Source organism: Anabas testudineus, chromosome 6 (assembly GCF_900324465.2).
Source record: "Anabas testudineus chromosome 6, fAnaTes1.2, whole genome shotgun sequence".
In the NCBI taxonomy this organism is placed as follows: domain Eukaryota; kingdom Metazoa; phylum Chordata; class Actinopteri; order Anabantiformes; family Anabantidae; genus Anabas; species Anabas testudineus.
In genome coordinates this window covers 41,001-113,089 of record NC_046615.1, presented here as the reverse complement: position 1 = coordinate 113,089, position 72,089 = coordinate 41,001, and the positions used below count along the sequence as shown (strand labels likewise).

Sequence of the window (72,089 nt, the reverse complement as noted above, 5' to 3'; positions counted from 1 at the left end):
ATGCAGTCACCTCACTATTGTTTTCCAACTGGGCAAAGTCTCCCCCCTTCACAAGCTGGCCATGGACAGAGTGGGGTGGGGGATAGGTCATATATCACTTTGTAAAAGATTGTTGAATTGAATTGAATAATTTCACAGCAGGTGAGTGGGCATTTAATTCCACTGTCACTGTTTAATATGTCTGCCACTGGTAAATGTTTAATAATAATATTAATTGTTATTAAACAATTACATGCTTTGCTTAGATGATAGAGATAAGATGATCACCAAGTGTCAGCCAAGTGCATCACACAGCTTCACCCACCTCTCCCTAACAGTTCCATTATTTGTCGGGTGCAGACAGCCCTCTGACATAATGATGATACAGAATATGTCCGTAGTAATAACTAATCTCAAGCACGTTGTTAATGCAAAAACTAGCAAAATAAACTGTCAGCCCAAATGATGCAATTATACTTGTATAGTCATAGACTGTTTTGCACTAGATTAAAAGGCACCTTGGAATGCATTTAATCAGTGTTAATCTTTTTAACAGCTTTGTATTTTTTTGGGGATTAATTTATCAAAATTAACACCTTATTTTGACATTTCTAGTTTTATAAAGCTTTAAACCACACCTCAATTCTCTCTTCATTGATTGGATCCCAGGTTAGCTAACACGTGACTCTATTTGGCGTTTGAAACATGATGTCTGGTGGCTTGTCATTAACCTTGTATGTTCTTTCTTTTATAGTTGTGCTTCTTCTTCCTCTCTGTTGACTTGTAGCTATATGTTTCCAGTGTGCATCGATTGGCCCTACCAACCTGCATGGTGTTTTGTCTACTGCTTTTTGATCTTCTTGTTCTTCATGTTGTTTATTCTATTAAATGCAGATATCTCTCCACTGTCACAGAGTGCTTGCTCAAGGCTATGTTCCCGGTTTCAAGTCTTCAAAGAGGAAAGAGGAAACACCTGTCTAGATTTCAATTCAAAGTGTATAGTATGGAGAGGCTAAGATCCTGTTTGGCACTTTGTTTGAAAACTTTAATCAAAACTTGTCAATCGGAAAGATGATGATAATTGTTTTATCAATCAGTATGTAATAGAAATATTAGGGATATAACTGAAATAGCTTTATTGTGAAAGCCATATCCTGATAACTGGAATAGACCAAAACTTTACACTTTGAAATTAGAAACACATTTACATTCCAGACACAATCTAATGTTCGCATTTTATGAACCCGTTTCTCACAATTTGGTTGTTTTTGTTTTCTTTCAGTAACTTTGGAATTAAAACAAATTGATCCAAACATAATTTTTTATGTCAGAATCCATACCAGTTAGCGGTTCACAATCAAATCAGGGTTTTATAGTACAACCAAAACCACATCAACAGAATCCACATTATAAAATTCTATACACATCCTAGGCCAGTGTTTTTAAAATGTGCTGATGTAACAAATTCACACCAGTAAATTAATTTGAAGTTTCATTTTTTTTTTTTCCTTGTTGTTTCAGAGGTCATCTTTGTTTTTGCAACAAACACACAAACATGATATAAATTAGGAACTGAAAGTGGAGGTAATGTGTGTACCCACAAACTAGACAGTGAGCTATTTTTCCTTTCTGGAGTTTATAGTTAACAAAGCATGGTCCCCTTTCTGAGCCTACTGTGTAAAGCCCAGGCCAGAGTTTTAGGTTAGAGCCAGAGTGTCCTTGCTAACTAATTGACATTGCTCTCCACATTATCTCCATCTGCTACCATTCATGCTCCATAGAATTTTGATCCAGTTGTAGTTGGATTTTTACTGCTTTACAGTACTATTTCATTATAACAATAGTTGAGTATTGATTATTCAAACTCTTTCTGTCTTGTATTTTGCAGAATTTTGGTTAGACAACATTTTCTTGCCAGCATTAACACACCTCATTCCTTTGTATTAATTTATTTTACTGACTTGGACATTAACTGTCCCACAAAGTCTTTTCGCTGCAACATCACTGCAGGCGTGACCAATACTGTGGCATGTCTGCTTCACTTCCTGGAACTTGGACTGGTACTGAGACACCAGGGGAAATCAGACCTGATAAGAGGAAAATATAGGGGCCATTAGATTGCATAACACCTCCATAAAAATTAACGTTTTAAATTAAATTTTAAATTAAATTAAATTGTGTTTTGACTGAACACAAGGTAGAGAGAGAGATGCACAGGTTTCCATGCTGAAAAAAAAATCCATATTTTAACTAAAGAAACTAAAGATGTTATAGAAAGAGCTTAAGTCTGTACAGAATAGGTTCTTGAGGATATAAGATGGAATGCACCAACAATCAGTTCTGTATTTGTATTGAAAGTATCAGACAGTAGCCAGTAGTTTCCTACCTGCAGATGATGTAGCAGAAGATGTCATTGACTGGTTGTTGATGTGTGGCTGCATGTGTGGAGGAGTATATGTATCATAACTTCTTCCATTTATAGTGGGGCTGGGAGGCAGCATGCAGGAATAAGAGGTCTGGTTGGATGCCTGAAAGCATAAAGAAGCACTAAAACAGAAGAAAAACACCACTTGATTCACAAGAGAGTGTCAATAAAATGTGGTGGAAGGTGCTCTCAGTCTGACATATTTTGGATACACAGATTCATACCATCACCAGCCAATCTGGTGGTCTCATATCCAGAATACCCACAGCAGGAGGTTACATTTTATGCTGAAAATTTGTTTCAAAAGTTATCAAACATCAATGAGAAGATATGAGGATACACAGCTATCATTGCTGTAATCATTTCATCCTCCTTATTTAATCAGCAGATGTCCTGTGTAACATCAGTTACTAATCTACCAGGAATTTGTGCTTTGTTTTATTGAATGATTTATGGAGTGCATTGCCACACATCACACTCTGTTGTGGCAAAAGTTTAGATAGGCTAAACTTCCCAAAATTAAATACCCAAACCCCCAAATTATCTCTTTGATCTGCAAGACATAATTTATTTGTCAAAAATCTTTTTAAAATTCATGATAAATAATACTGTAGAGGAGAAGAAAAGGAACCAAAGGCAGAGAGTTGAAGATTAGCGTTCACCCATGATAAAAATTCACACACCAAACATATACGCACACATACCTACAGACACGTACAGAAAATTAGTTTGACCCTTTCTTGATAGGTTAAAACGTTTTCACTACTCATCCAAGTAGCTTCTTCAGTTTGACGAAGCTACTTCTACCAACAATGTATCTCATGTCTGTATATCTGTAAGCCAACCAGACTGGAAGTCAGACACTGACACACATGAAGATGCCATAGCTAACTCTGGCTGGTCCAGAACAATTTATTTTGTAATGTGCTGTCTTGTCACATAGCCTTACTTGCATAGGCAGGCTGCCAGCCATACTGTAGCTGGGCATGGCTGGAAGGCTGTAGTTATTACACAGGACTGGATCGGACCTTCCCAACATGGATCCAGAGGAGAAGGAGACTAGAAAAACAGATTTGAGAAAGGAGATTTGAAATGCAGGCCAATTACTTTAACTTAAGATACGAACGAGTAGACTATCTGTATGACACTGGTGCATAGATGAAGCGATGAATCTCTGCTATGTGAGCTCAAGTGATAAATCAGTTAATCCATTAATCCATGAACCCTTTTTGTCTGGTAAAGGACTGCCTTAATCTCAATAGTGATCCATCGTTTGTTATTTGGGAAGACTTTTTGGTTATACCTTCAAAGTCTGTGCACTGTCTCTACAGAAGTTGATGTAATCTGTGAAACAGTCAACCTGTGTGTCAGTGTCCATGAAAAATCTCCTGAGATTGAGGGCCTTGAATGTTGAGTTTGTATCCTCAATATTACAATATTGAGTTTGTAATATTGCAAGTATTGCAATATTATTATTGCCTTGTCAGGTGGTCTCATATCGAGAATACCCACGTCACTTGTTTACACATAAAGTCCTCTACCTTTTGTCTTGCCTGAGCATCTGTGTCTGCTCATACCAGGGTGGTTAGGCACATCCCCGTAGAAGTCTTTAATGTTTTGATTCAACCATGTCTCAGTAAAACACATCAGGCTACACACGAAATTCTCTCTGGTTCCTAACCAGTGCCTCCAGTTCCTCTCTTTTGTTCAATATAGAGTTGACATTTCCCATGATTTAATAGTAGGAAAAGATTGTATCCCGATCTCCTAGGCTTTAGTTTAGCACCACCTTGAGACCTCTTCAGTTCAACTGGAGTAGGGTGATATATTCTAGGTTTGTTTTGTTGTAATAAAAGTAGGCCATCTCTTGTGCTCTTACCACAGCAATATTCATCGGTGATTAATTAAACCAGAAGATTCCCCAATTTGGGGACCTGGATAAGTATTTTGCAAACACAGTGTGAAACAATGCACTAATCATATAAGAATGTTTTGATGCTGCACATCAAATTAACCAGCAGAAGCTGGGCCAAAAGACCATAAAATCATTTTACACATGCATCAAACACAGCACACATACCAACTAAATAAATAAATATCAACACTGCTTTGAAACACTGGCTACATTTTTTCTGCCACAACACTTTGTGCAAAATATACAAAACATAACTCAGACAAAAGCAGAGACTCCACAGATTCCACAGATATATGTCAAAAAATGCTACACACTGAAATCATTCGGGGTGCTGGTCTGATGGGTTTTAGGACCCTGATGGAAGCCTTAGAAAATACTCATGCTGAAGCCTGAGTGTTTCACACAACCGTGTTCTGCTGATTCTGATTGGCTGACAGTGCTGTCAATCTGACTTTTGTCAGATTGTTGATGTGTCTTCATTTGGCTCTAACAATTCAAATGAGGTGTCATTTACTAGAAAAGGCCAATCCATCAAAAAGATATAGCCCTGCATATTTGCATTTACAGAAATGGCGGTTGCAAATGTAAGGGTTAAACGGTCAGCCAAATGCCCAAATCTATAAAATTTGGATGTATTTAACACTATTTGTGAAATACACATGAAATATAACTTATATAATATATAAATATACAGTTCTGTACGATAAAAAATTAAAATAGCACACAAGATCCCAAAATATTGTGTCTGTGGTAAACCTCTATAATTTTGCTCTGCTTTACTTTATTAGAATGAAACCTTGCAGAGATACATTGGCTTGTATAAGTATTCATACCCCTTGAACTTTTCCACATTTTCTCACATTATGACCACAAACATAAATATATTTTATTGGAATGTTATGTGAAAGACCAACACAAAGTGGCATATAATTGTGAAATAGAAAGAAAATTATACATGAGTTTGTTTATTTTTTACAAATAAAAAACTGAAAAGTGCAGTGTGCAAAAATATTCAGCCCTCTTTTCTCTGAGTGCATCCAATTGCCTGCAGAAGTTGCCTGATGGTTGCTGACTGATTGAATGTTGACCTAATGACTGAATAGAGTCCACCTGTGTGTAATTTAATCTCAGTTCAAATACAGCTGTTCTGTGACAGCCTCTGTGGTTTGTTAAGAGAATATTGGGGAGCAAACAGCATCATGAAGTCCAAGGAAGACACCAGAGAGGTCAGGAATAAAGTTGTGGAGAAATTTAAAGCAGGGTTAGGCTATAAAAATATTTCCCAAGCTTTGAACATCTCATTGACCACTGTTCAGTCCATCATCTGCAAATGGAAAGAGTATGGCACAACTGCAAACCTACCGAGACATGGTGGTCCACCGAAACTAACAGGCCGAACAAGGAGAGCACTGATCAGAGATTTAGCCAAGAGGCCCATGGGGACTCTGGATGAACTGCAGAGATCTAGAGCTCAGGTGGGGGAATCTGTCCATAGGACAAATCAGTCGTGCACTGCACAAATCTGGGCTTTATAGAAGAGTGGCAAGAAGAAAGCCAATGTTAAAAGAAAACCACAAGAAGTCCCGTTTGCAGTTTGCCAGAAGCCATGTGAGTGACCCAGCAAACGTGTGTAAGAAGGTGCTCTGGTCAGATGAGACCAAAATTTTACTTTTTGGCCTAAATGCAAAATGCTATGTGTGGCGGAAACATAACACTGCACATCATTCTGAACACACTATACCCACTGTCAAACATGGTGGTGGCATGCTCTAGGGCTGCTTCTCTTCAGCTGGGACAGGGAAGCTGGCCAGAGTTGATGGGAAGATGGTTGGAGCCAAATACAGGGCAATCTTGGAGGAAAACCTGTTGGAGTCTGCAAAACACTTCTAATCTGACTCTTGAATTGCTTGAATTGTTTTGCAAGGAAGAATGGGCAAAGATTTCAGTCTCTAGATGTGCAAAGCTGGTGGAGACATAACCCAAAAGACTTGCAGCTGTAATTGCGGCAAAAGGGGGTTCCACGAAGTATTGACTCAGGGGGGCTGAATACTTTTGCACACTGCACTTTTAAGGTTTTTATTTGTAAAAAATAAATAAACCCATGTGTGGGTATTTCACATAACATTCCAATAAAATATATTTATGTTTGTGGTCATAATGTGAGAAAATGTGGAAAAGTTCAAGGGGTATGAATACTTTTACAAGCCACTGGATGTTGGTGAAGATTATTAGTCTTTCAGGAGAAGTCATCTGGAACTTGAGTCCTGGCAACAGGACTTTCTTCTGGTTAGATCAAAGCGTTTCACTTTTTATCCAAGTAGCTTCTTTCGTCTGTAGATAGTTGGTTAGAGACCTCATATTTATGCTCCAGGTTTGCAGAGAAAATGTTGTTATTGTACAATGATTTGATAGAGGTTTAGAGCTACAGCTACATCATTTCAAAGGGATTCTCACCCTAAAGGGCTCTTTTTTTTTCAGGAGAACCTGAAAATAATTAATTTGTGCTCTGTGCCATCTTTTACCGTTCATCATTAATACTTATACTCATATTTATGCATCTTAACAAATAGGCTTAGCATTCGAAAGGTTAAGCAAAATATTATACTATATAACCCTTATTTATGTTCATAGGCTACAAGACTTTGCTACCAACTGCAACCTGCAATGATATGCATGCAATGATAACAAATTGCTAAGAGACTACTTTTCTCCATTTAAGCAGGCTACTTTTTACTTTTCTTAGTTTTAATATATTTAACAAATTAGATGTTAATATATGTGCCAGTCAAATGTGTAGTATATGTTTCTACAGAAAATGTTCACATTAGTGAAGTTAGTGTCCCCCCTCTCTTTCAGTCCCCTCTTTTGCCACTTTTCTGATTCTAAAGGGGGGTAGTAACTATGTGCATACTGGACCATATAAAAAGATAAATACAGGTCACCAAAAAAAAAATGTTCACATTAGTACCTGGTGTAGTAGACTGTGATAAAGGCTGGTAAACACTGGTGTTGAAACTGCTACTGATAGGAATATGATTGGAGGAGTTTGACACCTGACGACGTTGGTTTCTCAGTTTCTCCTCTCTTCTCCACTTTGCTCGTCTGTTGGAAAACCAAACCTGCATATTCCAGGAGAAAACAGCTGTTGATACAAAGTGAATGTTTTTTTTTTTTTTTTTTGACATGTCAGTCAATATGACATCTATGTCTGAAATTAACATGGAGGTAATTATTGCTTTCTATGTCTGTTTGGACTATTACTTATTTGGCTGTTTGCTGTGAACATCTAACTCTAAGGACAAATTGTTTTCAATTACTAAGAAATCGGCAGAAAAATGTATAGGTTGTTTAGAGTTTCTATATGATTTTATTAAATAAAAAGGTAAGTAACCTGTATGAATGCATGCTGTTTTGAACAAAAACTGTGTTTTAGAACTCAGTTTAATGTTGACGTGATAAGTAAAGCATGAGCAGGGTCTTATTCACTATGTAAACTGCAAGTTGACTTGTCCGGTCCATTACATGTGTGGGAGCCAACTTCTACCGTCCTTATGAATACAAGCAAAAAATACATATATATATATATATATATATAAGCAAATATATTTGCATACTGTGACATGTTATTGCATTTACATCATTCTAGTACATTATGGTTCATTTAAGAACACAGTAATCAGGCTTATTCAAGGTTTTTTTTGTAATGTATTTGCGTAGTATTAATACTCTTTAACATTAACTGCTGATAATGTGGGAGGGGAAAAACAGAGAAAAACAGTTTTCTGGATACAAGACTGTCTGTGGAAATAATTTTGTTTTTTTATCTATATTTCTGTACATCTTTTGGAAAAGTAGAAAATAACTATTTTTTGCCATCATCAGATGGAGGTGAGTGTGAGCTGTTTCAATAGGATAAAAACATGTTGATTTACGGTTTTCACTCTGCACCAAGTTTTGGACCATATAACATGTTTTTATTAACAGGTATGCATGCAATATGGCCTTTGTTCTACTTGCAGAATTCCCTTTACTTTTTACTTTTTTTTACACTCTTTTTACACAGTTTAAACAAAAAGGTATATTGAAATGTTGGGAAATGGGAAATAAAACTTAAAAACTGAACAAATGTATTTGGGTTTTAAGCACAAATGATTCACCATTTGGTACACACACACACACACACACACACATTCACTTTTAAGCCTAAAATTACAACTATAACCTACCTGTATTCTAGCCTCTGGAAGATCTATTTTGTTGGCAAGGCGTTCTCGGGCAAATACATCTGGATAGTGAGTCCTTTCAAATTCTGGAACATAAATAAATTGTGCCATCAGGTAATACTATAACAATAGGACACGGATTATATACTGTAGTATGTCAGAACTGGATTCATGATCCCTGTGACTCCACTGCTGGTATTTCTCCCATCACTACTGGCTGTTACTTGGGCACTTGCAGTCAATTGTGGTCCATGTGAAAGGACTGGTGAGCTGCACTGCTCTCTCTGCTCAGCCATTTGTAATGTGACTCCACTGCATGAAATTATTTATTTACTAATTCAATAACATTTGACAACTGTATCACACATAATCTCTATAAAATAATTATGTATTCAGTGGAACATGATTGTCCACTTTGGACCCTTGAGACGTTTGTCAATCTGGGCCATCTGACCACTACTTTGAGATCTAAATGGCAAATGTCCCATAATTAGTTGGGGAATTTCTAGAATCTTTGTTGAGCATTTGCAGTTGAGTATATTTCATGATTTATATAAGCATGGCACCTATTGTTTTTGAAGTTTACTTCTGCCTATTACCTGAGACTAGCACACAACACAAGTTGGACAAAGCTAGCCAACAAAAACTCACACAAAACTTACAAAAACAATGCACAAACGCTGCTATACCACTCAATAGGTGCCATTCTAGAATCTAGAGTCACCAAAAGGCCGACCATTGCTTTAAAACTTCTTCGATGGTAAAAAGAAAACCAGAAAATCTTTAAGTCGGGAAAACCAGAAGTTAGGAAAACCAGAAGATCTTCAAATCCTGAGAGACACTTGTAGTTGGTCATACAGCCACATTTACCACACACATCTGACAAAAATCATGCCCACTGAGCGCTTTAGGACACACACTAAACTTGTATTCTCCATTCTGAAAAAAACACTTTTAGACCACCAACATACATGATCTATCAAAGAAAATTCCCATTTGGATCAACTTGTTGTTGAGAGGAACTTAAAATGCCCAACTTTGTGGAAGAACACTCTTAGCAAGAGAATTACTAAGAAAGTAAAAGTGTGAATAGGAGAGACGGCAACAATGTGTACATAAAGTACAACTTATTTTACTAAGTTAACAAGTTTAGATTACAGTCTATGAAGAGAATTATGATCATCAAGCAAATATTCTCCATAGTCTCACTAGTACATTGTTAATCTGACCCAACTCAGTCAAGTCATTAAGTTTCACATTCCAGTCAGATACAGAATAGAGAAACAAAACAGCATCATTAACATATAAGACATCAGCATCTCATCATTCTTAACCATGTGCTGTACAAGTAACAAAGTAACAAGTACAATACTACCTTACCTTTCTCCAGTGCTTCTATCTGGTCCTGTGTGAAAGATGTTCTGTTTCTTTGAAGTTTTCTTTTTAGCTGAAGTCTCATCTGAGTCTCTTCTGACTCTTCACCATTGGAATTTATTGATATGGTGTTCTCTCCCGCCGGTTCCTGTGGTTGCTCTGCAGCAGAAAGACAGGTAGAGGAAAGTGAGAAAAAGGGATTTCAGACCAGTTACGATCAAATTCATAATCAGCTGGGATGAGAGAAGTTTTCAGATTTTATATTCTACTTATAGGGTCAAAGGTACAAAGACAGAGAATGCAATGTTTGGTTGTCCAATAGATGAAGCCACATTTCAAATTTTGAGTGGTTTTAGTACATTTTTGTGTAAGTTTTTACTTTTTTGGGTAAACACAACACAAATACAAATTTAACTTGAGCTTTATAATTTTAACATATTCTAATCATACTATTTCAAACCTTTGCATTTTTATGTTTATTTAACTGTTATATTAATCTCCTGACTTTGAGTAATTAGTTGCATTTTGCAACCAAATTTATTAAAAGTGTGATAGATTTTTGTGGTCCTGGAGGTGACTGAAAAATATACAGTAAAAATATACATATATGATTGTCTTGAACTAGTAGATAACACTGCAGCTACGTCTGCTAAAGGTCAGACAAAGAACCTGACCTTACTCAAAAGGACCTTACTCTGTTAAATGGAAGGCCATACAGTTAGTTCTAAGTTATCAGCCCTTAGTAAAGTTATTTCACATGTTTTTGTTATTGTTAATTTTTTTTTTATCCATACAGTTCAAATCAGCATTTGTAAAATGCAATATTAGGATAGTTACTTCATGCTGAGTGAAACACTGCCCCTGTAAGAAAAGTTAGATTAGCAGTAAAGTGTAAACTGAACTATGCAGCACTTTACTAAAGCTCAGAAATTAAACCATGCTTATGAAGTAAACATAAGTTAAGATACAGGGAACTTCAAAGTAGATATCTCCAACATGATTGCGGCAGGCCCAAGGGCTCCAGTTCCCTGTGGAATTCATGTTATTTGTGGCGCTGGCTGGATAATTATTCATTATTCCCAGCAGACAGAGACTGCAAAACAGAATGAAGCCATTGCTCAGTGTCACAGTCAGTCAGGCAGAAAAAGACACAGATGGGAGCAGACGGCCCCTCTCCTTCCTCTGCACTCACACATGCATAGCCACAAACATGCTATAAACTGATGGGGAGGCAGCAGCCGTGTTATTATAGCATAACTTTCTTTAATTGTTGTTACACCAGGGTGCCAGAGGACAGCAAATGAGCCCACTCCACCCAGCAAATAAGGACCTTACCCACACATGAAATTTACAAGCACCTCATTCCATATAAAATATTTTGGCAAGACCAACTTATTCTTTTTTTATGTAATTTCCCAAAAACATAACATATTTCTAAAAATCATTGGGATCATAATCCATAAAGTCTATTCATGACACATGAACATAAGACACACTTAAATCACAAGGACACAATGGAGATCTCATTAGGTATTTGTGTAGATGATTCAAGGTTGTTGTATTTTATAGGTTCTGATGCTACCTTATATGCTACATCTTCAACCCATCCTAATTGACTCTACTTCTATGGGATGATTTTGTCCATCTATTTCTTCCTCCTCACTTGCTTTACATTTTGCACCTTAGGCAAATTACATGGTGATGTAGTTAATTGCACAACTGATGCTAACAGCTATGCAGCAAACAAGCAACAGAAAGTTAAGCACTCAAGTACACAAAAAATGATTTGCTTGAGTGTCATACCAGTTGTAGTGTTTGTAGTTCCAGCATACCACCCTGTTCGTCCTCCCCAAGTTGCTTGCCCATTGAGCATCTTGAGTTTGTCAAACATTCCTTCCCCTACCACTGTGCCCATTTGCTGCTTGTCACTGGCCAGATTTCTGAGCACTCGATTTATTGATGAAACCTGGGGATAAACACAATAACATCATTACATAAAAGTAAATATTTTTTAGTACATGAATGGCATACCAATACAAGAAGCACATTACTATGATCATATTTTTAGTATACATTATATAAATGAAAAAGAAAAAAGGAACATGTTGTTCCTCATTCATTCTGTAAGAATTTAATCAGTTGGTAAACCATCCAAAACAGTAAAGATTACCTTTTACAAAACAACTACAATTTGCTACTCAGTGTTAAACTTGAAGTTAGTTATTATGTAAAAACATCATGTTTGTCACTTAATGAATGTTGTGGTAACACTATATATGTGGTTACACTATATAAATGAAACATATGATAAAACATAAATGCAAAGCTTTATTGGAGAGGCTAGTCTGGAAGCTAACCTAGCCCAGATGCCCCCCTGCTTCCTTTCCTGCCACTTTCAGCACCTCCTCTTGGGGTGTGATGCAGAAGAGTCTGGTTGTGTGATAATTCAGTGGAGAAGTCGTGGTCCCTGAAGCTGAACTGCAACCTTCTGGTCCAGAAGGCAATGGCGATTACATCTTGTAAGCAATGTAAATGCTGAACTGTGCACACACAGAAGTAATCAAAGACTACAGGAACAAACTGCGGAACACAACACACGGCACTAAACATGCTGTGGCATATGCTGACACAACTGTAAGTTCAGTAATCCCACTATGCACTGTACTCTGTGACATGATATGTAATGTGTTTTTTGGTCCTATCAGTTTTGTCAGCATCCACCTCGAGTGGAATAACAGTCATTGTACACTGCTCAAAAAATAAAGGGAACACTTAAACAACACAATGTAACTCAATCACACTTCTGAGTAATCAAACTGCCCACTTAGGAAGTAACACTGATTGACAATCAATTTCACATGCTGTTGTGCAAATGGAATAGACAACAGGTGGAAATTATAGGCAATTAGCAAGACACCCCCAATAAAGGAGTGGTTCTGCAGGTATTGACCACAGACCACTTCTCAGTTCCTGAGAACTGAGAAGTGGAGAACAACAACCCATCAGCAAGACCGCTACCTCCGCCTTTGTGCAAGGAGAGACCGGAGGAGCACTGCCAGAGCCCTGCAAAATGACCTCCAGCAGGCCACAAATGTGCATGTGTCTGCTCAAACGGTCAGAAACAGACTCCATGAGGGTGGTATTAGGGCCCGACGTCCACAGGTGGGGGTTGTGCTTACAGGCCAACATTGTGCAGCCCCCCATGGGCTCACTAGAGGTAGCCTGACTTACATTAGGTAGCAAGATGACATCCTCAGACCCCTTGTGAGACCATGTGCCGGTGCGGTGGGCCTCGAGTTCCTCCTAATGCAAGACAATGCTAGACCTCTGGAGTGTGTCAGCAGTTCCTGCAAATCAAAGGCATTGATGCTATGGACTGGCCCGCCCGTTCCCCAGACCTGAATCCAATTGAGCACATCTGGGACATCATGTCTTGCTCCATCCACCAACGCCATGTTGCACCACAGACAGTCCAGGATTTGTTGGATGCTTTAGTCCCGGTCTAGGAGGAGATCCCTCAGGAGACCATCCGCCACCTCATCAGGAGCATGCCCAGGCGTTGTAGGGAGGTCATTCAGGCCACACACACTACTGAGGCTAATTTTGACTTGTTTTAAGGACATTACATCAAAGTTGGATCAGCCTGTAGTGTTTTTTAACACTTCAATTTTGAGTATGACTCATGACTGGTTAAAAAAATCTGGTTTCCATTGATCATTTTTGTGTGATTTTGTTGTCACCATATTCAACTATGAAAACAATAAAGTATTTAATAAGAATATTTCATTCAGTCAGATCTAGGTTGTGTTATTTTAGTGTTCCCTTTATTTTTTTGAGCAGTGTATATCCTGCCTGTCTTGACCAAGAACACCACCAACACAGGCAGATCAAGCACCCTTTTCCAGTGCATGCTGAAATCTATAAATTGAAAACAATTTTATTGATACCATAGACCATGCCCTCTAAAAGTGACATTATTTGTTAGTGTAACACTAACAAAACTAATGAAATATTACCCACTATAAATCTTTGCTCAAGGCTCGGATTTTGCACCGGACTTAGGACCAGCATCCAGAGTACAGTGGCTTGATGTGGAATTTAGTGACTCATCCAGGGATACTAGCCACATACAAACAGGGCAAATAGTTATAGTGCAACTGCTCTACCAACTACAATACTGCCCCCTTTGTCCTATTTAAAATAATACAAATCAACACATTGTTATGCTATCTTTAGCATTTATTGAACGAAATGTAGAAAAAAAAGTACAGTGACATAACACAATTAAATCTGCACTGGACTACTACTACACTGAATTAGAGAACAACTTACTATTTCCTAAACATCATGGTCACTGTTTAGTCCTATTTGAAATTATCTGAACAGGAGTAAAATAGCAGTATTTTAAGCACATATTTGAGATATTTGAAAAGGAACACTGATCAATATAAGAGAACAGTTTCAGATACCTCACAGTTATTGTTGTTGATTTAGCACCTGGTGCTAATTCCCTTAATTATCTGACAAACCCTATTTAACTGGCAGCTAACCTTTCCAGTTTTCACTGACTTTGCAAGATGGTAAGAAGTTCCAAAGTGACTGAAACCCTGCAACACCAGGTTGTCCAGACAAAAGCGAAAGGGATGACCCTATCAGCTATAGCAAGAGCAGTGGGTCATTGCAAATCTATGACTTCTAAAATATTGCATCTTTCTCTCTATGTAACAAACTCAAGTCCCCTATGAAGACTGGTTGTCCACAAAAGACAAATGTGAGACAGGAGAGGATGATATGGAGAATGTCAATGGGCAACTGGTTCAACACTTCAGCTCAGTGCTGAGCAGGGCAAGCATCTGTCTCATTGTACAGTGTCTCTACAGTTAAGAGCAATCGGAAGAAAAGCCCACTCTGCAGTGACCAAACCTCTCATTAGCAGAAATAATCAAAAGGCTAGACTTTGCTGAGGAGCATGTTCTGTGGACAGAAGATAATTAGTCCAAAGTACACTTTAGTGATGAAAGCAAAGTTTAATTTATTTGGGCCTGATGGAAAACAAACATGTTGGTCATCAAAATGGAGAAAGACTGAACCCAAGAAGTCAGTGCAAGGTGAAGGAGGAAGTGTTGTGGTTTGGGGAATGTTTTCTGCAGCATTCCCTGCATTCATCACCCAATCAGCCCAACCCAAACAGGACAATGCCCCTTGTCACACAGCCAAATGGGCAAAGCAGTTCCTTGAAACTGAAAACATTTGAAAAAATTAAATGGCCAGTCCTGATAGTCCTGATCCAAACCCAATAGAAAATCTCATAAAAATCCTTGGCGACAAAGTTATAGCCAAGAAACCCACTACAGGTATATATATTAACCCAATTTCATTTGTCCATTTTACATATTCTGGGAGTAATAAAGTTTTTTGAATCTTGAATCTTGAATACAGAAAGGTGGAAAATACTGGAAGAAGAGTGGACCAAAATTTCTCCAGAGAAAACTTGAGAGAATAGGGATGTGCTGTGGCAGCAGGTGTGCTGAAGTAATTCAAATCTTCTTCAAATAAAGGGCCTGTACAAATCCTACAAATTGCTGACTGTTGTAACCTTCAGAAAAATTTTGTTCTAATCTTTCTCCATACTACAGTTATTGCTGTTCTCTGATTTTAATCATTTTTAATCATCGTTTTTTGCAAAATAAATGTTTTTTATTGAAGTGCTTTGGTTATTTTGTAACACAACACTGTTCTAGTGGCATGGTAAAGCCACAACAAACATTTCCAAGTGTTGAGTAATAGTGTTCATAAACTCTTCTCTAATTTTGATCTCCACTGTACATACAAACTATTGGTCGTTTCAGGATCTCTTAGGGAGAATCTGTGGAACAATTTCACATTTCACTGGCTTCTTTGAAAACATGGATAAATCCAAACAGAAACCATTAAACCTTATCTGACAGGACAGGAGAAACCAAGAGAATCTGGAGAATCTCAAATCATTCCAATTAAGAAGTGTGTGACAGGGCAGAATGGCTTCAGTATTATGTACAATGATGTACCCCTTGGAAGTTGAACAAGATAAACAATCAAAAGATACCCTGGCAATCTAGCTCACTCTACACCAGTTTTAAATCTATCCATGGAAATACACAGTGACCACAAACGTCTTGTTTTTGCATGGATTATTTACTACAACCATGGGCTTTTACGATGGGCAATGAGCTGCCTCTCTTGACATAATGCATAGTAAAAATGATAAGTCATAATATGTGTAAAGGTTTGTTTTTATGGGTGAGGTGTTCTATACAAATAAAACTGAATTGAATTGAATTCCCCTAACCCTTGGAGCAGTGCTTTATCATAACGTGATACTTTTTGAAAGTTTTGCAGGGGGCCTGGGAGGAATTTACACCTAAATATCTGATCAGGAGAATGCCATAGGATAGAATGCAGGGCAATTTTTTTGATGAGAATAAAGTTGAACATGAAATTTGGCCATTTGGTTAAATATGCTTACAAATGGATTGAATGGATCCAAATGTTTTCTTGCCAGCCTATGTAGTTAGGTTGGTTAATTATAGGGATATACTGTAGTGTCCCAATTATAATATACAGTATATATAACAGCTCTACATTACTTTTACATTTAGGCATTTGGCACACTTTTATGCAAAGCGACTTAAAAATGCAATTGACTCCTGAAAGTCTGCAAACCTTTTAGAATTGTCTAAGTTTCTGCTTCCTAAAACTTCATCAGTAGTACTATCTACCAATCTAATAATATATTGTCATATAGACAATGATTCTGAAAAGGTTTAAAATATTGACATCTTTGATTAGTTTTGAACTACCATCCTCTAAAGAACAACAGCTTATCTTCACATTTATCTTCATACTAATTAGATATTCTATACACAAGGCATGCCAATGACTTGCCAAAGAGTTTTGATTGAAGCTTGCCCTCCATAAATTAAACTGACATGACTGAAGAAAGGGGGTCTTACACTTGGTATATTGTCGTTAGTACAAACTCCTTCTGCAAGCAGTCGGTCTCTGATCTCCCAAGCAAAAATGGATGGACACTCTCTCTTATACTGAGCAATCTTTCCCACCACCTCTGGAGTGGCCACCCTGGGTTTGCTCCCTCCTATGGCCCGCGGACGGATCGAACCTGTCTCGTAATAACGGCCCAAGATCTTACTCACACAGCCATTAGACACCTGCACTCAAAAACAGGAGATGCACATTACACAAGTTATTGTCAGTGGGGCAAAATAACATTGTTTTTCAAACTTTCCTTTTGGTACATAATCAAAGAAATCTTAACTGATCAAAGATCAAAATAAGTTTACAAGGATTACTGCTACATATGTGAAATAGTTGTGGAGGTAGCTATGTTAAATGTATAAAGTGTTTCAAAAGAGTTTTGAGGGGTGGCACAGTGGTGCAGTTACTGTACACTGTACTTTACACTGTATTAACACTGCCAATTCACAGCTAAATAAACCTGAGTTTGAAGCCACTACTTCAATCCAGGTTGCTTTTTTAATGCTTCTGTTTTTTCCTATGCGTACTTAGATTTCTAGCTTAATTAATTGCGTAAGTACTAAAAACCACTTGCACAAGCATGCTTTTCTGTGTGAACTGTGATCCACAACCAGCTGTTGTAGACCCACCCTACGTTGTATATTAGTACATGATGATTTGTCAATAATATTTAATATTAATGATTTAATTTTCTCTTGACCACTGAATATAAATTCTGGTGTGATGAGTTTACCTGTAATATCCTGGAGATATCACAAGGTCGAGCTCCACTGTGTGCTAGCTCCACTATCTTCTGCCTGGTAGAGTCAGGTAAAGGCCTCCCATTCACAAACACTCCTCCCAGCTGGTTAACTCCACTGTGACCTAAACACACATACACAAAGACAACAAAACAAAAAAAACTTCATTAAATGTATTCAATTTAAAGCAGAAAAACTGGGTGGTACTGAACAGATGTCTAACTACAAAGAACTGAATAACCACACAGATCAGGAAGGTGTGAGAAGAGGAAGGACAGAGGTTAGAGGACAGAAAGATATATAAGCCATTACACCTCTCTTAAGTCAAAAACACATAGTTTCCCATATGTGTTTTCATGGAAAGTCTCTATAGCACTTGCTAAACAGCAGCATCTTCCTTCGGAGGTGTCTACAACCATGTAAATATGTACACATATCCTTGCATACAGTATAGTATTTTATGATTAGCATTTTTTGGTTAATTCATTATCCAAAATTTAATATAAAATTTCACAGGTATAGACTCAATCAACCAATCAGTCAAATGTTTCCTATAATAGAAATTGGATTTAAATTCTCATCACAGAGTATTGTGTCATCTAAACATTTGGCAGTTGGTAATACAGAATTAAACTGTTAAATTCAAGCATTACTGTATTTCTGTAGGTTGTGTGAGTTCATTGCCTGCTGTCAACATGCTGCAGCTCAAGCATGTTTCTCTCAGCAGCACCAGACCACAGTCTGTGCTGTGACACTGTGCAGGTTAAGTAGGGATTTACACTGAGTCAATTGTCTATTGTCTGTTAATGGCTCTGTGGGGAAAAGCATATTGCAGATTTCTGAACCTCTCAACAGGACATTAATAAATCATCGAAGCCAACACAGAAATGCACACACAAAATGTAGTAAAGAGGGGCTTAATCAGTAGGTTCTATTTTAGATCTTCCATTCAGTCATTATCAGAAGGATGGTTACTACAGCTATGAATATATGTTTTTTTCCAAATGAACAAATATTCCCCTTTTTATGAAAATATTTCTGCTCTAGGTTCTGAAACATGAAAAAAAAGGTAGAATACTGTCGTATCCTGTTTCAAACAGACATCCAGTAATTGAAACATTTTTGATAGACAGTTTTAGTCATTTGTTTTGATTAATAAACAGTAAACAACCTGTGTAAAAACTCATCTATCTCTTTATAACTGCTAATATTTTGACTTTGAGTAACAAAATTATTAATAGTTGAGTATGTAAAGATGGATATAGGTCTGTTTTTTTTTTTTCATTAATTTAAACACATGTAGAAAACAAAATATAAAGACATGCCCCTCCACTTTTCAGTCAAGCTGCTCTAATGGAAAAACAATGGATAAGCTGGATCAGGGAGGGTGTCCTTTAGACCTCACATTGCCATGGCTTTGAACTTCTCTTCTGGTTAATTAAAAGGGTCATGCCCTTTGCAGAAGTTGTTGTTGACTTCGGGTGTGACAGTGGATTATCTCACCCTCTAACTGTCCCTTATGCTGCCTTCTAACATGTTCACCGTGTTTTGGGTCAATTGTTTCACCGTAGAAATGTTAATCACAGCCTCATTTCCCAGAGGAACACAGCTACGTTATCCTCTGCTGACACACAATTAATAGACAGACATATGGAGTCAATTTGTCTGTGGTCCCTATGTGTTATACACACAAACACACACACGGAGCAGATTGACCCCTGAGTGCAGTTCAGCAGCTTTCACTTTAAATCAACTCATTCAACAGTGAATTTTACTTCAGTTAATTTCGCTTTCGCCATGTGCATGGTTAAAGTATGCAAGTATATATTAACAACATAATCTTTCAAATAAACAACAATATATGTTCTTGATGCACTCCATGCAGTGTTTTCTGTTATAGCTAAAAGCTAAGTTCAGTGGTATATTGAGTGAGTGTTATAGCCTGAGAAACAGTGCCAGCTCCGCAAGGCTGCTTAACATTGCGTATCAAGTGATGAAAATGCTGGTAAACTTTATTTAACATATGTAAGAATGTTTTTTTTTTCCATTTTCAAAGTGTGTCACGAGTTACATTGACAATAGCATTATAAAGGTATCTGTGTCCATAGTGCAAATATCAAAAGAGAAACTGCTAGTCTAGAAATGTATTTGCTCAATGACATGAAACATAGGTCCTCAGCTAGCTTCAAAGTGAGAATGTTGTGTCGTTAGAATCTGACTCTTTTCCATGTGTAAATTGAACTCACACCCATGCACACGCTCACAAATCAGAAGTATGTTGGATTCTGAACACAATGTGAGCTTCATGAAGTACTGTACATGCAGGCTGTATGAACTCACTGTCATTTCAAATAAATGTGTAATTTTTCATTAACTAATGATAATAGAAAAATTTATTTTGGTGTTTATTTATAGTACTAATCAACAACCTCCAGTTGCTCTATCCAAATATTTGTCTAACATTTAAAGCATTTAGACTGCTCAACATAAACATGGCTAAATATTTTTAGCAGTATAACCTAGTAAAGTTATACTGCTAAAAATATTGATATATATTGGGTGAAATTGACACAACGGGTGGAAGTAGTGTAGTATAGTTTGGCACTTATACCAGTTAGTAGAGAAATGCAGGACAAAAACAAGCAAGACACAGAAATAAGTAATTCACACACCTTCACTGAAGACAGCATGGACCTTTTGTATCGCAGTAAAAAAAGGAGATATCAGATGTAGTTCATTATCAGCCCCAGCCAAATGTTTTAATGTGGTAAACAAAAATGTAAACAGTGAGTGAGGAACAAATCAAAATTTCCATGATAATTATAATACCTGAGCTAAAAAGTGGTAGTTACTACATTTCAAAGATAGTTCTGAAGCAATGACACTTCCTCACTCACTACACATATATTCATGTATTATAATTAGAGTTACCAATTGCTGAGACGATGATAACATAACATAACACAGGAAAAAAGACCACTAAAAAGAACCATCATGTTTTTTACGCCATCATAACTTGTGACACTAATGGTATCATGATGACTGAAATGAAAGATAAAAATAAAAAATAAATGTAAATGTAAAACTACAACACTAAAACACATTTCACATCTATTCCACACTCAAATTCCATTGAGAAAAAGCTATTAAAAAAGTTCATTTTTTAATATGTATGTATAAATATATATAATATATAATAATTGTCAAGTTTAATAATATATTTAAAAAAACGAAACAAAAAAAATTGTATTACTCTTATTAATAAAAGCAAATAAGAACAAACTCGGGCTTTTTTCAGCACAGTCATAGTTCTGTTAGTCATAGCTAGTTAGTCAACTGAACACTAAGTCTAGTGTTCAGTTGACTCTCAGCAGCAATGACTTCAAATAAAACTACAAATAAAATCATACTTATTAGAGAAAAAAATGTTGATCAGATCATCTCTGCAACTGGCATGGATGGAATGGATGTGCTTTTGACTTGTACTTAGACTGCTTCTTCCCCATAGATCATACCAAGTTAATCTTAATAATTAATGCATCTAAACCATCAACATGTCTCATAGACCCCTTCCTGATAATCTGCACAAAGATTTTATCTTCGGTCAGCGCGTGTGTACCACAGGCTTTTATGGTTGCTTTAGTCAAACCTCTTTTAGGAAAAAACAAAACAAACAAAAAAAAAAACTCTTGACTCAGGGATTTTAGCCAATAATAGACACATTATAAATATGTCCTTTATCTCTGGAATCCCTGAAAAACTAGTTGCAAAGGAATTGTGTGACCCCCTGTGCAGGAATAATCTCTATGTTGAGTGTGCATCATAGTGCATAGCTCTTCTCTTAGTGTCAGCCAATGGACTTCTCTCTATACTCATCGTGTTCATCTTAGTGCTAATCTTTATGGAGTTCTACAGGGTTTGTTGCTTGGACTGATTCTTTTCACTTTATATATGGCCCCCTTTAGCCTTTAGGCAATATTATTAGATAATGTTCTATAATTTTCCATTGCTACCCATATGACACCCAGCTATATATATATATATATATATATATATATATATATGATACAAGATTAAACATTTCAATTAGTCAAACTTCAAGCATGTTTAAAAGACACAAAGGCATGAATGTCCTTTAATTTTCTACTCCTCAATTCAGACAAGACAGAGATTATTCTTTTTGGGCATTAAAACCTCAGTGACATTTTATCTAACCCTTTTGTTACCCTTGTTGACATAGTATAGGACTCAGTAATACTGTGAGGAATTTCTGAGTTACCTTTGACCAGGATATCTCCTTTACCCTGTACAATAAAATAAATATCTAGACCTGCTTTTCTCCACCTGAGGAATACTGCTAAAATTATGAGCATTCTCCATGCATTTGTTACATCTACTGTAGATTGGACTACTGTAATTCCCTATTAACATGATGTCCCAATAACTCCTTAAAAAGTCCGCAGTTAATACAAAATGCTGCAAAGTTCTGACTGGATTGAGCAATAGATATCATCTTTTTTTACATTAGCTTCTCTCAATTCTGTAAAAAAAATAAAATAAAAAAGCTTCTCTCCCTGTAAAACCTAAACTCTAAAATAGAATTTTAAATCCTCTTCACATACAAAGCACATAATAATTAACCCATCATATCTTAAAGACCTCATAGTACTATATTTTACAAGCAAAACACTTCTCAAAATGCAGGTCTGTGTTTCCTAGAGTTTCTAAATGGGCGGGATAGCCTTTGATTATGAAGCTCTTCTTGTTTTTGAAACCAGCTCCCAATTTAGGTTTGGCAGGCAGACACCCTGTCTACCATTAAGACTAGGCTTAAAATTTGTGATTTGGTGTTATATAAATAAATTTAATTTAATTGTTCCAATGTGTACACCCACTGAGTGTTAACCGTGTTTGCTGCTGAGCAGTTTACAATGAACTTTTAGAGATTTCCTGATAAAAATAGATTCCTAAACAATAGACCGAATTGAACTATGAAGCTCAAGAAAACTGAAGGGAGCGGTAAAGTAAGAGGTTACAAGTAAGCCACATAATTTTTTATGCTGCTGTTTGATAGTTGATATGTTCACAAATTTCATAAAATAATAATAATAATGATTTGAATTGGGCACTTAGCATTTACTCACTAGTTTTGTGGACTAGTGTAGGAAGAGGCAATGTTTTGTTTTTTTCTGTTCATATAGCTAAATTACGGATCAATCACAACAAATGAAAATAATAACAAATAAACATAACTCACTGTTTTGCATCATGGAGGCAACACCCGTCTCCCAGCTTGTCTGACTTCTGTAATCTGTTCAAACAAATACAATTTTTACTGTGTTTTATTTACAGAACATACATAGATACTATGCCACACGTACCTTTTTCTAGACACAGAATTGGAGTAAAAGTAGGGAATCATATCCCAATTGCATTCCAGAGGTCATTTCTCATATAATCCACTTTTCTAAAGCAGTAAACATAAAAACACCAAGTATTTTCTGAATTATTTGGTAGGGATAGCAAAACTTTATCATCAAATAAAAACATTGATGAAAATGTAATACCCTGGACAGTATGGCTCATTGCCAAGTCATCCTGTGATTGGTTCATAGTGCTAATGTTATGATCACAGACTTCATGTTTTGCTATCACATATGCAAAACAATTACAATTAGGATTCAGATTTTCAGATTTGTGTCTCTTGCGTCACTTTTTCTTGAACACACTATAAACTAATAGGTCAAAACTGAGCCTGTCAGCTTTTTCAGCATTTTCAGAAACCACTAATGGGTTATGTATTTTAAAAAAAACTCTTTTTCACATAAAATTAGCATGAACCTGCTTCCCTAGAAATTTTACAGCCTTGAGCAACTATTCAATTAGACATTGTTTGTATCATAGTTTAGTGTCAAACATACATAAGTGCTATATTTAGGTTATTAATCAAATTAGTGTGCACTGGTGGGATACTGGTTAAATTGTGAGGCAAGTCCCAGCTTCAGTTCCAGACAGAAATATGTTATATCTTATATCTATATCATCAATATTTCCACAATAATAATATTAATAATAGTAACAGTGTAGATACTTTTTAGTAACATAAATCTATTACTACATACATAATTATGTTTCACCAGCAAGTACACTGTTACTGAAGATTACCTGTTTAATTGTTGTTGTGTGTACATGTTAATACAAGTAAGCAAATGACATTCATTTGGTCATTCATCCTGTTTCTCAAAACCAAAGCCTTTATTCCTTACTGGTTAACTTTAAAGGACATAACCAATAAAGCAAAGTGCAAAAGCAGCTCCTTCTCTGAAACTCTTGTCAATAACAACCAGCATAATGAACATTAAGCACCTCGACACAAGAACAAACACACACAAGCCGGCTATAGGCACCGTGCCCCCACTATTACTCAGCGCCTCTCACCCTATGAAAGGAGACAAAGAGACGAGGGAGAAGCGGAGCTGCAGCTCTGCACGGTAAATACCGCCAAGCTTTGTGTGCGGACAAGATTTTGGTGTCGTTGCTTCGTTAGTTACGGCTCGTTAAAAAACCTGCGGCACAAAACCGCGACGGGGAGCCCAATTTGACCAGTACAACGGACATAAAGGAGTTCTGCTGAACACTCTGATGTCAATATAAAAGTTTAATTCAGCCTTATTCAGCACGCTGATATGAAAGGAGGAGAAAGAGACACAGAGCTGCTGCAGAACACTGCTGCAGATTTAATCAACTTTTATAGAGCAGCCAGTCTGCCACTGAATTTTCATAATCATACTTTCATACTTAGCTACTACTACTACTGATGATGATGATACCACAAACAACGATAATAATAATAATAATAATAATAATAATAATAATAATAATAATAATAATAATCTCTATTTTATTATAATTAAAATTATTTTATACATAGGGCCTATAGCCTACATGACCAGAGTTGACGGTGTTGTTGTGTTGCTTCACGGTTAACCAATGGCGCTGGTATGAAATTACAAAAGTTAATACAATCATTGATTGATCACTTACTCTAATGTATTTTAATGTCGTCATATGATCCCTTTAATCGGGTGGTTGGAATGGCAATAGTGTTAATTCAACTTAGTGCGAATTTGAGGGACAGGGAAAACAATAAGCTACAAAGAGAAATAAGATCTTATTTATTTATGAAAATAATCTGAATCTGAAATTTCAGAAGATCAAACACTGAGTTATGTTCTAACAACCTATTCAAAATTAGGGGGAGATGAACTGTTAATATAGTTGCCGTGATTAGGCGGTTTGTTTTTAAAAAATAATCATTTCTCAAAAATTTTTCATGGCTAGATTTTCAATCATACATGCTTAGATATAAAGATTATTTTACACTGTTTCAAAAGATGTTCATAATGACATGCGTTACATAATCTAGTCGCCTACCTAAAAACTTGGAAAAAGACATAAATCCGTCGATATTTTGGCTGCCAAAATTCAAAGTTATATTGGAATTCTAGAAAGAAAGCCAGCAGTTTTTGTTTACTTAAATGTCTCATAGCCAAGGTCAGACGTCTCCACTTGGCTGCTATCTTCAAAAACAAAAAAAAATTTGTCTCCTTCAACTCCGCATCAGGTTAACAGGTCCAACACTCCCCTACAGAGTGGTCTTTCAGCCTCTGTGCTCTGCCAATGAACAGCAACTGGTGGTCCCTAAACCACACAGAAAAAGATCCCAAGCAAGTTTAGTTGTCCCAGGATTGTAGAAAGTATTACCCAGTACACCCAGTATTCTAAGAACTCTTACGCAACTTTCTATGCAAATCATCTTTTTTCATTGGCTCTTATGTCTCACGAAACATTCTTCTCTCTTTTCTTCTTTAATGTTTAATTTGTTGCTTGCTTTATTGCTGCCATCCCTCTGTAGGGATAGGAGCCTCTGAAATGGTTCAAATTTATCTTAGATAAATCCACCAAATTAATCATGCGTTTAATTGGCTCTGATGTCATTCAAGTCTTAATTAACAGCTGGAGTTAATTAAACCATCAGTTAAGACTGCATTTATTGTCTATATATTCTGACTTTAGATTTTAAAAGTCCCTCATCCCAAAAAGTAAATATTGGGCCCTATGTTATATTATTAACAAACATGTTTTCTATGATGAACTATTGTAAAATGGTATTCCAACAAAGGAATAATAAAATTACCCTATGTGGTTTATGACTTTTCTCTATTTTTTATCGTCATACAGTTCTTTCAAGTACTCCCTTTTTTTAGGCCTCCATGAAACACATCTCAAATAAAGACTCTTCTGCATAATCCTGGTGATTTGTAGGGTTAAATACAGCTGTTTCAATAAGGTAACTATTTTCGGTGGATACCTTCTGAATCTAGAATGTTTGAAAAATGTACTGCACCTTAAGTTGGTGAAATCTGTATGGTCCTTCACTTAGCCTCACATCAACAATGATTTCATGGCAATGATAAAATGGGAATTTAGTAATTTCAATGCCCAATTTAATACAATTAATTAATTGCAGCTATAGACCTGAGAAACAATCTCACAGAAGGGATACATATAAATAAAATATAAAATAGAGGATACGTTGGCGTAAAGGCTTATATCAGTTAGGTAAAATCTTTTCCTCTTCCAAACGTGAACAATCGCGATGGACTCTTAAATTAAATGTTGATTTAAAACATCACACATACACACCATTTGTTACTCTTCTTTTCTTGGGTGACTCTTTAAAATTATGCTTAAACGTTAAAATGCATCAGAGGATATTGTCTGAGCTGGTGATGAATCCACAGCATTCACTGGTCAATGAGCAGCCGGCCGCTCAACGAGTTCTCAGAAACCTCGGAATCGCGTCAAAGCAGATGCGATTCCGAGCCCAAGTTAGTATTCATTTTGCTGTTGTTTATTTGTTTTGCTGCGCGTTCTCTCTGACAAGCTAAAATGCTATATTTTTAGAAACCTAACTTAAAACAGCAATTGTACTGAATCTGAATCATATATCTTTAGTTTTGTTATAAGTACACATTAACATAACAATAGATTTTTTTGTTTTGTTGTCAATATTATTGAAAGTAGAAAACAAAATAATTTTGAGCTGTATATTTAGGTTGTCCTGAGTGTTTTCATTCTTTTAGTTAAGCCTTTTTGTTCAGGCGGACCGTGCGAGTCAGGTAAACTTCAGTAAAACCTCTGTAACCAAACATGATGTTTTAGATAAATTAGTTACACACATGATGGACATGAGAAAACATTTAGATTGCCAGCTCTTAATACTTTCTGCCACCAAAGACATAGATGGAGTGACTGGACAACAGCCTGTCAGCTTTCTCGCTGTTCTGTCTGTGAAAATCTGTTCCTTTTTCCCTCCTCTCCTGATATTGTTCCTACTACTGAAATGGTTCAAATTATTTTATTTGTAAACTGTTCTCTCATGGTATTTTATTTCCTTTTTAATTTTCTTCTGATTTTTCAGCACAATTTTACATTCACTAGCAACCTTAATGTTGCATTTTCCTGCTAAACAAAGTGCAACTTTTAACTCCATGTTGATTGATGAAGAGAGTGAACGATGAGATGGAACGAGAGAGCGAGGGGGGGGGGCTTACCTTTTTGTGGCATACTGTAGAGAAGTAAGGTTTCGTTTGTTTAGTTTTCCAACAGCTTCTTTCTTCTATTCTTTCCTCCAATTAGTTTCTCCTTCACTGAAGAGACAAGTGCTGAGAGGGACAGAGCTGGTCTTCAGAGGCGGAGGGGAAAGAATGGGTGGGAGGGGCAATAGACTGCCAGAGGCAGATGATAGAGAGGGAGAGGGGAAAGGGAAGGGAGGGTTTGAGTTGCAAGAGCTGAGAGTTTGTTCATGACTAAATGTGTGCCTGAGATAGGTGTGTTGTGTCTGAAAGAGAGAGTGAGAGAGAGAGAGACACCCTTGAACAACTTCTACACTTCATCCTTCAATCTTAGCTACTCGCTGCTACTCAAATGAAATGAATAATATTTCTTTGATTTATAGCCAATGTCCACTTGTAGCACCAAACATTTACCCTATTTAGCATATCTTGATTAGCCTTCTCTGATTCAGCCAGAAGAGCAATATCAGCGGCATTTCACATATGTCTCGACCTACTTCTCTCAAGAAATGGGAGAAAAAGTCTTTGTGAATAATTACTTTTATATTTCTCACCCTTGATGTCCGTCTTTTAACCCAATGTATCGACAAGTATATACTGAACAATGCTGCAGACCTCAACTTAGCTACAGAGGAATATTATTTCATGTTAGGAGGGACCCACATGTTTTGTGAAGTTTCTGAAAGCACAGGTTTTCCAATTGTTTAAGAAGCAAGATTTTTATTGAGCCAGTGTGTTAATATTGTGATTGGGCTGTACATCCAGAGAGTAGACTGTGGATAAGCACTCGAACATCAAAAACCAAAAGTTGTATAATATTAGACAAAACCAGCGGTGTGCCAGCATCTCTTCTTGGGAGGCACAGAAAGGGGATTTATTTATTTTTTTGTTCGCTTGCTTTTTTTTTCAAATATTCCATTATCTTAGATTATTTAATTCTGTAGGATCTCTGGTTAATTTAAGTCCCAAGATATATGAAACCATCCCCCACCACTCTGAAAGGCAGTGACTTCATTAAACTGAGCCACCAGAGGCCCCAATTGATTGTGTAACCAGAGACCAAAATAGTTTATATAGTCTAACGTGATAGGGATAGAGAGTGTTGGGTTGGCCAAACAGCTAAGGAGGTCATCAGCGTACAGAGTCAGTAGTCTCAACATTACAGAAGTACGTTCCTGTAATGAACTCAGTTTGGTCAGGATGGATAATTTCTGCAATATGCCTTCTTAAATTGTTTCCTAGGACTTTTGTAACAACTTTTAGGTCATGATTGAGCAAGGTAATGGGTCTAGAGCTGCCAGGGTCTGTTTCATCTTTGCCTTCTTTTAGTAGAACACAAATGTTGGCATTGGTGAGCTTTGTTGTGAAAGTCCTACTTAAGGATATATCTGGAATCATTCTCAATAAAATAGGATTAGGTCCCAAAATGTCCTATAGAATTCTGGACCAAACTCATCTGGTCCAGCAGCCTTCCGAGTAGGGAAATTCCAACTCTTCTCTGGAAGCAGCACTTATCTGAGGCAGATCAAGCGATTAAAAAAATTCAAAATGTCTGTAAATGTTTAGCAAAGTGACAGGAAAATAATTGATATGGCCACTTACCAGAATAAATCTGCCAATTGGGTAAGGTTTTATTACATTAGTGGTAGGATTGCTACCCTCTATGTGGGAGACCATGCACTTAGTATGTGTACATAGTAAGTACAATACAGAGCCTTAATTTGTGATTGTGGTTAGCAGTAGCATAGTTTGGATGACTGGTAGTTCCCTTTCTGCAACTTTTGGTTGGGTTATCTCAGGAGCACCTGTCCTAATTGTTTGATGAATATAGTTGAGTATAAAGTTGATTGTTATACTTCATAGTATAATTCATACACTGTGCTCCTAGACTGATGCCCCTATACATAAAAGGAATAATGCTACACCTGTATTCTGTAATAGTCAAGTCCAAGGCGCTCTGAATTGCATCAGTTTGACATGGAAAGTAAAAGAAACTGGATATCAGATAAATGTAAGGGTTTATCCCTAGACCAGTTCACAAGTAGGACAGGGCAACCTACGTTTGGCAAAAAGACTTTTTAGAAATGTTAAGAGGCTCAGGTTATGATGAAGGAAAACAGGAAGGGTAAGTTTGTAGCTTGTGAACAGAGATTTCTGAGGGCTGTAGTTTGGCAGGTGAGTACAGAGCAGGAGAGCAGAGCAGTTGAGAATAAGTAGTAGGAAATCTGAGCAGGTATTCCAGGCAGGTGAGTACTGGCCCGAGGAGGGGAGCAAAACGAAGATGAATCAATGGGATTTGCAAGAGGGAATGGTCAAGGAAAGCGTGACTGGGTGACTGGGAGATCCAAAACTTTGTTCAAGGATACAATCCAAAATACGACATCTAACAATCCAGGTCACTGTTTACAGTATAAAAGTATTCACCCCCTTGGATGTTTGATCCTTTTATTGACATTATCAATCAATCATGGTCAATAAAAGTTGACTTTGACAAATAATATTTAGAAAAATATTTCAATAACATCAAAGTGAAAACAGGTTTCTACAAAGTAATGTCAATTAAAAAAAATATGTAAGGTGAAATCAGTGTTTACATTAATATTTACCCCCCATAGACAAATATTCTCATAAGTCATAGTTGCCCACTGAATAAGATTGCCTTATAGGATTTTCCTATATGTTTCAATTCAATTCAGTTTTATTTGTTCAGTGCCAAATCACAACATAAGTTAACTCAACGCAGTTTACAACGTAAGTTTTAAGACCTTACAGAGCATAATTGTATAAAAAATAATATAGAAAACCCAGCAATCCCATTTGAGCAAGCTTGAGGTAACAGTGCTCGCTTTAGAGGAAGAAACCTCCAGCAGAAACAGGCTCATAGTGGGCGGCCATCTGCCTCTACCAGTGGGGTGAGTGGAAAGAGTAAAGAGAAAAGAACAGTGGGCAACAAAAACAACAACAAGCAGCAAAAACATTAGGCAGGTCAACTGGATTCTGGAGATAAGGATAACTGCAGAAAAATACAGAGAGAGCAGGAGACAGAGAGAAGGAAGCACTATGTGAGAGAGAAGACACACAGTTAATGACATGCAGTGGTGGTATTTGAATGGATAGAGGAGATAGCATTCATCTTACCCTGTACCTTAACAAGACTTCCAGGGCCGGCTGCCCCACAGCATGATGCAATCACCACCGTGTTTCACAGAGGGCATGGTGTGTTTTGGTGTGTATCAAAAAACACTTTGGCCTCATCAGACCAAAGAACCCTCTAGCTAATATTTACTCCTAAAGTGTAAGCGTGCCTGGGTTTTGGTTTCAGTTTTATTTATCACAAGATTTTGTGGTTGCCCTGAACTGACATGAATTTGACTTGTGTTTTGCAGAGGGAAAACAAGAAAATTTAATATAACAAAAGAAATATGGAATGAATTGTTTAATCTTTTTAGTGTCTACTGTTTTTCACATGCCTATTGGCGAACTCAAGTTGTCATTTAACATGAGTTTTCTTCAACAGTGGCTTTCTCCTTGTCACTCTCCCATAAAGCTTTGACTGGTGAAGAACCTGGACAGCAGTTGTCGTATGTACAGTCTCTCCTATCTCAGTTGCTGAAGCTTGTAATTCTCTCAGAGTACTCATCGGTGTGTTAGTGGCCTCTCTCATTAGCCTCCTTCTTGCACGGTCACTCAGTTTGTGTGGATGTCCTGTTCTAGGCAGATTAAGATGTGCCATATTCCTTCCATTTCTTGATGATGGATTTCACTGAATGCTCATTGCCTTGGAGATTTTTTTTGTATCCACCCCCTGACTTATGCTTTTCAGTGACCTGTTCTGGCAGGCAAACTTACAAGCAAGGAAAACAAAGTCCAAAAAACTAAGGGCAAGGTCCAGGATGTAACAAAGTGGTAAAGAAGAGTAACAGTCCATGTACAAACAAACCATGTGCAACAGTCTAAGTGCAGAAATCAGTATACAGATAAGCATATGTAACAATCTGGCAACGAAAACGATGACTGAGGGGAACTATAAAGCAAAGGTGAACAGAGGTGAAACAAATCCATAATTAGGGTGCTGACGAGTGGACAGTGACGGTAGTCCAAATACGGGAAATAGGAAGTGGCTGTAGAGCAGAGCCACAGGAGTGAGACAAGGTGAAAACGGGGGAGACAGAAACAACACCAACTGAACAGGGACAAGGCAGGAACTGTGACAAGTTCTCCATAATGTGAATATTTGTAGAACTGAATCTGGAATTTTTTATATCCAAAGATCTGATGCATGTAGCTACAAATTCAGCAATAATCCATCACATTCTTCTCGCAGTTGGAAAAGACCTGTGATGTCCATCAAGTCAGCCTAATGAGCAACATCAGGAAGTGGTCACTGAAGAGTTTTGCCTGCAGCCCTCAAAATTGAGAAAAGGTTGAATCCTGAACTCCTGGGCTGTGTGTCTTAGATGTTGACCCTATAACATCAAACTGCCTCTTGATGGGGCAGTGAGAAACATCACTGCTCTAGGTCATGTAGTATGCTGATAGAGAACCTCTGACTCACAGGAAGTGGACACATAGCCACTGGTTTTCATTCCAGTTTAACTTCCAATTCTGGGCTTTTACTTTTTTCTCCTTCTGGTTTTTCCTTTCCCTCACTCCATCTAACTTTCCTCATTACCTTAATTGTTACCTGTGCCCTGCCTTGCCTTTATAACCAATAACTTGTGTCGAGTCTCCTGCCAGATTGTTAGATCGTACTACTCTCCAGCCTTGCGACCTTGCCTGTGTTTTTTGGACCTCTGTCCTTTCTTTCCTAGCCTTGTCAGTGTGTTTTGTTGCCACACAGAGAGAACACCAACTAGGCACTGCCACCTTGTGGCCTCAGACTACTACTCCCATCCCATCTCTCCCATCCTTGTGAACATTTCAGCGCATTTCTATTTGCCTTTCTACTGGGAGGTGTAGTGGTTAAGTTTTTATATAGATCACATATTGCAGATCACATATATTGTATTTACATAGAATTTAGCTCTGCTTTAGCTCAGACATGCACACTTAGATTGTGTGTGGAGTGTATTCTTGGGATATTGACGGGAAGGTGAATGTGTGTGTGTGAAAGTCATGGAAACAAGTAGGATGACTCCTGAAAAGGTTATAGTGACCTGATATCTCATTGATGGATTGTCATATTTATGTGTTCTCAGGGGCCACAGATGTTAAACTAAATGTTTGGGGACTGAGATGTGCTCCAGCAGGTAGCAAGAGATGGGCAAAAACAGGGGAAAAGACAGGATGAGATTAGCACTTGCAATTGTCCATATTGTACATAACAAGGTGTGACTGGTCAAATTAAAAGAACCAAAATTAATTCAGATTCATTATCCAGGATAGAGGACTTTATTCAGTAATGTTACTGCACATAGTCAATAAACATTTCCAGCAAGCATATATGTTATTTGGTTACGCCATATTGTGGTATTGAAATGTAATCCAAAATGAACCATCTTAATATTACTGTTATGTTCTTTATTAAACTTTGGTATGTCAGATCCACTACTTTATTTTATGACTTGCATATATGACTGCATGTACTATATGAATAAACACACGTGGTGTTGCTTGTTTTCAGTGAAAACTTAATTACACATCAAGCACAATGCATTTTCTTTTATTTCCCACTTTAAATGTTCTATATAAAATGACTTAAGAAGGAGAGTACTTCAAAACTACACTTTGTTATATTTCTTGCTCTCTGGGGGGTTAATGAAACAGCAACAACTTAAGCTATGCATGAATCTAACAGTTAATTTATTTGGCATAAACAAACACAACAACAAAACAAAACACAACAAAAGTCATATCATGGCACTTTACAATGTAAGCTTAAAGAAAATCCTTGGCAACAAAGTTATGGCAAGAAACTCACTACAGTCACAGCACTGTGGAAGACACTGGAAGAAGAGTGGACCAAAATAACTAGGCTAGTGATATCCTGTGGCCGCAGGTGTGCTCAAGTTATTTTGTAAAACCCTGTACTAATAGAATGGCATAGCCATAACAAAAAATCCATCAGATGCTGAGCAATAAAGATGACATTATTTATGAAAAAATCAAGTGTTTTTTAATTGTTGTCTAATTTTGATCTCCAGTGTAGAGTTGCATATACGTTTATCATATTATTGTGCTCAAATTGTCTTTTTCCCCTCTTAAATGTCTTATTCCCTCTTAATTTGATAGTTTTTCTCACGTACCAAGTAGATTACGCTCAGCTGTTCTTTCTATTTGTCTGCACAACAGTTTTGGCAGGGGGGGCGGAGCGCTTGTGGCAGCCTTTTCTATTGGCTAGTATTCAATTAAATTAAATTAAATTTTATTTTTATAGGGCTTAATTGACATTGTTGCAAAACAGCTTTACACAACCAAAGAACATTACATGAATAGTGAATGTGTCGAGTGTGTCTAGAAGCTTTTCTCTTAGGACCAACACAACTTGTGTGACAGAAATAACACAGTGCTCTGCTTTACGTGAAGTCTATGAGAGAGGACATGTTAACTGGCCTAATAATCTAAGTGATAAAAAACTGTATCTAAATCACAGTAACTGTCAAATGTTGTAGACAAGCTTCATGCTAATCATGGTTAAATGTTGCCAAGTGTGGCCAGTAGAGGGCCCCATTGCAGAGAGCAACATATGTGTTGTCAGAGGGTCCCGAAGATAATGCATTTCCCAGTACCATGTTATCCTGTTCGCAACCGATGTTATACATAATAAAGGAGCCTGACTAAAGAGGGAAAAGCTGTGCCTTATTAATGATATCTCAAGATATCACATCTAGGCTATGCTAGTGGCTAGCGTTAGCTCGTTAAGTTTCCATTTGCTCCAGGCAGATATTAAACCGTTTAAAACATAAAGAATGTACATTTTATGTCAATCTGTCTACACTACAGCTCGTGGCTGTACATAGAAGCAAAAGTTAAACTGAGGAGATTAAACATGTTGGGCTAATTTTTATATAAAGTTGTCAAAGACAGATAGTAGGGGGAACAGTAAAGATTCAACAAAGGTGTGTCTCTGTGATTAAATGCCAACTGAAATGCACAGTTTGAATTTTGGACTTTGTTGGCTGTGTTGAGATTATCTCTTTTGGACTGAAAGTAGTGGAGTAGCTGTTAACTGTACTTTTTCTGTCTGCCTTGTTCCAGCTTCCTGCCAATTAACCTGCGGCCTACAGTGAAGCACTGCATCACATAATGTACAATACTGTACACAGTAGCTGTTGCTAACTATAACTTATATATAAACAAGAAGGGTTTTAAAAACAAAAGACGAGTCTTGTCACAAGTAGCACATAACTGCCTACTTGTCCGTCAGAAAAAAGCTGGTTTCTGTAACACCAAGCCAGAATAATTTCTCCACTTCTCAGAATTTCATTTGAATGAAACTTGGAGCTTTGTTAAGGTCACTGTAAAAGATATGACTAAGATATGAACTCCCTGTATTTCATTATAAATCTCACACAAAAGCTTTGGTGTAATACTGCTCCACATTACAATTTGGCCATTTCAACAATGACTGCATGGTTTAAATGTTGTTTAGACACAGGCTGTGTCTAAATTTATACTTGACAACTGCTGAATTAAATGTAAATGTTTTGTTTCTGTCTCCTCCCTGTTCTCACCTGGTCTTACTCCTGTGGGTCTGCTCTCCAGCCACTTCAGTCATGTTTAGGTCATTTTATGTTGTCATTTTGTTTCTGTGTTTTGCCAGTTTTTGTGTTGTGTCCTTTTGACACCTCCCTTAGTTTCCCGGTCTTTCCCTGTTTTTGTGTTCATGTATAAATAAATCTTTTTTCTGTTCCACTCCTAGCTCGAGCCTCCCATTTTCTGACACTCATCATGCCTAGTGTCTAACATACAAGCCTGTGGGGGCAATGCTATGATCTGGGGTTGCTGCCGTTGGTCAGGTCTAGGTTCAGCAATGTTATGAGCCCACAGAAGAAGGTCAACTGGAGTATGACACGTGATTTTCACAAATGGAAAGGCCACCAGTCCAGACCATAACCCCACTCAGAATCTTTGGGATGTACTGAAGAAGACTTAAAGCAGTGGTCTGACTCTCCCATGATCAATACATGATGTAGGCAAAAGAAGGAAGACGGTGAGGGGAAGCAGGGGAGGCAGGAAATGGCAAGGAAAAAACAAAGACCAGAGTCACTGCCAGTCTGCAGACCAGACGCCCTGTTGCCTTCTTTATATTCTCTGGAGACTTTAATCATGCCACTCACTAAGACAATTCCAACAATTACCCAGTTTTTTTCATTTTAGGGGACAAAATAATGAACCAATGAACGAATTACAGTAGTATCATTGTGAGAATAAGACCTTGCAATTCTTTGTACAATCCTGTCATTTCTACATTTTATTGAAATATTTTACAAATGAGATGGTGTATAATGATAATAAAAATGGCATCTGATTTCTAGCTATATATAGTCAGCAGTTGAGTGAATATAAATTATGAGTTTCATATGTGACCCTAGATTCAATTCTTATACAATCTATGACACTATGATAATTTGTCAGAGGAGTCAGATTGGAATTTATGTAGGCTGTTTTTTTTTTTTTAGAAAACAATTAACTCAGAGGAGACTAACAACAGTGCAGGATAAACGGAAGTCTCAAATTAGTATGTCTAGATAATAGATAAACTTCTGTTCAAGCTTAATTGAAATAAACCAAACAAGCCAAGAAACTGTATAATTTGATTGTCACACAAATTATGTTGATATTGTAAGCATGTGCTACATGTTTTTCATAGGCGTGTACACGTGTGGCAGTTTTGGACCTCAAAATTTTTCAGTGGTTACTTTTTCTTGCCTATCACATTCACTGTTATAATTTGAGGCACTTTCATTATTTGATTAACAATTTTATAAGAGAATGTATGATACTAATTATCATAGTAGCATTGTATATGCTCAATAGATGCATCACAGCAATGAGTGCTTATTGCAAAAGAAAAGCACATCAAGAACAGGATCTGACAGTGTGGCACTTATTAACATTACCACTTGACTGTCACATGATTTGTGTAAAAAACCGCAGCAGATCAGTAGGCCTGCAATTACTGCTGCTGTAGAGGTCAGCTTCATTTGTGCAAATGAATGAGAGATTAATTCATTCGTATTCACTGATGGACAGCAGCTGAAAGAAGACACAGCAACCACTTGACCTTAGCTGACAGAAACACATGTCAACATTTTGCTCTCTGTCCTCAGCTCCTCCTCTGCTTCTCCTCTTATTTTTTCTGACTCCTTCTTTTTCATTACTTTCTCCACTTTGTCCCCCTCCTCCTGTCATCTTTTCTCCTACCACCTCTGCCCCCTTTCAACTTTTCCTCTAATTCTACCTTCTTCCACCTCCACATCCTCCTATTCATGTCTCAGAAGCAGGGATACTACTTGATACTGGCAGCTAACAAGTAATTAAAGGTAATCATATAAATTGACAATAATTACTTCAAGGAGGGAGGGGCTGGAGATTGTCTTTACAATATTGGGTATTGGGCATAGCCCCTGACTTGCTTTTGTACATCTTTAATCCAGCCGTGCATGCATGCATGCATGCATACAAATGTTTTGATTATATGACTGTGGTTCAGTTGGTAGAGCAGTTATCCACAAACCGCAAGAATTTGTTAGATCCTTAAATCCTTCTAGCCACATGTCAAAGTGTTATCAGAAGACACTAAACCCCTGTTGCTCTTGTGTGAGTGTCTCTCTCTTAAGTCAGATTGGATAAAAGCACCTGTGAAATGACTAAATGTCACTTCCTGAAACTTTTTTTTTTCACTTTTAAATTAATTCTTTATATGTTGGGGATATAAAACGTCCACTTTTTGCACATAGGCTCAGTCAATACTTCCTAATCACACACAGGTTTCACACGTTGCTGCTACTTTTGCTGATTTAATAGGCATTTAGTATTAATTTAGTAACAGAGATGAGAACTTTCATGCATGGAATATGTGACTCAGACTCCTCGCAAGGTAGACTGACTGCTCAACATAAGGACAGTGTGTAGAAACGTACACAGTATAACTTACTAAACACTGTGCCACGAATAATTAATAATGACTAATAATTAATGAAGTTAGAATTGTTGTGCCACCTTTAGAAATACACATAGAAGCATTCACTTTGGAGATGTTCATAAATGCGCAAAGATGGCTTGTGTAATTTGTTGTTTTATGGACTGGTGAATACTGGTGCTGCAATTGAAGAAAGGTTGATTTTGTCATGTGGTTAAAGTTTATATAGACCACATATATGTTAGAGGATACATTACATATTGTAGACTGCATATGTATCAAACTTACATTGAAAGTAGTTATGTACATTTAGAAAAATACAGTTATGCAAACTTTAACTGTTAGTACTTAGGTCTGTGAATAGAATGTGTTTTAATCAGTGTACTTGTCTTTAAACTGGTGCAGACACTTTCAACCTTTTCCCATTGAGTCAGCTTCTTTGTACCTTTTATACATTTTGAGTTTTGGCAGGGCTAGTTTTAGATATTTTTTGTTTTATTTACAACTTCTCTATAGGTTTGAATGATAGAATATTGGTGCAGCTAGAGTGGGTGATGTTACAGGTTTGAGTGGAGAGGATGATTTATTTTTTTTTACCAAAAATTTTCTCAATAAACTGTCAGCATGGCCACAATTTTCACTCGTTCTACATCATTTCTTCACAAAATTGGAGGAATACTTGTCCTGACTCTGATAAGCTATTTGTCTAAACTAAGAGCCAAATAGATTTTTCTCTGTAGTGATGGGAGTCACCCTCAACTCTCTTATTGCTCCCAGTGTTCAATTAAACTGAGATTTTGGCCGACAAGCTGAAGGGACCACTTCTGTATTTCGGTGATGTGACCACAATTTTCAGTCGTGAAACAAAAACATTTGCACCTGCAACTCACTGCTGTCTCAGAAAATCATATTTTTTTCGGAAGTACATTGTGCCAGAAACAGCCTCTTTTGAGGGGCCCAATTGTGTTTAAACTGCTGTGAACTGCTGAGAGTTATCCTTTTACATTTGTTTCTCTCATGAAACTGCCATTTGTTATAAATTTAAGTGACCCTTGTTAAACTTGCCTTTGCCCTTGTAGGATCTACAGATGTCCAGACTAGAGGACCTGAGACCATGCACAGGGGATTCTGGGAGTAAGTCCTCCAGTGCACTTCCCTTACAGGAGTGTTTTGCCCTTTAGAGAGGCCAGGTTCCTCTGGACGTCTGAGAAGTCACAGGATCGATAGATATCCAGAACAACAAAGTAATAAGGTAAAATCTACTAATAGGCCAAGGCAACTGTGAGTCGATATTGCTTTAACATAAGTTAAAGTCAATTTATTGAGTTGAGTAAACTCCAAGACATTCAGTCCATTACCTCATCATTTCAAGATAAAAACTTACAGTCAAAAAAACAATGTTTATAAGTTCTGTCAATACAACTTAACTTTAAGTTGAACTAGCTTGGAAATATAAAATTTGATATGATATTTAGGTTAAATTAATAAAAAACAAGCAAGATAATTCTCCCAAAACTGAACAAGAATACTGGTTTAAATAATATGCAAAGAAAGCCTGACACCATCTATATGTGATCACAAAACAAACCCATCCTTCACTAAATTTATTTATTTATTTTGCAATGCTGCAATTATGAGCCATGGGTTAAACCATGTCTCAACAGGAGGGATGGTATTTTACTAAATGGCTAAATGGTATTTTACTAAATTAATAAATAAATAAATACTTTTGGTAAGGAAGTATTGTTTGTGCAAAACATAACCCTCAGGGTAACTTGGAACCAGAAATAGGATAATTCCCACGACCAAAACCCTCAAATTAATGTGAAGGGAAGAAATTTTGTCTGATAATTTTAGACCAATTCAAAAATATTTCTATACTAACGTCCTGATGCTCAAGATGTATAAATAAAAATAGAATTAATAGGATAATAGACAGACCATGTCTATTATCCGTGGTCTACAGGATTAGTGGAAAGAATTAATAGAACAATTAATATGAAACTAAACTTAAACTTACATGTGACTTATTCACCTGAGCCACGGTAAAAATGTTCTAATAACTCAAACGAACTAGTGTTACACCTTATTGTCTGGAGGGTGACAGCTAAGTGTCAGTCCAACATCCTAATGTAAAAGTCTGGCTACAAAGGAGAGTGCATTCCAGCACTCATCTCGAACCAGAAAAGAAACTTTTGGGATTTTAGGGACAGACACATCTCATGGCACTCTTACAACATGGAAAGCAGTCCACCTTGGTGGAAGGTTAAAATTACTGATACTTATTGTTGTGACTTTGTTGCTTGTTTTAGTCATATTGGCATGAACATATAACTCCAAGAAAACAGACTAAGATTATTTATGATTATTATAATCATGTATAATTTTTTTTACCTGTTTTGTGTTTCCCTTCCTTCCAGGGGCATGTCTCGGCTGGTTTGAGTGTTTGCTGGTGTGTGTTTTTGGCAGGTGTTTTGTGTTTGTCATTACTGTGTCTATATTTAAGTTAGTGTCTGTGTGTTAGTTATTTGCTAGTGCGTCACCTGTCAACTTCGTTGTTCCCTGCCTCCTCTACTTACGTTTTCCCTGACCTCTAGTTCAGTAATTTAGACTATGTACCAACAGGACGTTGGTTTGAAGATCTCAACTAAACTGAAAACCTACATTAAATAAGTTCGAAGTCTCCTGATACTGCAGTGAATATTTGAGGTGAGTGTTATATGTTGATAGCCATGTAAAATTACTCAGTATCATGTGATGATTTTATTGTTGATTTTCTTTTTCTTGTTTTATTGTCCATTATCAAAAAAAAAAGGATCATACACATTCTTCTATGAATTTGATAAATTATAATTTTTATTCAGTGTGTTAAATTTACTTTTATTTTTCATTGTTATGGTTTCCATTGTATGAAAAAGTATAAACAGGAGGGAAATGTTAGAAAAATTGTATAGATAGTTATCCTTTTACATTTGTTTCTCGCATGAAACTGCCATTTGCTATAACTTAAAGTGGCCCTTGTGAAACTTTCCTTTGCCCTTGTTAGATAGTGCACTGCACTTTTATCTAGGGAGTCGGATAGGATGCTCCGGCATGGAATTCACCTCGAGATGAGAATCAACTGCAATGTTACAACTACCATTGTTATAAAGACAACATCTTCCTCCCATATGCAATCTATAAAACAGAACTGTATGTGTTAGATTCTTTGAATATGTTTCTGTCAGCTGCTGTGCTGATGTATTCATGCTCCCTTGTGCAAGAGAAAATAACCTGCTGCCCTATTAATCTCGTTGGTGGTCCTGAGAGGTTTATTACAGAAAAGTTTACTATCACACACACTCAGCACTGTTTCTGTTAAACTGTTATTTCCATTTGTAACCACAAAAACGCACAGCTGAATCCAGTCATGTGATCAAGATCAAAGCCGTGTCACTGGAAAAACTATGGGGAAAGAGTTAGAGAGGTTGGCCACCAACCAGGAGAGCAGTGGTTTGATAAAGACTAGCCCACCACCTCTAGTTCCATGCGTAAACATGATTAAGCATTTGTTTTGCTTTAGTTCCTCATGAGCCTTTCTCTATTATTAACCTTTTAATGATTTAATACAGACAAACTCATACACACACATCTCTTCCTGAAAATGCACTTTCACAGTAAATGTCCGGTTTTCAGAAAAAAAAACCCTCATCAATAAAATCTAGAAGAAAAGGCTCAAAGTGGCTTGAATATTCAAAATATTAGCACAACAGCTTTTTTGTCAATAACCGTCTATGAGAGTGTGAGGGACCAAGCAGGCAGACAAGAGGAAACACAGGTGGACTGTCAAAAAAAGGGTTTATTTATCCAAAAATGTGAAAGGAAAATTACACAACATACTTTCTTAGGGCCCATAAAAGAAGTCAACAAAAGTAACTAAACTCAGACAAAGTAGACTAGACAAACTTAACTTCAACCGAATAAACAGACTAACCAAAACCAACTGACCTACCTAAAGGAACACACAAGGGAACATATATAATGGCTGACCCTTACATCCTTGTGCCACCTCAGGTGGCCTGTTGCAGAAGCTCCCATTAGATTTGTATTTTTGTTGTTATTTTGTGCGTTTTTTTCGCTCCTTACTATTCTCTTTATAGTCTCATTTTAAACAACTTACTTCACGTTGGATATGGCTTTACTTATGATTTTTTCCCCATTTTTCATGACTTTTCAAACACTGTGTATTGACGGGGAATAACAATGGACGCGACCAGGAGCAGACGCATTGTTTTCACCAGAGATCAGCTGATCGCGCTCTCTCAACACTCACTGGGAGAAGGGCCCCAGACTCCGTGGAGCTTAGAAGGAGAAAGCACCGGGGATTCAGAGCAGGACTCAAAAAGAAAGAGTGGAAGAGAAGGTTTAAACCTTCTCTACCTTCTGTGGTCACAGGAAATGTGAGGTCCCTGTGGAATAAGATGGACGAGCTCAGTACCCTGACTTCAAGCCAGTGGGAATATCGTGAGTGCAGCATTATGTGTTTTACTGAGACCTGGCTGCAGGAACATATTCTGGACTCTGCACCATCAGTGGCTTCAGGATTGTGCGGGTGGACAGAGCCTGCAGGAGTCGTGGTAAGAGGAGAGGAGGGGGAATTGCAGTGCTTGTGAGCAACAGGTGGTGTAACCCCGGACACGTTACTGTAAAGGAACTTCTCTGTAGCCCGGACATTGAACTCTTAGCTGTAAGTCTGTGTCCATATTATCTACCGAGGGAGTTTGCCTGTGTTATTGTCATTACAACTTACATTCCCCCGTCAGCGGCTCCTGAAGTAGCGTGTGACGTCATTAACTCAGTCACCGCTAACTTACAGAACCAGCATCCAAACGCCTTCATTATAACAGGAGACTTAAACCACACGTCTCTGGACACAACTCTCCCCACTTTTTACCAGTTTGTCAACTGCTCCACCAGAGACAATAAGACCTTAGATTTACTGTATGCAAACGTGAATGATGCATACACCTCCACTGCTCTCCCTCCCTTAGGCAGATCTGACCACAACCTGGTGCTCCTCCCCCCGTCTACACTTCTATTGTTCAGAAGCAGACAGTGACCACGAGAACTGTAAGGAAGTGGTCTCAGGAAGCTACTGAGACTCTGCAGGGGTGCTTTGAAGCCACATACTGGAATGCGACTAACATGGAGACGATATAAATTCCATGACAGACAGCGTCACAGAGTACATTAACTTATGTGTGGACAACATCATCCCAACCAGGATAGTGAGGTGCTTCTTGAACAGTAAGCTCTGGATCACCAGCAACTTAAAGGAGCTGCTGAACAGGAAGAAGGCCTTTTTGGAGAGAGACAAGGACCAGGTGAAGTCTGTGCAGAGAGAGCTCAGGGTGAGACTGAGGCAGAGTAAGGACGCTTACAGAAGGAAGCTGGAGAACCAACTCCAGCAGAACAACATGAAGCATGTGTAGTCTGGAATGAAGATCACTGGCTTCAAAGAGAAGGGGTGGAAGGGAACCTAGACAAGGCCAACGAGCTGAACCATTTTTTCAACAGGTTTACAGCACTACTGCACTCTCTCTCCCCCTCCTCCACCTCCAGACACTCTGCTGCACCCTCCTCCTCCTCTGCCAGACTCACAGATAGAACAGTGTCTCCACTGCTGCCCCCTCACACCCATCCAAAATGAATATCAGAGACGGTCATAAAATCACACCCGTCACTGGAACTCTCACAGACGAAATGATCCCACCGTCATCCCCCTCACCTTCCTCAACCATACCCACCTCCCCTACCATCTGTCAGTGACCAGCAGCCAGGTGAAGAGGCAGCTGGAGAGGCTGAACCAGAATAAGGCAGCAGGACCTGATGGCGTCAGCCCCAGAGTCCTGAAGGCCTGTTCTGAGCAGCGTCATATCGTCTTCTCCTTGTGCTCTAAAGGATTACAGACCAGTCACCCTCACCTCACATATCATGAAGGTCCTGGAGAGACTGGTTCTGACCCATTTGAGACCTCAGGTTGAGACATCACTAGACCCACTACAGTTCGCCTATCGCCCCCGGGTTGGAGTAGATGATTATCTACCTATTGTCTCTCACACCTGGACAAGGCAAACGGCACTGTGAGGATCACGTTCTTTGATTTCTCCAATGCCTTTAACACAATCTAGCCTGTCCTGCTGAGAGCGAAGCCCCTGAAGATGCAGGTAGACTCCTCCACAGCCTCCTGGATCACTGACTACCTGACAGACAGACCACAGTTTGTATGAATGCAGGGATGCAAGTCTGAGCAGGTGGTCAGCAGCACAGGAGCACCTCAGGGGACTGTCCTCTCATCTTTCCTCTTCACCCTGTACACCTCAGACTTTCAGTACAACACTGAGTCCTGCCATCTGCAGAAGTTCTCAAATGACTCTGGAGTGGTTGGGTGTATCAGCGGTGGGGAGTAATAATAATAATAATAATAATAATGAATACTTTATTGATCCCTTTGGGGAAATTGTGGGTGAACAGCTGCTAGACAGTATGCCAATGCTACTCTACAGGGTTTCGTTGTCTTGTCCAAGGACACCTCAGCAAGTTGCCAAGGGAACTGGGAATTGAACCACTCACCCTGGGGTTCGTAGGCGACTGCTCTACCCCCTGAGCTACTGCCGCCCAAACCAACCAGTACCTGGCAGTACAGAGGTCTGGTGGAGAAATGGTGTGGGAACAACTATACTGTTCGTTATTCTTGTACTGTGTTTTGTGAACTGTCGTTGTGTATATTTTGTTACTTAATGTTCAAATGTCTGTGTAATGGCTGCTGCACTTGTAACTTCACTTGTAAGTTGCTTTGGATAAAAGTGTCTGCTAACTGACTAAATGTAAATGCTGCAACACCAAAATTTCTCCTTGGGGATCAGTAAAGTATCTATCTATCTATCTATCTATCTATCTATCTATCTATCTATCTATCTATCTATCTATCTATCTATCTATCAGACCATTTGACAAACAGGGGGCAACTACAAACAAATAGTACTAACAAAACTTCAAGACAGTACAACATCACGGTCAGGCTTTCCAATTGTAGATAATTAAATAACTAATCAAAATAACTCCCTTCACAAAGGAATAATATTGATATAGATTAACATAGTCCACAACATCCCAACCTAAATTCCCCCTCACAGGTGGTAGACTATGGTACAGTCCAACGATCCTCAGATCTGTTTTCAGGGCCACATCCTTTGCCCTGGCCTGAGAAGACGACCAGCAGCAGCAGCAGGAAGTTTTGGCAACCTCAGCACTGTTAACTCAAAAAAAATATACATTAACACAGACAAGAATTGTTAAACGTAAGTATGACAGTACAGAAGACAACTAAATGTGCGAGCTACAAATAGAAACTAATGTACTGCCAACATTACTGGCTTGGGGACTTGAATGGTATGTTTATGGACCAAACTGAAATGTGAATGGACTTTATAAAGCTAACTTGCCTAATGCAAAGCACCCTACATGGCCGCCTCACTGCACTCTCACTTGCACTAAGAATGAGTCTGAAGCACAGCCAGACCTTTGGCTTAAGAGACAATCAGAAAAGTTAAGTCCTCTTTCATTGTACTGGTGAAACAGGGAGTTGCAATGGTAATAGAGAATGGTCAGTATCTGGACCAATAATTCAAAATCAGAACAGTGTTCCACGTCACAGTGTTGGTGAAGCCAGACTATGAGCCAAAAGATCTAGGACCTATGGTTCTAGAATTAAAGAAAGCTAAAAACAAACATCTGGCTGAGTAAAGATGGTTCTTTTTTTAAGATATCTGTTTCTGCTTTGGGCTGGGTCTATCCACAGGTCATTAGGCTTCCATGTCAGTTTGTCTTCTGCTACCAGCACTCTGTAAAGAAATGTTGGCCAAGGTGCCTGAGAGTTTGTCAACCATGACACACATATGGGATTTATCAAGCGTGCACAACCAGTAGAAGTGAATTTCAAAGACCACCTTGGATACCACAATATCAGCTGAAACGTGAGGCTGAGGCTTGTATTGAGCCAATAATACAAGGCCTATTGGATGCAGGTGTGTTATGGTAGCACCAAACCCATACAGTAGCACACTGATTTTGCCAGTAAAGAAAACTGGTCACAGTAAGTATTGACCACAGTGAAGAAAATGCTGACTTTTATGGAAATGAATGGGCCTTCAGCTGGGACCAAATAGACCATGCCTCTTCCAGGCTCAGAGCAACAGGTGTTACTGGGTCATGGGTAGGTCTCTAGAGGGCATCCAGCAGGGATTTGGGACACTCAGCTGACTGATTGGAGGCTGGAGGAGTGACAGGGTGGCTACTAGCAGAACCGGGTGCAGTAAGGAGGGAGACACACTGTGTACTAGGGGATTAGCTAGCGGACCCAGAGTTACCTGTGGCTGTGTCAGGTGAGGTAACTAACAGGACAGGCATAGAAACCTGGGACTGAGTTACTGCGGTGGATGGATGTCTAGGTTGAAGGGTTTATGTAAACTGGAATCTGAAGGCTATTAACTTCGCCATTACAAGGTCCTTGAGAGTCCTAAACTCTACGTACTTCAAAAAAGTCTGGTGTGACCATTAGCAATATAAGCTGAATCCATGGTCAGGATGTGGCCAGATTGTACTGTCACAAATGGAGTCTTGAGGGAGGAATAGAACAAAAAAAGGTTTATTAACACACAACCTCAAAAAGCAGAGAAGAATGGGGAAACTAACCAAGGGAGGTGTCAAACGAACACAAGACAAAGACACAAAAACTAATTCACAATAAAAAACGACCTGAAACACAGTGGGGCACAAAGTAGCAACTAAGACATGAGATATAAAGTACAAGGACAAGGTCCAGGGTGTAGCAACGGAAGGGAAGCACAGCTGGGAACAAGGCTGGGAACAAGGCAGGAAAATGGCTGGAGAGCCTGAAGCATGACGAGACAATCTGGCAGGGACTGAGAACTGAAGGAAGCCAATATAGAAGAGTGTGAACATAGGTGGAACAGATTGTGTAATTAATGCACAGGGAATAGTGAGTGGAAGTGAATGGAGTGACTCAATCCATATATGGGCATGGCAGGAAGAGGCTGGGGAGCAGAGTAACGGTGAAGAGGAGTGAGAGAGAGAGAGAGATAATAAACAATACCTACTGGGCCAGGATCAGGCAGGAAACATGACAAAACCTGACCATTGTCAGGAGCTATGATGGTGACCAGATAATTTTAGGCTGAGCTATGATCCATCAAGTAGCCAGGAAAAAGGAGAAAAGCAAAATGGGGATCAGGAGGTAGAGAACGTTACAAAAGAGGGAGTCAGATGTTAGAGGGTACAATCAAATGCAATCCAATAAAGCAGCTCTGCAATTAATTCTTCTTTTAAAAGGTTGTAATTTCTCAGTTTTGGTCAGTGAACTTAGCTCCATGTCTGCAGTAATAACATGTTGCCTGGGAGATCTTACAGGTGAAATGTGTGGATCTGCTCACAGGTTTCAACTAGTACCACATTTCAGTTAATTTACTGAACTTTTCACCAGGTGTTTGGATCCTATGCACACATGACTGAATTAAGCCTCCCCAACAAAACTGGACATGGTTCTAATGTATGATTTGGGATGCAGTGACAAATATTGTAATTTTAATGCTCCCAGTAATGTATATAGAGATGTAAAGTATAGAAAACCCTGATGTTCACGTTTTCCAATAAGCAGAAGACAGTTAACCTATAAATTATAGGTCTTGTGGCTTGTGCACAATTGTGCTCAATTTAGTGATTCTTGTGCACAATTTAATAATTTTGTTGTCTTGCTCTAATCTAATTAAATTGTTTTTATTTTTCCTCCACTCTACCTTTAACCGTGTGGCCATCTCTCTTCTACTTTTTAGTTTTAAGAAAATAAATAACAGTATTATTATTGTTCAACAGTCAGTTGATAATTTGTGCATTGTGTGGTACACAGCACCCCTCCCTCCTGTTGATAGAGCAGGAAGTGGAATGTAAAGGCTCATTCGAGAAGAGCAATTGATGACTGTACAGAGCATGCTGGTTAGATTTCTGTCTGACTTGATCCTGAATTCATGTGTACATTATCATCATGTGTATATTAGTACTGTCAACCTTGTGAGACCAGGGTGGCCGCAGATTTTGGAGCTAGGCGCTGCAGTTGCTCTCTACTGATGTAAGACCTCAGGGCATGATGAGAAACACCTGGCTCTCACCTGATTTAAGATCTGATTTGTTCAGGTGCTGAATCAAAAAACATGATTTTTTTAGGACCGTTTCCTTAAATCATTTGATTTAAATAGAGTTAGAGTTCACTGTGAAGATAATTTTTTTACAGAATGTAAAATACAAATGTTACTTATCAGAAAAGCAGATTTTACTCTGAAATTAGTTTTTCTTTCAGATGGCTAAAACAACATTTACACAGATGTTCAGCCCTGACGGTCTAAATATCTGACAGATCTTTAGATCACAATAGTCAAAATGTATGCCCTGAATAATTTTTGGTATTTATAGTTTCAATAGCAAGCTGACACGAATAAAACAATGATGTGTTTCATTATAATTCTAATCAACTTCATGGCAAATATTTGATTCATATGATCGGTTAACCGTAAACACACAATCTCCTGGGAAGCTTTTTAAGAAACATAAAAGGTTTCTGAAAACTAAGAACACAAAAACGTTTTATTTATTCTGCATCTGACCTCACTGGCTGTATTTGCAACTTGCAGCACAAACATCAGCTCCCTGCTGCCGCTGCCTGTTCTCATCTGTTTTCCAGGTGAGGCGTTTTATTTGCCTTTGTTTGTGAGCAGCATGGCAGCTTAAAATTAGTTTGTAAAATGTCTGAGTTTAAAGTTTGTTTAGTTCAATTCAATTTAATTTTATTTGCACCATTACACAGCAGAAATCATTTCAAGACACTTTCCAGTGTAAGTTTTAAGGTTCTACTGGGCCAAGCTACTCCTCAAAGGGAGAATAAAACCAAAATTTACAAAGCAATACAGCAATGCCCCGCATGGGAGACAGGCTTTGACAGACAAACCTTTTAGCACACTACACAAACACACACAGTCCACACACGAAATAAAACAACTGGCCCTTTCCCACTAAGGGTAGACTATGGATAAAAATGATTTTAGCAACCAACTTCACTAACACACCCAGAAGTAATATTAACAATTGAGGGCTGTGAATAAAACACAGGCCAAAGCAAGTTGGAATAAACTAAATGTACCAATGTATTAAATGAAGCAAACCAAGAGCTGAAAAAGAGACGAATGCTAAACTGCTGGTTTCCCGTTCACTAATCACTTGTCATAAACACACAGACTGAATTCGACCCCACCAGCTAATTACTCTCAGCTACAGAGTGAGCTTTAAATACACCAAAGTGGAACCAAGTCACAACACTAATAGGCTAGCAGCCAGGTAAGACCAAACAGTAAGAGTAACACAGTAAAAGCATAGTAGTAGGACAGCTGGGCATCCTAGGCAAAACAGTACAAAACAGAAGGCCAAAATAGTAGCAGGCCTCTCTGGGAGAATACACACAGAACCAGGCCAATCACAGGCAAGAAAAAAAACAAGGCTCGTCACGTTTATGAAATTAAACTTTCTACCTTTACTATCAGTAGTACATTGGACACAAGAGTGAACCTCTGCCTCCGGTTATCTGCCACAAAAACCTACTGGTTACACAGAGCATAAACACATGAAATAAATAAAGTACACAGCACATACCTCAATGAAGGGGTGATACGCAGGGTAGCTAATTCTTTTAGAAAAGAACTGTGGTCACCAACAATAAGTGTTCCACTGAGTGTATAAAGAGAGCTGTGTATACTATGTTGGCGTCTATGTAATAAGTTAAGTCTGACGTCACCAGGTGAGACCCGATTGGACACCAGTAATGCTGCAGGCAGACATGGCAGCGGGCATCACTACATTTGTAACAGACAGAAACAGAAAAAAAAAAAAAAACTAAAATAACAAATAACACATAACCTTACACATGTAATGTGTTATCCTCAGTAGATTAGCTTAAACACAGATAATTCAGATAACATGTACACATGATTTATTCTACTACTACAATGTCTGAGATTGCTCTTAAGAACAGATTGCCAGTTCCTTCTTTCACAGCCGCACTTCCACCTTGCGAACTTAATTGTCCTTGCTGGGTTTTACAACTACTCCTATATACCATTCATTTCTGTTGACCTGGGCATCCTTTAACAGGACTACATCTCCTTCTTGAACATCTGAGAGAAAAGGACAGCTGTAGCAAAAAGCAATAACGAAGACAACAGAACCTTCTTAGAGCATTAATAATAATAAATGGGATAATTAGAGGATGTTTTTCATTTTCTGTGAGATATTGAGAGGATTGAGACTTTTAAGAGTGTCATGTTTTGTGTCTATTATAGAGACATTCTAAAACATTACAAAAGGAAAACAGACAATTTTTGTCTGGACAGTTTGAGTGATAACAACTTTGGCTTGTGCTATTTCCTTGATACGGCAGCAGTGAAACTTTTCCATCCCCGTAAATTGCTTCTTTTTTGTTTAAAGAATGCAGTAACATGAATGAGTCTGGCTATAGCTCGACAAATTGAAGTCCAACATGAATAACTCTCAAAGTGCCGAGAGCCCAGCTCAAACTCCGATGTTACTGTTACCAGTTCAGTAACTTCTGGACGTACCTGCTCATCCGAGTCACGTTCATTCAGCCTAAACAGACTGACTTTGTCTGACTCTGTGGGTTTGTCAGAATACAGAAAGGAAGGGCCTGAAAACCATTTATTGTCTTGAAGCTTGGCTGCTGGAATATACAGTACAGACCAAAAGTTTGGACACACCTTCTCATTCAAAGCGGTTTCTTTATTTTCATGACTATGAAAATTGTAGATTCACACTGAAGGCATCAAAACTATGAATTAACACATGTGGAATTGTATACATAACAAAAAAGTGTGAAACAACGAAAAAATATGTCATATTCTAGGTTCTTCAAAGTAGCCACCTTTTGCTCTGATTACTGCTTTGCACACTCTTGGCATTCTCTTGATGAGCTTCAAGAGGTAGTCACCTGAAATGGTTTTCACTTGACAGGTGTGCCCTGTCAGGTTTAATAAGTGGGATTACTTGCCTTATAAATGGGGTTGGGACCATCAGTTGTGTTGTGCAGATGTCAGGTGGATACACAGCTGATAGTCCTACTGAATAGACTGTTAGAATTTGTACTATGGCAAGAAAAAAGCAGCTAAGTAAAGAAAAACGAGTGGCCATCATTACTTTAAGAAATGAAGGTCAGTCAGTCCGAAAAATTGGGAAAACTTTGAAAGTGTCCCCAAGTGCAGTCACAAAAACCATCAAGCGCTACAAAGAAACTGGCTCACATGCGGACCCCCCCAGGAAAGGAAGACCAAGTGTCACCTCTGCTGCGGAGGATAAGTTCATCCGAGTCACCAGCCTCAGAAATCGCAGGTTTACAGCAGCTCAGATTAGAGACCAGGTCAATGCCACACAGAGTTCTAGCAGCAGACACATCTCTAGAACAACTGTTAAGAGGAGACTGTGTGAATCAGGCCTTTAGAATATCTGCTAGGAAACCACTGCTAAGGACAGGCAACAAGCAGAAGAGACTTGTTTGGGCTAAAGAACACAAGGAATGGACATTAGACCAGTGAAAATCTGTGCTTTGGTCTGATGAGTCCAAATTTGAGATCTTTGGTTCCAACCACCGTGTCTTTGTGCGAAGGAGAAAAGGTGAACGGATGGACTCTACATGCCTGGTTCCCACTGTGAAGCATGGAGGAGGAAGTGTGATGGTGTGGGGGTGCTTTGCTGGTGACACTGTTGGGGATTTATTCAAAATTGAAGGCATACTGAACCAGCATGGCTACCACAGCATCTTGCAGCGGCATGCTATTCCATCCGGTTTGCGTTTAGTTGGACCATCATTTAATTTTCAACAGGACAATGACCCCAAACACACCTCCAGGCTGTGTAAGGGCTATTTGACCAAGAAGGAGAGTGATGGGGTGCTGCGCCAAATGACCTGGCCTCCACAGTCACCGGACCTGAACCCAATCGAGATGGTTTGGGGTGAGCTGGACCGCAGAGTGAAGGCAAAAGGGCCAACAAGTGCTAAGCATCTCTGGGAACTCCTTCAAGAATGTTGGAAGACCATTTCAGGTGACTACCTCTTGAAGCTCATCAAGAGAATGCCAAGAGTGTGCAAAGCAGTAATCAGAGCAAAAGGTGGCTACTTTGAAGAACCTAGAATATGACATATTTTTTCGTTGTTTCACACTTTTTTGTTATGTATACAATTCCACATGTGTTAATTCATAGTTTTGATGCCTTCAGTGTGAATCTACAATTTTCATAGTCATGAAAATAAAGGAAACTCTTTGAATGAGAAGGTGTGTCCAAACTTTTGGTCTGTACTGTATATTGTGGACGAGTTAGCTGGATTTAGCTAAGTTAGGACATAATGCCATTGGTTGGGGTGTGTGGACACTCACGTGACCCGGTTGTCAACACACATGTAAAATCTTCTTGAAGCGTTGTACAATGGCAAGAACAACTTTGTGAACCTTTTGGAATTTCATGGTTTTCTGCATTTATTTGTCATATAATGTGCTCTGATCTTCATCTAAGTCACAACAATAGAAAAATACAGTGTTAGAATGATACTACACAAAATATGTTTTCATGTTTTGATTGAACATAACATGTAAACATTCACACTGCTGGGTGGAAAAAGTATGTATGCTAATTGGAGCCAGGAGTGAGCCAACCTTGAGTCCAATTAATTTTAATTCAGTTTTAATTCATTTGAGAGCGTCACTCCTAGCCTCTCTGATTCAAACTGGAAAAATCAAAAAACAGTCCTGTTTGTTATTGTGTACTGTCCTCCTGTCCCTTACTCTGAGTTTTTTACTGAATTCTCAGAGTTTCTATCTGATTTAGTTCTTAGTGCCGATAAAGTCATTATAGTGGGTGACTTTAATATCCATGTAGATGTTGATGATAACTGCCTCAACACTGCATTTAATTCACTATTAGACTCCATTGGTTTTCCCCAAAATGTAAATAAACCCACTCACTGTTTTAAATCACACCCTTGATCTTATTCTGACATACAGTGTGGAAATTGATCATTTAATAGTTCCACAAATTTAGATGAATAGTGCCTATCTTGGAAAGACAGTTTAAGAACCTAGAACCTCATATTACTCCTTATTAATAGAGGCAAATAATAACAACCCTAGGTTTCTTTTCAGCACTGTAGCCAGGCTGACAAAGAGTCATAGCTCGGTTGAGCCTAGTATTCCGTCAACTCTTAGCAGCAATGATTTCATGATTTCTTTACAAATAAAATCATAACTATTAGAGAAAAAATTTATCAGATCCTCCCTGCATACAGAATGGATTATACAACAACTCTAAATTCATCTGCAAGACCACGCTCAGACTTGGACTGCTTCCTCCCCATAGATCATTCTGAACTACTGTAATTTCAGTAATTAATTCCTCTAAACCATCAACATGTCTCTTAGATCCCATCCCGACTAGACTCCTCAAAGATGTCTTACCTTTGATCAGCACGTCCATATTAGATCAGATCAATCTATCATTACAAATAGGCTACATACCACAGGCTTTTAAGGTTGCTGTAGTCAAGCCCCTACTCAAAAAGCCTACTCTGGACTCAGGGGTCTTAGTGAATTATAGACCAATATCCAATTTGCCCTTTATCTCTTAAATTCTTGAAAAGGTAGCAATTGTATGACCACCTGCGCAGCAATAACTTGTATGAAGACTTCCAGTCAGGATTTAGTGTACATCATTGTAGCTCTCTCCACGACAACACAGACACAGGCCGGTTCTTTGAAACAGGCGTTTATTGCTTTTCTTCTTCAGTTTCTTAAATCACAACGTAACGCTGTGAGAACTGCATTCGTGAACAGTACACAGTACATTGGCAATTACCACGGCACCTAGCATGTACGAACGACAAATAAAGACACTTTAAACACATTAAATAAAGTACATAAACAAATACCTCGTTGGCCGCTTGTCATGAAAAGATGTCCTTAAGGCTTTGAGTCTCTTTGAATGTCTGGCTTCAGACGTAGACAACTTAAACTTTACATACAATGTAGCAGAGTCTCGAAGGAGCCATCTGCTCACCTGCAGCCCATGGACATCTTCTTTAGCTTGCTCCCGCTAAATCTCCAGAGTTTCGCAAGACACATCACCTTATATGCTAATGTCCCTTTATCACGTCAGAGCAAGACTTTGGTGTACATTAGTATTACATTACAGCGAATTACATATTGTAATATTAACATTTCAATATAACTATTATCATGTAGCCATTTGAAACAAAGGTAAACAATCTGCACCATATCATAAACTCATAACACCATGAACACAAAACGGAGGCACTTACAATCATAGTACAGAAACAGCACTGGTAAAGGTCACTAATGATCTTCTATTAGCATCAGACAATGGACTTCTCTCTACTACTACTCGTCATGTTAGATCTTAGTGCTGCATTCGACACTATAGATCACAAAATTTTATTACACAGACTGGAACATGTCGTTGGGATCAAAGGAACAGCACTAGAGTGGTTTAAATCGTATTAGGCAATATTATTAGGAAACACTCTATAAATTTTCATTGTTATGCAGATGATACCCAGCTATACTTATCTATGAAACCAGGAGAAACTAATCAATTAGTCAAACTTCAAGCATGCTTAAAAGACAAAGGCCTAGATGTTCTCCAATTTCCTTCTCCTAAATCCAGACAAGACAGAGGTTATACTGTTTGGGCCTAAAAATCTCAGAGACACTATGTCTAATCACGTTCTCACCCTTGATGACTTAGTATTGCCCTCAAGTAATACTGTAAGAAATCTCAGAGTTATCTTTGATCAGGATATCTCCTTTACTTCATACATCAAAGAAATCTCTAGAACTGCCTTTTTTCACCGGAGAAACATTGCTAAAATTAGGAGCATCCTGTCCCAAAGTGATGCTGAAAAACTAGTCCATGCATTTGTTACATCCAGACTGGACTATTGTAATTCCTTATTAATAGGATGTCCCAGTAACTCATTAAAATCCTCCAGTTAATGCAAAATGCTGCAGCCAGAGTTCTGACTGGAATTAGCAAGAGAGGTCATCTTTCTCCTACGTTAGCTTCTCTCCATTGGCTCCGTGTAAAATCCAGAATTGAATTTAAAATTCTTCTCCTCACTTATAAATCCCTTAATAATCAGGCTCCATCTCATCTCAAAGAACTCATAGTTCCATATTTTCCAAGCAGAACTCTACATTTGTCATGATTCCAGCCTTGTTGCTGCTGGTGCTTCCCCAGTGCTCTTATTTTGGCAGCCTTCTGTTTCCCTTTCCCGGTCTGGTCACATGCACTCACCTGACTGGGTTACACCTGCTTTCCCCCGGAGTATAAATACCGGCCTGCTCACCTGTGTTCCCTGCCAGATAGTTTGTTCTCGACACGCGGACACTATCCAGCGTTTCTTGTGGATTGAGTTATTTGGATTTTTTGGACTTTGCCTGTTCTGGACCCCGTCTCTTGCCTGACCCCCTGGTACTGTGAGTTCTGTTTATTCCCTGTCTTTCCCCCTGCTCACGGTACCAGACCTGTACCTGGACCTGTACCCCTGTACCCTGTCTACCCTGGATTCCCCCTCATTGGACCAGCCTGACCTGACCCTGCTTCCCCTCTGGTTCAGTGAGTTCTCCCTCTGTTCTGTTTCGCTCCCTTGTTGTCCCCTGTCCTGCTCTGACGGTTTGGACTGCTTTTGTGTGTCGACCCGGATTGTCTTCCTGTTGTGGATTTGCCTGTCGGATTTAGCTTTGAACTGCCTGCCTGTGTATGACCCGGATTACCCTCGACCTCTGAGCTAGCTCTGTGGATATTGTTTGGACTACATTCTCGTTGTGCTTGTGTGACTCTTGTGTCTCTGTCCATGTGCTCTCTGTCAGTCGGCCATTTTGGTTTTGACATTGTCCTCCATTTTGCCCATGTGCTCTCTGTTGGTCGGCCATCTTGGATTTGACATCACTTCCGGTTTCCAACCAGACCACCATACGCACCCTACCTCATCTCCTCCCACCTGGTGACTGTTTCATTGATCTACTGTGTTCTGTCGCATATAAATAAACACGGCAGCTCATGACAACATTCTCAGATTGCAGGTTTACTTGTAGTTCCTAAAGTTTCCAAATGTAGAATGGGAGGCAGAGCCTTTAGCCATCAAGCCACTCTCCTGTGGAACCAGCTCCCAGTTCAGGTTTGGGAGGCAGACACCCTCTCCACATTTAAGATTAGACTTAAAACTGTCCTTTTTTATAAAGCTTATAGTTAGAGATGGATCAGGTGACTCTGAACCATCTCTTAGTTATGCTGATATAGGTTAGTCTGCTGGGGGAACTCTACTGACAAACTGCGCTCCTCTCCTCTCTCCTTTCTCATATATCCATTCAAATGCCACCATTGCATATCATTAACTTTGTGTTCTCTCTCTCCTGTAGTTGTTTCCTCCTCTCTGTCTCCCTCTCTCTGTACTTTTCTGCAGGTATCCTCAGCCTGGAGGTGTGCATCTCCAGAATCCAGTTGACCTGCCCAATGTTCTTGTTGCTTGTTGTTGTCTTATTACCTGCTGTTCTTTTCCCTCTTCTCTTTCCACTCACCCCAACCGGTCGAGGCAGATGGCCGCCCACTATGAGCCTGGTTCTGCTGGAGGTTTCTTCCTCTAAAGGGAGTTTTTCCCCTCCACTGTTGTCTAAAGCTTGCTCAAATGGGATTGTTGGGTTTTCTCAATACGTTTTTTGGATAAATATTTTCTGTAAGGTCTTAAACCTTACACTGTGAAGTGCCTTGAGATAACTTCTGTTGTGAATTATGGGCTATACAAGTAAAACAGAATTGAATTGAATTTAATTAGTGTGATGTTGGATGTGTTGCTGAAAGCTGTCCTGCCCTTTCAAAGCACTAGTTTAAGGTTTACTGGTTTTAAGAAGCACTGCCTGATGTGAACCATGCCTCGCAGAAAAGAGCTCTCAGAAGATCTACAATCAAGAATTGTTGACTTACATGAAGATGGAAAGGGTTACAAAAGAATCTCCAAAAGCCTTGATATTCATGTGTCCACGGTAAGACAGACTGTCTACAAATGGAGAAAGTTCAGCACTGTTGCTACCCTACCTAGGCGTGGTCGTCCTGTAAAGATGACTGCAAGAGCACAGAGCAGAATGCTGAATGAGGTAAAGAAGAATACTAGAGTGCCAGCTAAAGGCTTACAGAAATCTGTGGCACTTGCTAAAATTTTTGTTGACACATCTACAATAAGGAAAACATAATTTTAAGACAGAAGTACTAGTTATAGGATCACCTGCAGCTAGAAGCAAGACGTTAGATCACACTGTAACTCTAGATGGCCTTTCTGTTACATCTAGTGCAACAGTAAAAGACCTTTGTGTGATTCTAGATTCCAGTCTTTCATTTGAAGCTCATGTAGAAAATATCACCAGGACGGCTTTCTTTCACCTTAGAAATATTGCCAAAATAAGGAATATTTTGTCACTAAATGATGCAGAAAAATTAGTTCATGCTCATCACCTCTAGGTTGGACTACTGGCTGTTCAACCAGGTGCATAAACAAGCTTCAGTTAGTTCAGAATGCAGCAGCGAGAGTCCTCACTAGAACCAGAAGATATGAGCACATCACGCCTATCTTATCTACACTTCATTGGCTCCCCGTGAAATTTCGCATTGATTTTAAAATACTACTTCTGACCTTTTAAAGCATTAAAAGGTCTTGCGCCACAGTATCTAAGTAAACTGCTAGTGTCTTATGATCCACGCCTACTTCGATCAAAGGATGCTGGCTGCCTGTCAGTACCTTGTATAATAAAAACTACAGCTGGGGGCAGAGCCTTTTCTTACAAAGCCCCAAAGTTATGGAATAGCCTTCCAAATAGCGTTCAGGACTCAGACACAGTCTCAGTGTTTAAGTCTAGGCTGAAAACCTATTTATTTAGTCAAGCATTTTGTAAATAGATCTGGGAAGGACTCATGGACGTAGATCATTATGGTGAACTGGTATGTTTAGATGCTGTCTTCGCAACTCTCACTGATCACTCAGGTTTGTTGATGGTGAAGTGTTCGGTTGCTCTACATCCCAGGGAGCCCTCATGTCTGTGTTTCCTTCTGGCCCACCCTTCTAGTTAGGCTGTCATAATTAGTCCTGCCGGAGTCCCTGCTGCACTATTCTACATATACATTCACCTCAAACTTTATCCGACTATGAATACAACTAACTGCCATCTCTCTCTTGCTCATCAGGGACAATCTGGTTATTATGATTCATACACATTCACTGTTCATGTACTGTTCTTTGGTTGTGTAAAACTGCTTTGTGACAATATCAATTGTAAAAAGCGCTGTACAAATAAAATTGAATTAAATTGTTCCATTGTCACTGTAAGTTCTTTCTGGGACTCCACACTTGGGTGCAGTATCTTTTACAGTAGCCTTTCTACCATTAGGGCATCTGCACGTGTGCACAGGAACACTTTCCATTTAGTAAGCATATCTAATATTTACAGAAAATAGATTTCCCCTCACATTTGTTTATTTCAATAAAATCCAAACAAATATATTGAAATTGATATTCTGGTTTTAGAAATTGTCCTCTCTGTGGTCTTACATCGCCTTATGGGTTATGTTTTGCACATATATTTAGACAAAACATTTTTGCATAGTTAGTGAAGACGTAGGCTTTGAACACACTTTGTATTGTATTTTCCATCCCCCCTGTTGAGACATGACAAAGTCTATGACTCTATGACTGTCATTTAAATTAGTTCCTCATTTTGCCAACATTTCGTTTTCAAGTTTTGGAGCATGCTGTTGCATGTCCCACAGTATGTTTGAGTCAATATATGTAATGTCCTGAGTCAGCTATAGTGTATCTTTCCGTGTCTGAATTGCTGCTTGTTTGGCTGCCATATCAGCTTTTTGATTTCCTGTGGAAACAGGATCTTTACTGATTATATGTGCTGCACATCTACAAATGGCAATTTTATGGGAAACTGTATAGCTTGTGCGAAGACATGCACAGTTGAAAAAGCATATTGGCTATCTGTATAGATAACTGCAGATGTCCCCTTGAGCTAGTTTACATGCTTCTGTTAAAGCCACTAACTCTGCAGCTTAGGTAGAGTAGTGTTTTGATAGTGGACCTGATTTCAGGGAGCACCTGCATCACTACTGAAAATTCTGTAGCATTACTGCCATCTAGATTCTTTCTACTTGAACCATCAACAAACATGATCATATCAGCATCTCAAAAGGGTGTGTCAGTAATTTCAGGTCTAGGTAATACACTTTCAGTAATTAGTAAATTTAGTTTAATTAGTTAAGTAGTTCCTTGTTAGCGACTGGTTAGTGTAGTAACATCACCGCCTCCCATGTGGGAGACTGGGGTTCAAATCCCAGCAGTAGGGGTCCTTAGGCAAGACCTCCTCACGCTTACCCTGCCTACCCTAATTGTAAGTTGCTTTGGATAAAAGCGTCGTCTAAATGACTAAAATGTAAAATGTAGTAATTCCAGACAGTAATGAGGTGTTCCATTAGTTGCCGTAATGTGGAAGGATTCAGGGTGGGGCATCTTCAATAGTCATATGTGGTTCTGTTTGGAAATAGACTGGGGATGAAAAGCTTGTTCTTTCTTTTGTTCCTATTTACTTTTGAAGTGACTCTGATCATGTCTGGCATAATCTAAGGTGTTAGTCAATCTGCCTGTTCTGCCTAATCTGGGACAAGCATACTTTAAAGAATGCATTCTTTAACTGCTGTTCACAGGGACAATCATTGTCCAGATTGGGTGGAGCTTGCATCCAAACATGTCCTTCAATCTGGCATAATAATGGTCCACGTCTTCTTCATCTTTTTGAATGCATCTATTAATTTTAGTCCAATTTGCTTAAGACTGGTACCTATTGGTAAGTCTTGAAATTGTCCAGGGTAGTGTTTAAATCAGCATGATCACAGGGAAACAGGTTCCAATCGCCACGGACTAGACACCAATCAACTCCTACTACCGGTCTCATGACCCTCTCTAACTCCATACCATTGCACCTATAGCTATTACTGTATATAATCCCCATACTCCTCTCTCTCTCTCTTTTAATACATCATCATTTGTCTGTGGTTTGTAGATATACATGGTAGGGTGGATTTGGAACCTCTATCATAGGCAAGGTTTCAGATATATCAGGTGTCAGCTGTCTGTGAAGTTAAGTGTGGTTATGATTTACCACATACCTGAAGATTTACCACCTCTCATCTCTTCTACTCCTTTGGTTAATTTTATTGGAGTCACTGAAGGTTGGAGTGAACATATTTCAAGTAAATTTGGATATAAACTTTTTCTTTGATTTGGATAAGGAGGTGGATTTGTTACAGATAAACTGTTCTAGGTACAGAGGTGAGACGTTCATCCTCCTCATCATTAAGGGTCAACATCTCTGTTTCTGTTGTTTGTCCTTTCTGCTTCTCTCACCTCCTTTACTCTTCTTCTCTTTGCCTCACTCAGTCAAGCTCTCACCCCCCTCATAACCTTCTTTTTTCAACTTCTTTTTATCTCTATTGCCTCTCTTTTCAATTTCCTTCACTTATTTTTTTTTACTACATTTAGTTTCCCCTGAAAGCTATATTTCTACACTTTTAGGATCTCTAAACAACATAAATGTGTCATCCCCCCCAAGGTCTTCTTTCCCACAATAATTTACTATTAAATGATTAATTTCTTCTCTTTATCATAAAAGTTGTTGTGCAATACATTTGTCTCCATTAGTATATTTAGTTATTTGTTTTGTATTAATATATTTAATTATACTAATTAATTTCAACCATAAACTTTATTTACCTTATCTTTTCAAGTTAAAAGTATTTTAACCATAACCCTCTCCCAGTGAGTTGCAGTCTCCAGTGTATTCCAGTGTAACAGTGTATTCCAGTGTAACAGTGAAACATCTATAGTATCCAATATTTTCTTTCAAGGTAAATGATTAAATAAACCCTTTATAAATGGGTGAAGCCATGAGCAATAACTATGTAAGAAAAGGTAATTTATTGGAAAGTATTATTCTGATTTCTAGATTAATTAAGCTTGGCCAGTTATCAACATAAACCTGGAATAACTACAGTTGTAACTTCAACTGTTGAGTATTTTCAGCAAACAAAACATGTCTAAAAATTGCTTGGTTACTTTCCTAGGAAGTGTACAATTATGCTCCCGCTATTACCAACCTAAACCTGTGACAACTTTATGGTACTCCGAGTTGATAGGTAATAGTGCTTTTCTTAGTATTTCAGCAGTACTGTATGTCTGTAAAGGACGTGCAACTAAATACTTGTTGCAAGTCCTACTTGGATGTGTATAGAAACAGTCTGACTGTGAATACAACTAACTGCAATCTCTCCTCTTCTCTCTCTTTCCCTCTCCCTCTCTCTTTTCCCTCTTCCTGTCTCTCTGTCGAGCTACACGTCATTCCACCCTTTGCCCTCTGGACCTGTCTGACTCGTCCTGATGCCCAACTTCTGGCTGGAGATCTCGTCGCCTGGATCCACCGTTTGCCCTTTGGGATGCGTTTGGAGACTGGATTGGTCACAAGCTACTATGATGTCGGTCCCGGCCTCGGCGGACGTCGGAAGCTGTTGGAGGTCTCGACTCAACGCTCGATAGTCAAGGAATGGAACAAGTCTGCCTGCAATAACTAACTGGACTCCACATTAACTTAAAGACATTAACTGTTATACTGGACTGCCTGCTGCCTACACAGCATGTAATCACCCATATGAGGATGGGTTCCCTGTTGAGTCTGGTTCCTCTCAAGGTTTCTTCCTGTTGCCTTCTCAGGGAGTTTTTCCTTGCCACTGTCGCCCTCGGCTTGCTCATCAGGGACAATCACATTATTATGACTCATACACATACACTGTTCATGTACTGTTCTTTGGTTGTGTAAAGCTGCTTTGTGACAATGTCAATTGTAAAAAGCGCTCTACAAATAAAATTGAATTGAATTGAATTGAACAAGAAGAAAAAAATCCAAATATTTAAGATTCAGTTTTGCTGTATACCCATTGACTTACTATAAGTATTTAAGAAGTTTTTAATGGGAAAAGTTACCCCAGTTTTTCTCTCCCGTGGTCATAACTTGGCTTTGGTGTCTGTGAGACCAGATGCTCCAGTAGACTCTGCCTCACTTACTCAGTCAAGCATAAAAAGACCCCTACAGCACCCTCCCCCTCTGTGTCACTACACCCCTACACACAGTTAATAGCTGCTTAGAAATTGCATTTAGTAAATTACATTGTATAACTAACCTTTTCTTTAGTAATTAAATGAGCAAGGAGAGGAGGCATGCATCAGTGAAGTCAGCAATTTGTTATTACACACACACACACACACACACACACCCCCCAAAAGATTTGATTGGGATTGATATTTTCATTTGCTGGCAATGAAAATAACATTTTCTTGCAGATCTTATATATTTTTCTCATCATTGACTCAAATCATACACAGTAAGTCAAGAGGAAACTTGAAACCAGAAACATCTAATCTTTTATCTATCTTTCTGTTCTGTACTGTTATTTATGTACTGGGACCGTTCCGTGCTCATATGATCAAAGTGAGAACTGTTCACATTTTCGAATGTCTCACGACTCATAGTCATGAACTGGGCTCCACAATTGTTGCCTCACAATATGATTGTTGATGATCAGTTTGTGATTTTCATTAAAAAGTCAACCCACTGTAATTACTTTTTTACTTAGAACTAAATCAGAAACCCAGACTAAGGGAAATGAGGTAAGAACACAATAAAAACAGGACTTGTTCTCAAATGTTCCAATTTAGTTTAGAGTTAGTTAGTTAGTTAAGAATGATGCTGTTAAATTAATAAAAAGTATGTTTTGGTCTGGGGTTGATTAATAAACTTGAGTAGAATATTGCTACTACTCCTTTACCCATACCTGTGCTTCTATGAACATAATTACTTTGTGAGTTGAGGCTGACAAAACAGCTAAATAAATCTGGTTGGTAAATAAATTGGTGGTCACTTTTCAAATAATTTACTAACATGGATTTAGATGAGAGAGCGCTGCAAACTGGGTTTTCAAGGAGGACCCAAAAATGCCAGGCACAAATAAGAAGAGTTTTTGTGTGTGTGTTTTTTAAGGGTGACATTAGGATGAAAACAGTAGACAGGCAAGCAAAAAGGGGACAGAAGGTTCGTGGCTAACTACAGAGACACAAAGTAATAAAAAAAAAGAAATATGTTTGAATTGAACTTTGAATTGTATTAGTCGTAAGTTTTGGTTTTTAGTTATTTTGTTTTAATTTAGTCATATTTATGTCCAAAAGGTCTGATTGGTGTTAATACCCAAGTCTGTCTCCCATTTAGGGACAGGGAGACACATTGTATCATCTGTTTTGCATTGTAAGATATAGATTTTTGATAGCTTTGGAGGTGATAATCCAATAAATTGTTTTATTGCTAGAGGCGGCTGCAATTCTATGGGAGCTCTTGTGTCTTTCCTTAAATATGGACTTAAATGTCTATTCTAGAAAACTGGTGCTAGTAAAGTGGACACTAGTTCAGCAAATGTCACAAATCTATTGTTTGAGAAGATGCGTTTCAGATGCGTTATCCCCATTGCTAACCCTATCCCTTTTTTATGCCAATTTGAGAAATGTTTAACTTTTTTACTTAACAGGATGTCTGGATTGTTTCAAAGTAGTGTGTATTGGCAAGGAGCAAGCAGGGAGCTGGTAATTTTTCAAAAATCCCACCAGGCTATCAGAGAGGTTTGTATGCTAATACTCCAGTAACAATTATAGTGTTTGATTTTGGGGCTGATAAATGTTTAAACTGTTCTTTGCAAAATGTTGTTCAATGTCTAATCAATGAGAATCAGCTGGGCTATTTTTTAGCCATTTATAGACCCGTTGTAATTGGGTGTCAAGGTAGTAATAATAAGGATTTGGTAAATCTACACCGCCACAGTTTTTGGATTTTTGGAGTGCTTTTAAGCTGATTTGTGGTGGTTTATTTTTCCATATAAATGTAGAAATGTATGAGTCCAATGCTTTAAACCATGCGTTGGATGGCTAGATTGGGATCAATGAGTACAGATAGTTGATTCTGGGTAGGACCATCAACTTTACAGTGGTAACATCAGGCAAAAAGAGGGTACAATACCTTTGAGCAGTTCTGTGGTGGGTGAAGTAGTACTGGAGTTGGCCAGAGAGGTCAATCCCATCCATATTCTTGTTGTAAACTAGGATAGGGGTGGGGTAGGGAATGTTCTTTGCTACCCCGTGTCCATCTTATTCTTCACTCTCCTCTTCACCACCTCACCAGACATTGCTGGGTGGATTGTGGAGCACACTGCCACTTCCACTGCCTGGAAAATGGATAAAAGGAAGAGTGGGAGGAAGAAAATAGAAAGGGGAATTCAGTCTATGTGCTTATGTGCTTGGGAGAAAAAACAGGGTTAAATTAAAAAGCAGTTAATGTCAGAATTAATGCTATGATCTCATCATCAGGACTATATAGGCTACACTGAAATACTGGGTATAATAGTTCATTGAGATTGAAACCCACCCACCAATCTACTACTGGTAACATTAATAACAACAACTATATTATATATGTTATAGATGTGTTTTAAGAATTGATTTAAAATGCTCAACAAAGTGGGACTGTCATATCTTAGCAGGGAGGTTATTCCCAAGGAGCCTGCTGACGTCTTTTCAACTCTGGGAATTACAAGAGCCCTGTGTAGTGAAAATGTTTTGTTAAGAAACAACAAACAAACTAACCTCGGGAAAGTCACAGAAAGGACATCCTTTGATCAGGTATACTCAAAATACCACCTATGTATTTACGACCCTTAAGAATGTAAGGGATAATCAGTGACATGAGACACCAGGTCTTCAGGACATGTGATAAGACATTTGGTATTGTATTTGTGTGGGGGTTGTTTTTTCTTTGTGCCTGTAAAATTGAAACTGTAGAAGACAAAGTCAGAGAACACTGGCGATGTCTTCTCTCCATGCTGCATGTAGTAAACCTGAAATGAATCCTCACACTGTCGTCTTAGTTTTTTATTCTTGTGAGAAATTTCCACAACATCTGCATTCAGAGAGCTGGAGGGATAGAAGTGGATTTAAGGGTTCAGGAAATCAGACAGGTACAGTATGAAGGGGCACTTTCATTCAAGATTTTAGAAGTCATCAGAAGGACCCTAAAATCTGATCAGACTTTAAAAGGGAGCCAGTGGAGGAAAGTAAAAACTGGTGTAGTATGGTCAAATTTCCTAGATTTAGTTAAAATTTCAGCAGCAACATTCTGGGCCATTTGAAGACTTATTACAAGATTTGGGTAAGCCTGAAAACAGGACATTACAATAATTCAGTCTGGAAGACACAAAGACATGAATTAAGGTCTTAACATCACTCTTTGACAGAGAAGGCTGAATTTTAGCTATGTTATGTAGGTGAAAGAAGGAAATTGTAGTGGTATCTTTTGTGTGGTGTTCAGAAAAGAGGCAACAGCCAGCTTTTTAGCACCAACTAGCATAACTCTAATATTAAATGGTCATCAGTCATCACAGGGATGTAGAGTTGCATATCCTCTGCATAACAGTGGAAGTTAATTCCATGACTTTGTATAATTTATACATTGTAAAGAGAAAGGAGAGGGCCAAGAACCAAGCCATGTGGTACTCCATAATTCACATTGGTACTTGGCGTGGTACTGTTGTAAGAACAAATTGTGTTCCATCACATAAGTGATACTCATTTATTTTCAAGTATACTTTACTATATTATTATTATACTATAATAATCTATAGTGTCAAAACTGAGGTCCAGTAAGAGAAGGAGAGATGTTGAATTGGAATCAATATTTATCAAAAGATACGTTTTAGTAGTAGTAGTTTTAGTAAAAACTTGAAGGCCAACTGGAAAGGTTCAAACTGATTATTATTAGACATGTAATTTGAAATCTGTTTAGCTACCACACTTTCCTGGGTTTTAGAGAGGAATGGACGATTAGAGACTGGTCTATAATTACTTAGTGGCTCTGGGTCAAGGTGTGTTTTTTTGGATAGAGGCTTAACCACAGCAGCTTTAAAGCTGGTGGGGAAAATACCAGCTAAAAGGGATAAGTTGACCTGTTGACCTTTATTCTGGGGGTGTTAGGATTTCTTGTTCAATACTTAACAGCCAAGCACCCAGCCATGATTTTATTGAAGTGAGGATTTATTAGGCTGGATACCTAATAAATGCTACCTAATAAATAGTCAACTAAGTGTACTTAATATAGCATAATAATTTTATTAGAAATTATTGTTATCTTTTCTACAAATAATATATTTTAAACTGAATTTATTTCTAATCTGGTGGTCGTGCTCTCTGAAGATCAGCATTGGCCATGTCAGTTGACTAAAAATGATGACAAAGGCAGGTTGGTGGATGAAACAGTTACATTATGTAGGCACTGTTCTACAGCCATTAGTATGGCAATACATTGAGAATGAAAGTTAGTTTACACACATTTATATCAGAAAAAAAAAGAAGAAGTGTAAGTTAGGGATATTTACTGAAAGATTAAAGATTCAAAAAGCTGTGAGGAGTTTGGACAGTATCCTCCTCTCAGCTACAGCATGTAAAAGGTCCAGCTCCACCCCCAGAACAGAGGCAGCCCGCCTGTTAGTGTCTGGCAACTTTATATTGCTGCCCACAGCATAGAAAATGACACTGGCCACCAAAGACACGGTGCTGCAGACGTTAAAGGACCTGAGCCTCCTCAGAAAATATATCCAGCTCAGAGTCTTTTTCTACAGTGCTGATGAATTCTTTGTTCTACTACCAATTTGCTGTTTGCGAAGCGAGTCTGCTTTTGTGAGTTAAAAACAATTGAGGACTGTGACTTCATGGCCAAAGGTTGACGTGGGTGGTGTTTGGACTGCGCCTAAGGCGGAACTGTGGGTGAATAATATACATATACATAGTGATAAATTCTGCATTCTGTTTCTTTAAAACAGGAAATCTTTTTTTTAAAGGTAGCAAGTGTATTTCTAACATATTTAAGGTGTTTTAACATGCACCAGAGACTCATTTAAATGTACTGAAATGACCAAAAAGTGTATTTTGCACAATAGGATTGCTTTAATCGTGTTGAAACTCAACAGAATATATATATATATATATATATGTATATATATATATATATATATATATATATATATATGTATATATATATATATAAACTCAGCCATGTTGAGTTTTCCATATATATATATATGTAGCATACATGCATATGTACATGGTAATAGTAGTAAACTAACTGCGTCTCAGCGCTTTACACTGAGACTCAACACTGCATTTAATTCACTATTACACTCCATTGACATTACTAAAAATGTAAATGTTAGAACAATAGTACAGAGAGTTATCCTTTTACATTTGTTTCTTTTATGAAACTGCAATTGCTATAACTTAAAGTGACCCTTGTGAAACTTGCCTTTTCACTTGTTAGATAGTGCACTAGACCTTACCTTAGAGAGTCAGATAGGATGCTCCAGCATGGAATTCTCGAGACAATAATCAACTGCAACGTCGCTATCATTGTTATTGTCATTGTCTTTACTTGCCAACAGAAAAACATCTCCCTCCTATCTGTAATCTATAAAAAGAATTGTATGTGTTAGATTCTTTGAGTTTTGTTTCTGTCAGCTGCTATGCTGATGTATCCATTGCTCCCTTGTGCAGGAGAAATTAAACTACTGCCTTATTAATCAGTGGTCCTGAAATTTTCCTATCTGTAAATAAACCCACTCACTGTTTTAATTACACCCTTGATCGTGTTTCTACATATGGTGTTAAAATTGATCATTTAATAGTATTTAAAAAAAAAAAAACTTTTATCTGGCCATTTTTACATTGACAACATTTGAATTTAATGTACTAAACTTTATTTTAAACAATATAAAATTCCACTACAGTAGACTTTTATCTGAAAATGCTTTAGCCTAACTCCAAACAATACTCTGTATTGTTGCCCCTTCAAAAAAGTAGGTAGTAAAGCATTGGAAGCTTGTTCCATTGTACAATCCACAAAACCGTAGCTTAAAGCAGAGATTTAGCAAGCTGGAAAGGAGATGGTATTCCACGAGTCTAGATTAATCTTGCCTAGCCTGGAAAAATGGCTTAATAAAATATGAAAAATCTCTCCATAAAGCTAGAACCATGCATTGTTCTTCATTAATAGAAACAAAAAAAACAACCCCAATGGTTTTTTTCAGCACGGTAGCCAGGCTGACAAACAGTCATAGTTTTGTGGAGCCTAGTATCCTAGGACTTCATGAATTTCTTTACAAAAAAAAAATTGTTAACTGTTAGAGAAGAAAATTGGTCGAATCCTCCCTGCAAACACCATGGATAGACTCGTCTAAACCATCAACATGTCTGTCAGACCCCATCACCCCACCACTCAACTGTTCCTGGATGTTTTACCTTTGATCAGCACATCCATATTAGATCAGATCAATCTATCTTTAATAACAGGCTACGTAACACAGGCTTTTATGGTTGCTGTAGTCAAGCATCTACTCAAAAAGCCTACTCATGACTCAGGAGTTGTAGCAAATTATAGACCAATATTCAATATCCCCTTTATCTCTAAAATTCACATCATCATAGTACGGAAACGGCACTGGTAAAGGTCACTAACAATCCTCTATTAGCATCAGACAATGGACTTCTCTCTATACTTGTTTTGAAGTAATATTTGGAAGGTGATGTACAGTATATCTGCTATGCAAGTTATACGTCACATTAAACATCACACGGCTATAACCGTGGTGCCAACTACCTGTGTAAAATGCACATGGGAGTGCCTTTACCGTGGTGTTTCAAAGTGCTGTGTAAATGTATAAAAGCATCTTAAAAAGGGGAACGTCTTTCCACAAAAATGTAAGTTATCCTAAACAACATATTTGTTTCTCAGTTAAGGCTTTGTTTTTAATGCCAAAGTGTAGTTTTTAAATAAATCACTATTCTGCTTACCCAGTGAAGACTTTCAGCAAATATAATTTGTGCAGATGTTTTGTTGCATATCATGAGTTTGTATTGCGTGTTGCAACCTGTGTTGCCTTTCACGTTTTCACAAAAACAACAAATGTCTCAAGGACTTTGAAAACTACAGTTTACGTTTGGCTTCATTGTCTGAGAAAACTGGTGCTGCAGATGATGACAATGCTAAATACTAGATGATATTTCAACAGTTCATATTCATTTTGCTGTGATATTTCATTTTCTGGCCAAACCTAATATCATTAGTTTATCTGTTGTATTTATTAAACATATTACATTTTGGACCAATCTGAATTATATCATCTGTGTAATTCATCAACTCAGCTTTTCTCAATCTCTTTGTAAACACAATTTCAATAACTTTATCCATTTAGTTCAAAATTGAAATTTATAATATCTGTGCATATGCATATGTGTTGCACATGTGTGTAGAAGCATATATGTATGTCCTGTGAATAAGTGTTTAATTGCATCGTTCTTTGATCAAGGCATGTTTATTAATGGGTATATGTCACATTAACCTTTCCACTGGCCCTAGCATTTCTTGTTTACCTAAATGGAGAATTAAAGGCCATTAAAATGTCGTTAGTGAAATGTACTGCGTATGTTGGCTGGTCAGAACACTCAAGTCATTGTTTATTGTTTGAAAGAAGTATATATAAATATACTTCTAAAAGAACCCTTATTTCTGTCAGGCATATAGGGTGAAAAATTCTTGCTTTGTTTAGATGGGGGCTTTGAAGGGGCTTGGGCTAAATTAGAAAGAAAATAAAATTACTAAATATTTGGATATTTAGTATTTAAAAACAGCTTCAGTTATCATATACCTTTGGCATACATTCCTATTCAAGTATTACTATACACAGCAGGTAGGATAACAATTATAAAACATGATTTGCAGCATACCGAACAAATTGGTAGGGAGGTGGGATGTAGCTATTAATGCTTATTATTTGCCAGATCAGGGCTCGAGAGGCAATGCAAGAACTGCTGGACAGTTCTCATTTCATAATTAATTTGCTTTACAATTAATTTGTCATTTTCTTTAGAATAATTACTATAAGGCGAGTTGATGACTTTCTGGAGGTGCACTCCAGCTGTTTGTTGTGAACTGCTGATCTTTCACAAATCCATACACAGAAATAATGGGAGGGGGGGAAAGAAATAACAAATAAAAGCAGCCTTTTAGCCTTGATAAAAAAAAAAAGAAAAAAAAAGAATTCGTGCATATTTCATCATCAATCACTATAAAACCATTTTTGACAGCGCAAAGCTGCATGCATACATTGCTTGTCATTAACTTTATGTTTTCTCTTTCTTGTAGTTGTGCTTCTTCCTCTCTGTCTGCCTCTCTGTATACCCTTCAGCAGGTATCCCTGGCTTCTGAGCTGTATGTTGCTGTATGTTGCAGTGTGCTTACTGTATCTACTTTTGTCTCTCTTCTTTAATTGCCTTTTCAACAGTAACTGTCAGTTACAAGCAGTTGTTTGTTACCTATTGGTACCAATAGGTAACAAACAACTGCTGATGTTTAACACAGTTGCAAAAGGTTTTATCATAATCAATTAGCCTTATAGAATGATTAACTTGAATTAGCAGCCATACCAAGAGGTTGGTGCAGAGGACTGACATTTGTTAATAATAGTCCTCTATGCTCTATGTCAGGGGTGTCAAACTCAATTGCACAGGGGGCCAAAATCGTAAACACACTTTAGGCCGCGGGCCGAACGGGATAAACATTTATTGAACACACTAAAACTTTTAAAACGTAACTTGTTTTAACATAAACCTTAAATAACTTATATTAAATAATATTTTGCTCTCTATAAAAATATATCCTGTCTAAATTATACAAGTTAGAAATAAAGTAAACATAAGAGTAAAGAAATTTGAATGTTTGTTCTTTTAATGTCATTTTATATAAAAAAATAAACTTAAATTTTAAATATCCCAAAAGATTTTGCTCTTCATAAAAATATATCCTGTCAAAATTATACAAATTCTAAATGCTGCACAACAAAACCTGGAAATATAAATAAAATTTGTGCTTTTCAGCAATAACAAATCAAATCATTCAGTCTTTGCTCTTATGTCATTTTATCAGAGCTGCATCTTTTATTGTCAACAAGTTCTTTTATATTTGTTGTGAGGTTCTGTGTTGTGGAGATTCTCAAGATTGACTGTAGGTTCTCACCAGTGAGACGACTCCTCTGTGCTGTTTTGTTAGTCTTCATCACTGAGAAGAGCTTCTCACTAAGATTTGTGCTACCAAACATAAACAAGGTTCGAGCCGCATGTGGACGGAGCTGGGACATTTCTGTGGGAATGGAGTGAATAAAATGTGCGAGTCCTGCAGTGTCCTACTTTACCTTCAGTCATTACACTGCAGCTCAATCAGCTCCATCTGAATCTGCACAGGTGCAGTTTCCACATAGACGGCAAATGGGTTGCGAAGCAACTCAAAATTCTTTTCTTGTTCGTCAAAGTCACCAAAGCTCCGTGAGTATTTCCGAACACCGTTGTGCCGATATGGTTCAACATTACTTGGCATCCTGAGGGCTAGCTTCGCAATAACTTGCAGCATCATAAGCTAAACTTGATTAACGTGGAATGTGTTCGGCAAGGCAGCTGAAGCGCTGCATTATGGGATCTGTAGTTTATTGTGTTACCAGCGCTTCATATTGCCGGAACATTAATAACAATAATATAGAAATGACCGGATATAGTTACACGCCGGGCCGGATGTGGCCCGCGGGCTGTGAGTTTGACACATATGCTCTATGTAGATTTTTAAAAATGATCTAATTAAAATGGGTCAATAATTGTAATCCAGGGTGAAACAACAGTTAAATTACAACAAAATTGTTACTTCCCCTACCCCTTACAGAGGGGGGAGGAATTGTAAAGACTGATGGCCACAGGTAGAAAGGACCTCCTGTGGCGTTCTGTGGTGCACGTAATGTTAATCAGTCTCTGGCTGAACGTAATTCTCTGTCCAGCCAGCACACTGTGTACTGGATGGGAGAGATCAGGATTGAGAAGAGTTTAGACAGCATCCTCCTCTCAGCTATAACACAGATGACACACAGCTCTTCCTGTCTTTTCCGCCGGATGACTCGACTGTCTCATCTTAAATCTCTGCCTGTCTCTCTGACATCTCTGCCTGGATGAGAAAAAGACACCTTCAACTCAACATTCCCAAAACTGAAATTCTAGACTTCCCTGCCAGACCTTCAACTCAACACAACATCAGCATTAACATTGGATCGGCGGTGATTGTCCCTACTAAGTCAGCCAGAAACCTGGGGGTCATCATTGATGATCCGCTGAACTTCATGGAACACATCGCCACAGTCTCTAGGTCATGTAGATATGCCCTCTCATTGCACAGGCGTTGATCTTATCTCGCCTGGATTACTGCAATGCATTACTGATGGGT

General features: G+C 38.2%; 1 protein-coding gene and 1 pseudogene across 5 annotated transcripts; one reads left to right on the top strand and one right to left on the bottom strand.

Annotated features, from left to right (window-relative positions):
* Nucleotides 1-1,980: 1,980 nt before the first annotated feature.
* On the bottom strand, nt 1,981-27,417 carry LOC113165979 (paired box protein Pax-6-like). Of its 5 annotated transcripts, none has more exons than XM_026365831.1 (11): nt 27,309-27,417; nt 22,949-23,002; nt 17,685-17,815; nt 16,909-17,124; nt 11,691-11,882; nt 9,923-10,073; nt 8,546-8,628; nt 7,288-7,438; nt 3,354-3,463; nt 2,366-2,507; nt 1,981-2,066 (listed from the first exon to the last, which is right to left on the bottom strand). In XM_026365831.1, exons 1-11 carry the CDS (start codon nt 27,319-27,321, stop codon nt 1,981-1,983), a joined length of 1,329 nt encoding a protein of 442 aa, XP_026221616.1. In that variant the 5' UTR covers nt 27,322-27,417. The 5 variants fall into 5 exon arrangements, with proteins under 5 accessions (XP_026221616.1, XP_026221617.1, XP_033181918.1 ...); XM_026365832.1 differs by lacking the exon at nt 27,309-27,417 and adding an exon at nt 17,550-17,565 and having other exon boundaries at nt 2,366-2,495; nt 3,333-3,463; nt 16,909-17,129; nt 17,652-17,815; nt 22,949-22,961; XM_033326027.1 differs by lacking the exon at nt 27,309-27,417 and adding an exon at nt 17,550-17,565 and having other exon boundaries at nt 2,366-2,495; nt 3,333-3,463; nt 17,110-17,129; nt 17,652-17,815; nt 22,949-22,961.
* A 23,254-nt stretch (nt 27,418-50,671) lies between these two features.
* On the top strand, nt 50,672-55,843 carry LOC113165646 (annotated as a pseudogene).
* The last annotated feature ends 16,246 nt before the right edge of the window (nt 55,844-72,089 follow it).

Coding starts and splice junctions, on each gene's coding strand:
- LOC113165979 (XM_026365832.1), bottom strand. Junction 11,883..16,908: donor CTAACGACAATATACCAAGT/GTAAGACCCCCT, acceptor GTTTATCCCCAG/GTTTCATCAATAAATCGAGT. Junction 10,074..11,690: donor TCAAGCAAATCATTTTTTGT/GTACTTGAGTGC, acceptor TCTGCTGCAGAG/CAACCACAGGAACCGGCGGG.